This window comes from Acyrthosiphon pisum, chromosome A3 (assembly GCF_005508785.2).
Source record: "Acyrthosiphon pisum isolate AL4f chromosome A3, pea_aphid_22Mar2018_4r6ur, whole genome shotgun sequence".
Taxonomy (NCBI): domain Eukaryota; kingdom Metazoa; phylum Arthropoda; class Insecta; order Hemiptera; family Aphididae; genus Acyrthosiphon; species Acyrthosiphon pisum.
Genome location: NC_042496.1, coordinates 580,609 through 652,697, shown reverse-complemented (window position 1 = coordinate 652,697; position 72,089 = coordinate 580,609). Strand labels below are relative to the sequence as shown.

General features: G+C 30.1%; 1 protein-coding gene and 1 long non-coding RNA gene across 3 annotated transcripts; one reads left to right on the top strand and one right to left on the bottom strand.

Moving 5' to 3' along the window:
- Positions 1 to 52,703: 52,703 nt before the first annotated feature.
- LOC100159431 (uncharacterized protein DDB_G0271670) lies at positions 52,704 to 56,792 on the bottom strand. Of its 2 annotated transcripts, none has more exons than XM_029491554.1 (2): positions 55,690 to 56,792; positions 52,704 to 55,089 (listed from the first exon to the last, which is right to left on the bottom strand). In XM_029491554.1, the coding sequence occupies exons 1-2, from the start codon at positions 56,257 to 56,259 to the stop codon at positions 54,994 to 54,996; spliced, it is 666 nt and encodes a 221-aa protein (XP_029347414.1). In that variant the 5' UTR covers positions 56,260 to 56,792; the 3' UTR covers positions 52,704 to 54,993. The 2 variants fall into 2 exon arrangements, with proteins under 2 accessions (XP_029347414.1, XP_001945451.1); XM_001945416.4 differs by having other exon boundaries at positions 55,806 to 56,788.
- A 653-nt stretch (positions 56,793 to 57,445) lies between these two features.
- Positions 57,446 to 67,738, top strand: LOC103308197. The gene is made up of 2 exons (XR_510360.3): positions 57,446 to 57,970; positions 67,446 to 67,738. It is a non-coding gene; the product is annotated as an uncharacterized LOC103308197 (long non-coding RNA).
- Positions 67,739 to 72,089: the final 4,351 nt, after the last annotated feature.

The window sequence follows — 72,089 nt, the reverse complement described above, 5'->3', positions numbered from 1 at the left end:
CAATTAGGTGCATATCAAAGCACCCACATAATGCAATGTTTAATAATTTATTTTTACGTTTTAGCTGAACAGATATTTAAATACAATATTATGATTCTAAACGGATCGACGAATGTATTGATTTAAGATTTTACAATGATGTTTTTTTTTTTTGTACATGATCAATAGTAGAAAAACTATTAGACTTTTAATTTCGAGGGTGGTGTCTGATAGAAAATTGGTTGTAGATAGCGTAAACAACATATATATGCTTTATACTTTAATTGCTTACTAATATGCATAAAATCTAGATCCATATTGCCATATTGGTCATTGGTGTTTTGATGTAAAGCTAGTCAAGTCATTATAGTATTAAAATTTGAATAAGTAGGTACCTGATATCTACATAATATTATTTGCACATAATGATAAATGATAAAATATTGTGTATTATATGAGTATTATTGAAAAAGTCAAAACATTTTGTTAACTATAACATTATTTCTTTTGTTTTTTCATTGATCCTCGTTACAACTTCAGCAGCAAAGACCGTAAGACAGAAAGATTATATTAATTATATTTTTTTAACTTTCAGGATATTTAAATTTTTATGTATTTATTTTACATTTGGTTTTATATTTATATGTTAAATTTCGTTGTAATTATTGACTAATATAATAATTAATAACATTATAGTTCATATTCTAACATTGTCCATTGTCGAACAATTAGGTATAATTTCCATGCCATTAATATAAAATAATATAAGTACGAGAGGTAATGCAATTATAAAAATGTTAATAATGGTTATATTGATAATGCAGTTGTACCAGTGTTAAAGTTACAAACATTGACCTAAGACCATAGATAAAAGATAAGACTTAACAAATTAATTGTTTTTTTAATGTTTTATGTTCATTCTAATTTTAAGCAAAAATAATTTACTTGACAGTGGAACTATTAATAGTTTTAATTATAGTTATTTTATGTTTTATTCAGTATGATAAACCGTGTAATGAGCAGGTTAAAACTATAATTGGGTATTGGGTGACTAATGATTTCTTTTGCGTTGAATGCAAAATTAATATAATATAACATTGCAAATGATAATTTTATTGTTCAATATTTTTCATTACCTAATATACTTATTACTTACTAGGTACTTTAAAAATATTATTCACAACCTAATTACTGGTAGTATTATTCTATAATGTGATGTTTGTAACATTGTAAATATTCAGAACTAATTCAATTGCTTTACCTACTGATATTTGATTATAAGTTATAGGTACCTAACTGTTAATTCATTTTTTAATTAAATGTCATAATTAAATGTAATAACAATTTATATACATTTTTTATGTAAACATAATATTATAATATTTATTTTTAAATCAAGTTGTATAAGAAACTATTTTTACTTATCAATTATTATTTAAATTGCACACGTTTTATAACATGCATTTTACACAGTAAGATAATATAATATTATTTATTTTGAATGCTGTTTAATATTAATAACTAATAGGTAATTAATAATTATACTAACTTAAATTTAAAGTGAATATAGTGTTTTCAGTAAGAAGGTTGTATTCTAACCATGCATTTATTTTATTATAATTAATAATTTTTCATATTATAATATTATACGGATAATAGAATCTATTTGACTTGGATAATATAAAAATCGGTAAAGAACTTATGTATGCTTGTTTTCTTCGACTATAACTGATATTTTTTAATCAATACATTATCCCGAATCTATTTCAGTAGATTTTTTTTAAAAACCTAATTCTTGTATAGTAATTTGTAAACACATCATACAATTTACCGATACCAAATATGCCTTAAACCTATTAATTTCATATAATAATTAAAATAATTGTCTTCTTATACTAGGCCGACCCTATATAATTTCGAGCAAAGGGCGTAGAGAAAGAAGAAGAACGCTTTTCTTCTTACTTCGCATTTACCTAACCGTTATTATACTACTAGGTATAGGTTTTTAATATAATAGCTAATAATATTGATAAATAATTAGTAATTAATAATGATGACCGACAATAATATTGTAATCTAAAAACATTATATTTATATTTAACCTAGTTAACGATCAAGGACCAAGGTAAAATGTTATATAAGAACTTAGTAATAATATTATACATTTATTTTATACTGTATTTTTTTCAGCTAATATGTCTGTATATAATGGTATTACAATGTCTGATCAGTATTTACATTTTACACCCATATCAAAATAAAGTATTTATTAAAACGTGAAAATACAAGATGTATACGATTTCAACGATCGATGCTATAAAATATTAGGTTGTGTTCATCATGATTAAATAATATTTGTATGTCCATTCTTACTGGTGATTATTGATTAATAATAATAAGTTACTTTGATAATAGATACATACTACATAGTTACATACCTACGTAGTAATAATTTTTTTTTAATCTTTAATGTTTTATTATTTTTCCAATTCAATAAATGTCCTTGCAATACTACTGCATTGTCAAATGGTTTATCATTAATCATTATAATATTTATATTATGGTAAACGAAACTGAACTGAACTGTGCAAGAATCATTATTGTTTTTATTAGGTTTTAAATTATTATATCATTCATCACGATCACTGTATGCGTCAGTAAAAAAAAAATTGTGTTATATTCATTAATAATTGTTTTATATTTTGATTTTTTAATTTTGAATTTAAGCTTATTGTCTACACATAAATCAATAATCACACTCAAAATAGTTCAATAAAACTGTCGAGTTTTGAGCACAAACCCCAACCTACCTGAGGCAATCCGAGAAATTCGTTCAACTTTTATATTTTAGACGTAATTTTGTATTATTATGTTTGACAGTATATGTGTCACTATATCAAACTCAGTAACTACCTACTTGTATTCCTATTCTATAAAACTTAATGGTATTCAATATACATAGTTTCAAATTGCACAGTTTTTGTTTTTTTTATGATGTTTGCATGTTGATGTACAAGATCCAACTATAATAAACCCCGCGCCCTGCATTTTGGAAGCAATCGTACAAATTTAGTTTATTCCTTTAGAAGAAAATGAATGGATTTTGTTTTGTTTTGATTGGGTTTTTATTATCATTCTTTTTGACGTATGTCTGTGATGTAGTGGATGAATTAATCGTGCTTGTGCTTAGATTCTTTACCATAATACCCACTATGTATACAGACTCTAAACTTTAGAGTCTAAAGTCTAAATAATCCATTTCTACTCGTGATTTGTACAAATTACTTTTTTTTTGAACATTTACTTTTATATTATAATATATTTAGATGAACGCGCATTAACATATTTTTAGAATTCATTTCAATTGACATTGGACACATTCAACCGTAAAAACAAAGTATTGTAGGTTGTATATACAACTTATTTATCGTGCAGAATATATCATTAAATTGAATAGAAAAAAAAAAATTCTCTTATTACGGTCGGAATAAAAAATATTCATAATATTGCACTTTATACCTACCTACCTACCTACCTACCTAGTACCTAACTACATTTTACAACGTAAAAAAATGACATTTCCGTGTTGTAAAAGTTTTTAAGTGTCACTATAACGTCACACCCACCCGAACACATGGTCACATCATAAAATTTGGTTGCGTGTACAATGCACATTGCACAATGCACATACTTACTATATACAATTATTGTCATATAAACCAATTACCTGCAACCTATAAAGTATATAGGAAATAGGAATGGCCCTCAATCCTAATTCCTGTTTGTACGACGTAGGTTCACTATTAGTTGTAGGTACAAACAGCAAATCGTTATTTACTTTGATAAAAAAAACCAAATATCCAAATTCTCGTGAAAAAAAAATATAATAATAATAAAATAACTATAAAATGTTATCTGTATATTATACACAAAAATGTAATACAATATATCAACCGTGTCCCCTTCCCCCGCAGGATATTACACATAACTGCAATTTATATAGTACTGTTACACAGTACAGTGTACCTGATTGATGTAATGCCAAACGTTTTGTGCGACATTATACACTGTGCTGCAGCGACGATGATCGCATCGATGCACCGGTTAATAACGGCAGTCGGGCAGTGCACCCACCGTGAATATTATATATTTTGTTTTCCAGCCCATAATAATAATAGTGGTAATAATAACAATAATAATAATAATAATAATAATAATAATAACAATATAACGATAACAATATTATAATGCGTGCGTGTTATTTCTAGGTCGTATTTTTTACGAAGACGCTCCTTGGTTCGTGGTAAAGCGCCACTGTAAAAGCGCAGACGCCGCGAACGCTGATAGACGGCAGACTATCGTTTGTCGGCGGCAGACAATAACATAGAGAAAAAAAAATTAAACAGACGCTTGTTATATATTTATGTGACGTGCGTCCGATCACGTAGGTCCTCCTCGATGCTGATAATAATAAATGATTTTTATTTTATTATATTTTCGGCTCGGAAAGATATAATAATAATAATATATAAAATATAACTACGTTATAATAATATACATTAGCTACGCAATATGTAAGTTTTCATATCTATCTAAAAAATCTATCTTTATATAATATATATCTAATATGTTCAATAATATTATGCTCAATATAGGGATATACCATATCATCATTATCATACGACATCCACACGTTGAATTCTGCCCCCGGCCATGAGTCCAAAAAACACGCGAAGAAATACAATTTCACGTCAAACGGGTGTACACGACGACCACTTCTAAGCCGGCACAGTATCTATATATATACCCACTGCAGGCTACTCCATTCCGAAGCAATTTTTTTCTTCTACGCGTATTTTTTCTTCGTAATAATATAATATACTAATAATTGTGTCCGTCTCCCGGGCTAAATCCTATTTCCTATATAGGTACCTACGTAGAAAGCGAGTAGGAGAAAGTGACTAATACATACATATATATATACGATTCGTCAATATTATTATCATCGTCATCATCTATACTTCATCACTGTCGTAGTGTCGTCGCGACACACAACAATATAATAATATTAAATAATATATAAACAGCTGTGGTTGTAAACATCTGCAGCAGATGCGCGGGAGATTAAAATACATTATTTCTTATCATAATATACCTATAATAAGTATATCAAATATTGCAGGTAAACGGAAGTTTAATGCAAGTTACGCAGGAAGTTGCTACACGTTCGTCGAAATGCTCACGAAATCTGCACACTTTTTATTTATATTTATATTGTAATATATGCACATAATATTATACATCACACGGTATATCTATACCTATTTATGCACACTGCGATTGAATTTTTATATTTCTCTGCAGTGTTTTTCCGCCTAAGATTTATCTCGCGCACGTAGGGGCTATTTTTTCCCGCTATTTTTCTTCCGCATCGACTGACCTGTGTTACACATTATATGCCACATCAAAACATAAATTTTATAATGATTATAAAACATTTTATCGATCCCTGTGATATAACATGATATAATAACGTGTAGGTTCTACTTAATACTGTATTTAATCAGTGCAATGTATTATCTCGTTTTAATATTAATATAATACTATAAACGCAATTGTTTTCCACGTATAAATTTCCTTCATACCTATATACATCTATATAAACCATAATGGCACAATATGTTCATTAAATCATTTTATCCTTTATAATATAAATTACGCATATATGCAGGTACATATACCCATATAGGTATATAATATGTATGCGCACTAAGACTTATTAACAGTGTTCACCGCGTAAGGAGTGTGACGATATTTTATCGTGGGTACATTGTTATTTGCCACCGATAATATAAATAATCGATGGCCGAAATGTTTAGGCTATAGGTTAACCTACTTAGAAATACCAAATTTCACACAGATGAGCTGTTTTTTAATTTTTCAATTTTGTACCTATATCTGATAATAATAAAATAAATTCCTATTTATTATCACTATACGAATTATAATATTTTGAAATATATAGTACCTAAATAAGATTACTGTTTACTAATAACGTAACTGTCTAGGTTTAAAACTGTTTATAACATACACCCGCTAGTCACTACCACCACCACTATATGCTTCAGTTGCGTCACTGATCAATGGAAATTTTTCCAGCCTGAAACATGGCGGAATAGCAAGAAAACTATTTCTAGATCCTATTATCTTTACGACTACTGCACCTGCTTTATGCGAGTATTCAAATTCCTGTAAATTATCTGTACACATTCCTTAGCCACAGAAAGATTACCGTCATCTCAAATATTAACAGGTTGCAAATATATGTACAATGTTCATGTAAGTATGAACGCTGAAATTCTATATGTATTTCGATATAATATATTATGTATATAATTAGGGGCGTATTCAAAGGGGGTGTTGGGTGATGACACCCTTGAGCCATTTCATAATATCAAATTATTACACGAATCAAGCTTTAAAGGAATATTCATTTAATTTAACAATTTATTATTATCATTAGCTATTAACCGCAGCAGACATGATTTTTTTAAGCAGAACGGCGTTATTTATTGATTATTTACAATCTAAACATTACATACAAGAGTAAATTTGATGAAAGAATTTTATAATATAGGTTGTGAATGATTTGAAGGAAGACTCACTGTCGAGCCTTTTAGATTCTGATTGGACTATTGGAGTGATGAATGTATTGATTTTACAATGATGTGTATTTTTTTATTTTTTTTTTATTTTTTTTTTGTGTTGGTCATCACACTCACTACACCCACTTTTATTCATTTTTTACAATGAGTTTAATGTGTTATTTACTGTGTAAGCATGTCTTATAAGCTATAAGCTATAAGCTAAGTAGATATCTGCACCAATTGCGTTTGAGGCATCTTGTGGGGTTGAGTGTCTTTGATGTAATTTGTGAGATGAGGTGGTTCGAGTTCGAAAGAAGTTTCCCGTAGAACCTTTTGTAGAAGATAGTAGCTGTATCATGGATGGTTTTGATTTTGAGGTCGTCGTGGAGTAGTTTGTTCGTTACACATCACGGAGCTTTAACGATGATACGTAGAGAAATAGATTAGAATGCTTGAATCGTTTGGATATTTGATTTTTTTGGCTAGGCCCCAGAGTATGATGCCATAGGTCAATATGGGATGGAGGAGAGTATCTAAATAACAAGTGTTTTAAATGTCGATGTTAGACCTGAGTAAGGGCATTAGTAGGTGAAGTCTCCTGTTTAACTTTTTTCGATTGTCCTTGAGGTGAGAACCATAGTTAAATTTTATCTCTGGTGTGAGGCCTAGCTGGTTTACTTGAAGAAAGTGAAGTATGATAGAATTGTTCAGGCTGATCGGTGAGTATAGTCTTGTGGTCGGAGTGAGAAGGTTAAGTATGATGATTTAGATTCGTGATTTTAATTCCCTGTTTATTGAACCAGGAGTTGAGGATGTTTGGAGGATTTGGATTTTACTGGTATATCCGGGATGTAGAAAATGTAAAGGAAGGGGTGATATCGCTGCCTTGAGAATCGCCTGCAGCAGACATAATGTAGACATATTTTTGTTAATAAAAATCAAAGTTATAGTTTGTATGTAATATAGTATAATATTTATAATTAACACCCTCTTTACGAAAATCCTAGTTACGTCACTGTAATATAATCTAGTCTCGAGATGTACCCACGTTGATTGCGGCACTTACGAACTTTGGTGTAGCTTTTCGCGTGGGTATAACTCTGCTATCGCGACAATATTATTATTATTAGCGAATATTTGAATTGATAAGTTATGGAATGTTGTAAATATCCCATCCCACGCACAAACAAATATTTAATTTCCACCGCGATACAATAGGTAAGTACCTACGATATTATGGAGTAAAATAAAATATAATTATATTGAACAACTGTCGCTCACGAACACGCAGGCGCAACACAACTCCAGACGTCATAATATTATGCGTTTCCGTTATAAATTATATTACATACGCTCAATAATATTTTGACATTTTTATTATTTTGTACCCTTCATATATACCTATATTATTTAACGCATAATACATACATAGTTATAGCATTAATATAGATGGAAAAGGCGTACATTAAAACTTCTAACCTGTCATTCGAGTAACTTCTAACCTGTCGTTCGAATAAACAGTTTTTGTTTACACGCGCGAATTGTTGTGTAGGTACACTAAAATATTTAGGAACCGACGTTAAACTTGTAAGTTTTCGTAATTATTCGAAATCTTTAATTTCATAAAATTCCGCGCGTGGGTTGAAAACTTAAAATAGTACCTACATTTGAAGTGCTGTGTATATTATTCTCTCATAACAATAATCATAATAATAATAATAGGTCACTGTAAATAAAATTCCAATGGGGTACCTGCAAGATATTTTTAATAACACCATAATCCACTCAAACGAGACTTATATTACAGTATAATAGGACTATTGAACTCTTATTGTTAGTATAAAGGCGCCGAGGACTATAGCGTTAACTGAGCGTTAATTATTATAAGCTATACAGCCATACAGGGTGATTCACAACCATTCTCATCCCCAATAATTTATCATCGTTATAATATTATTATTTCATACTGAATTCTTTGAAGTCTGATTTTTATAAAGCATAGTTATGGATCATATTTCAAAATATTTACTAGATTTTTTATACCATTTAAAAAGTTACCGATTTATTTTTCAAGTAAGACACACCCTTTTTCCTGTAAATTATTTAGCAGATAGTTCTTTTGAACATTTTGTAGCTAAATCGAAATCCGAATGAGTAGTTTTTGAGCTATTTAACTTTGTGTAGTATAGGTAAAGATAATAGGTCCTGATAATGGGTTTGGAGTACACGGGAGCCAGGGAGATTTGAATATTTTAGTACCTAATTAATATTATTCTATACAATTTTTTAAAAAAGATGGGTAAGTGGGTATCGCTCTGCTGTACAGTAAGTTACAAGTGGGTCACTGTAATGGATACATTTGAATTCAATGATATAATATTATTATATACGAAAAATAATTCTGAGCGAAGATGACCTGACAGCCTATGATATTAATAAGTATTTTTGATACTATATTTATATAGTATATATTTATACTATATATACTATATTTATATAGTATATATTTATACTATATATTTTTGATGTTATTGTGAATGAAGTAATTTATTTACCTATTTACGTGAAACTGTGTTTTAAATTTTCAATCCTTAACTATAAAATTTGAACATTTTATACATTTTTAATGACACAATCGTTTTTAAATTTTAAATTTGATAAATGTTCTCAAAAATCGATCTTTAAATACTTATAAAAAAATAATGTGCTTATGTATTTTTAATATTTTTCAAATACTATTGTAAAAATATATCAGGAACCTTGTAGGTATTACATTTTCACGCTTTTTGACCGAAGAAATAAAATTTTATTGCCATTTATAGAAAAAAACAAATAAAATTGAAAATTGAAAATTTCCGCAAGAAGCTTGTAACATGGCCGGGGGAACCTTATTATGATATTATTAGTTATCCTGAGAAGATTTTCTATTCCTTATGGATAAGTTTTCCGTAGCTGGGGATTAGAGCACTGTGTATGAGGTATTTTATCAACAATAAGACACGTTTGGTTTATAGATCAGTAATAATTTTATTATATTTCAAATAATACTTTACTAAATATGAAAATGGTTGTTAATAAGTGTATAGGTGAGTTCGCTCCTGTTGATGGTTATTGTCGAACTAACTGCCTTGTGTCATTTTAATAATAATTAATAAGTAATAATGTGTATGGGTCAAAAGTGTTGAGTGTGTATATTTTGTATTTTCCAATCTAATAATGTGTGTTTAGTGTATAATATATACATATAGGGTGTAACGAATGTTACAAGCTCAAAACAAGTCAAAATATTTTGAAAATTTGATCGTGTATAGAAAATTCTACCAATTTTTCCATCATTTTTATTTGTTATTCCCGGCCGCGGCGCTTTTAAAAACTACTGGGAATTTTAAATTTTGACTTTCTCAGTATACCAACTAGATTCACTTTTCCATCTAACAAGATACTGAAGTTGAAAATGTAAGCATTATTTTGACTACTTATCATGTCACAGACACAAATAATAAAAATAAAAAAACACTCATCATTGTAAAATCAATACATTCATCGATCCGCTCAGAATCTAAAATGTGTAAGAATGTTCTAGTAAAATAAATATTAGATCCGATATAACATCTATTTTATATTTTTTTGAACGATCATCCTTAGTCTAAACATTTCAATGACTCAGAAAGCACACGTTCAAATTTTGATTTAACTAGGTACAACATTTTCAAAAAAAAAAATTAACTGCATATCAATAATTTACATTAGGAAAGGTTGATTCTCATTCAAAAACACATGTACATGGTAACATTAAAACCATCCTTGAATGCTATGAAAAACTAACCTACGATTGAAATGAGAATTTGAATTAATTCATTATTAAAGCAAAAAATGGGGTGAGCACTGAGTATGACCGGTGAATCACTCTGTATATATATTATGTATCACAACTTTTGTGCATTACTATGCAGTTATAAATTATATCAAATAACCTAAGATCACTGTACAATGAAGCTTTATAGGTTTTATTTACGACGTTCAGACTTCAAAATTAATAATCATCAAAATATACAAATAGGAATGTGTTTGTACTGAATTACCGATTACTTTCAAAGGTCATAAAAATAAAACAATGACCTAGTTTACACCATGATAACTATATTGGTTGACCACCACCCTTATAATAAAGAATATTATTTTAAGAACTAGTCTAGTTAAATATTTACACGATATTATGTCCTAAATTTGTCGCATAGTTACAATATTATCAGCATGACCAAATTTAGGTAACAACATATTATTTCCTGACTTGACCGACCTTTAATAGTTAATATTTTATATGTTTACAAACTTTTCATCATATAACCTTACTTGACAATGGCTGGATAACGTGTCCTATATGTGTGCGACGTAAATTACACCAATACAATGGTAATTATATTCAAGGCACGTATTACTTCATTGATGTTAATGGCGAATATAACAACTCTATAGTTAATTTTCTATGCATCTTATATCCTCTCAAATTGGTAAAAAAATCGTTATCATTCAGTTTTATGCCGTTTAATTTGTTTTTTTTAAAACGCTATTTTTAACTTTTTATTTGATACAAAATAATTATAGAACATTTGAATTCGGATTAAGTGGTAATGAATAATGAAATATTGTTGCGAGCTTAATAATGGATGTAATTATTATATTATATAAAAAATCTTATTGACTATTGTAGTAACTTTTTATTTATAGTATAGGTACTGCATAATACTATATTTTATATAGGTAGCCATGTTCAGTAGATAATTAAATTTTTTCAAGCAGAAATTTAATTGTATTTTTCATATTCGTGATTATTGTTCCAGTTATTGTGATTTATTTATTAAATAAAACCAATAGAACTATATAATATTTTTTATCAGACTTTTATACTAAAGCTTTTGTTTCATATAACAATATAAATCAATTTTAACAGACATACCTATAATAATTTACTATTAATAACTATTTAAGTTGAAGAAATCTCATAAAAACTATATTTACAAATTACAATTAACTTAGTAATATTATATTATTATGTTGTACCTATAGCCGTATCCAGGTACATATTTTTAGTACCTATCTATATCATTATCGTAGCTGGCCACTATCAATGCAGTTTCGATGTTAAGACTTTCATATGATCTATCATCTGTGAATAAAGCAATGAATTCGAAATCGAAAGTAAAATTGTGTTATTTGAAAAAGTTGTATGTTTTTAAAATAAGTTTAGGATACACATCGGATAATAAAGAAATCAAAAATGAATCTGAAAATTAAATTTAAAATTCACATTAATATAGGAATTTTATATAATATAGGTACGTGGCACATGCCACATATGCGTAGGTACCTACTACGTTGATTCCTAATCACAGTCTTGCACAGGTTAAATATTATTTTATGTAGGTACTTGTCTTATCATTATGATGCATAAAATACGAAGGAGTAGGATAAATTGGAACGTATATTTATGATTAGGTATTAGATTAATTATTATTATAGCGTCTTTTTTTTTTATGCATATTATTGCGTTAACTACCTATAAAGTTCTTGTAAACGTACCTACCTACTTATAACTTATAAGGGTTTACACTGTTTTCTTTTTCTTTATTTTTTCTACACTATTTGATGTTGGACTTGCAAAAACTAAACAGTCGATTGTAACCATTAAACCGTACCAGGGTTTAGTGTGTGTGTATACTGTATAATACGTATGTATATCTGGTCTGTCAGTGCACGTATTATATTATATTATACACACTGCTGCAGAGCAGATATAGAAACGCATGCACATAATGATATGCATTCCTCGTGGTTTTTGACCCGGTTCGCAGACGCGAGATTTTTACAATCATTTCCACAGACCAACAATGCGATAAAACACAATGAATAAAACGTGTAATGATAGAAAAAAAGTGCAAGGCGACGGGCAAAAAAGTAGCAACAATATATAATAACGTGACGTCAAGGAACTAACAAATTGTTGTGGTTTAAAAATAAAAGTATACAGAAGAGGTAATGCCAAATGTTTCTATATCACTGAAAATCCCCGGGAAAAGGTTAAATCTTATTAACTGTGATTCGTCATTAATTTGCTTATCAAACTCCACTTACATAATGATGATAAAAATACAAAAAGCAACACGAAATTATCCCAACGCCGCATGTGCAACATGTAATCGATGTCACCGACGACGTACCAAGGTTGGATAAATATATAAAAACAAAATGGGATAGATTTATGTTTATTCATATATTGTAAATGTACGTTTTGTAATACATATTGTATATAGTTTTATAAAAATGTAAGCCATCGTGTATTATTGTTAAGTTGTCTCAAAGCGTTCGCCGTGTATTTTATTCGCATCTATCTATTTTTCAAACTTGGGGAAACGCCCAGCAACCTTGAAGGTAGCCAAAAAAAAAAACGTTGCAATTTTCTTCTTTGTTCGTGTACAGTATACACTATCAAAATATCAACGACTTAGGTAAAATAGATACATGTAGAAATGTAGAATTCTCAAATATCATATATCCCGATATAACCTAACAGATATTGGCGAAGACAACAGTACTTGGAGGAACTTTTAGTGCCCTCATAACAAGTCCTCGTCAAGTATAGGCATTATATTTATAATTTTTTCTACAAATTAGAAAATAAAGTATAAACTAAATACCTAATTATCAAAATATAATAAAAATGTATTAAAGTTTTTTTCATGATTATGTGTTTCTGTATTTTTTATGAGTAAGTATTTTCAAGTTATTAACGTGGGCCACGATATGTTATTTAGTTTTCAATACCTAGTTTATACCAGTCTTTTAAAATACTTCGGAATCGCTGTACTTATAGCACCTAATACATATAATATTAGGTATATTTTAATATACCATATTATGACTATATGCCTATATACCCGTACAGTTCACCTACTTGTGAACGTTCTTTCGGTGTTATGAGACTGGTAAAAACTTGGACTAACCATGTTTGTTCTTTATATTATTTTCTACACAGTGAGAGAAATATATTCAGTAATATAGTCTTGGATAATATTGTAAATTATAATTTGCTATCAATCAAAGCTATTGAATATTATATATTAGAATAAAAATATATAGTATAGCTGCATAAGATAATATGTATAATTATTTATGTTTGGATTTCGATGAATATGCAAGTGGGTATTATGTACCCACGTCTTTTTTTTCACTAGTAGTATAGTGAACATCAGTTCCCCGTAAACAATTTGAGAAATATACTCATATTTTGAATTAACGTATAACTCGTAAGCTCTTAATCCATCAATGTTACATTATAATATGCTCTAAAAGGATAAATTGTTTTGTTGGTATATTTTAAATATCGTGGAATAAGTAAAGATTTACTTTGAAAACTTCTATATCAGGAATATTTGAAAAATTTTTTTGGAAATGCATGTGACGTGGATTACAAAAAAAAATTTTATTTTTATTGACCCAATTTGTTGTTTTAAGTTTAGAAACTAAACGTTCATGTAGTTTCTTTAATTAAGTGAGTACAACTTTCATAATAGCATAATTAGCAATTACTTATAAATAGTAGTTATATACTTGATGATAAAATACAAGTTCGGAGTTAAATGATTAAAACATGATAATGTGTGGCATATCATTTTTAGCTTCTATTAATTATTATACTATAATTAATTGTAATAATGGCGCTGTGGCCTGTGGGTGTGTTTTACTTACATGTACCTAACATGTTATAGTATGTTGCTATATTATTATATTCATTTCAAAAAATTCAATTTTCATTTTATTCATGTTCAAATATTATTTGACGACAAAAACTAATTACTAATACATAATATTACTGCGTATATTAGCAATACGGAGTTAGGTAATATGTTTTTTTTAAACATATTTTTTTACCTTATTTAATATTAAAATACATTTGTACATTCAATACATGTCAACAAACGTTATAATTTGATATAGTAAATTAATATTTTTATTTGCTTTTTGAAATTCAATCATAATGTTATCAAATTTCAGTGATGCATATATTTTGCATTCTATTTTTTACTTGTGCACTGATGTGTATACTACCTACCTACAATACAATTAGGAATTATGATGTATGAAGGTATACTACAATATTGTTATACATTATAATCATATTATCATAGTATTATACGTTGTTCATAATTCATTTAGATTTTTTTATTAATAATTAAACATTCGCGATTTTTGAAATGCAAGTTTTATTATTAGGTACTATACATACTATTTAAAAAATTTCAAGTGTACATCGTTACAATACACATACTATTCTTTGTCTTTGTAAATTAATATTACACGTTTGTAACTTACTCAGACAACTGTGGCAACTGGCAATGCAATTTGATTTTAATTGTTGGCAGACTAATATAAAAACCAAACTAAGATGATGCGATTTATTATAATTGGACTTATAAAACTGATGAGCAGTATTTTATATCTATAGCCTATAGAGGTTTGTTATCCTATGTTGACTCTCGGTCAACGGAGACGCGGATTATAGTAATTTATCACTTACCTGTAGGTTTAATGGAAATGATAGCTTGATCTATACTATGCGACCTGATGACACTACAGTTCGAAATTTTAATTAATAATTAGAATTATTAGTATTACACAAATGGTTATTATTTGCTAAGAATAAAAGAGGTTATCATAAATCGGAATACACAGGATAGGCGTCTAATTATAATTAATCGCCATCCGTTTGTGTAGAATTTTTTTCTTGAAAACGTTTATCATTGAACTAATCGTCGATATAAATACTTATCATGTGTGAAACTTTAAGAATTTTATATTCGCTGTATTCAAAGTAAATGTACTTTTTTTTATTAGAAACCGCAACAACACAGTTATTGGCTTTTGAAATTTACAATGTGTTTATACAGAGAAGGTGTTTAAAGGTAAACGTACGTGTACACTTTACATTAGCTTAAGTTCTCTCTGTATTAAATATATTATATTGTGACATGTTTCTTGGCTGTTGCATCACGACTCTATAGTTGCAATTATCTGCAATGGCTACACAAATATCGCTGTCAATTTTACGAGAAAAAGTTCTGGCTCACTCGGTGATACTCCGCCTATATATATATATTATAATTTATAAGAGATATCCCAACGTGTTTTCTATAAATTTAAAATATATCATTTTATTGACAATAAATTCTTTAAATCTTAGACCATTTCCAAATATTCTTTACACTATTCACTGATATGTATACCTGTAAATTGTAATCTGTATCATATATTTTATTTTAGGTATAGCTGCATTCGTAGTATTTGTATCTTGGTGTTTGTAGCTGCAGGTGTATAAAATCAAATTGAACATTATATTTTCGAATTACATTGAACTAACAGAACTATACAACTCCAACTACCTGTACTATAATGTGTACAGTCGCAGTGTAGGTAGTAATAATGAAGCCCATAAATTATCTACGTACCCTAAGAACACAATACATCAGAATATACAGAGCGATCCTATATAGAAAGTTTAGAGTATTGACTATAATAGAGTATAGAATATAAACTATAAAGTCTGCGCTTTTTACTTATTAGTTAGTTCTTTATGTACCTACTCGTCCGTCGCACAGTTTTTACAACAACTGCAGAAACGTGTCGATTCTATTTGTTGTTCGGACAAAAGGGCACGAGGGCTTATCACCAAATGGCAATAAAATGCCTACTTATTTATGTTGTTTGATATACTATGTGCTTGTAAAAAAACCTGTAGGAACATAATAATACAGTGTTTTCATATTACCGTTCGACAGCTATAGATACCTGCTATATAATATATACTATTCGGTATTTGGGTACTGCACGTGTATAATAATATAATAGGTGGGTTTCAAACGTTATTCGCTCAGCTCACCGTCGTCAAACACGATACGGTGCACGATGCATTTATCTAGGTACCTATTAAATTTTAAGTAATCGCGTGGTATGCAGATAATAATAACGACGGCATAAATGGCGGGTACGTGAACAACGAGGCGAAACCTAGAATACGATCGCGGAGACGAACCGTCGTTTGAATGAAAATCGTTATACGATCAGAAAATATGATACCCCAGAGGAATAATAATTATGACAGTGTCGTTTTGTATGTCTATTTATAATGATATACATGTATTATTTCCATGATGATATATTATACGTATTATACGCGTGTGCTTTAGATAATACCCAGACATAATATTATAACCAGGTAACATCGGCGTGGTATTTTGTACCTGTATTAAATTTTAATTGCCGATCGATATTCAAACTATTTACCGTGCGCGATACACATTCACCAGAGTGGCTGCAGTATTTTATATTGTTGCTACTTGCTGTTGTAGGTCTTGAATTGCAATATCGTGAAGATCTGGAATCCCGTGACAAGGTACCGAAGATTGACATTTATACCATTCAATAGCCATAATTATTATTATTTATTACTATTAAATACCTCGGTATAGAACCACTATTTCGTCGAATAAAATTAGAACAATTCTGCATATATCACATATACTAATATTTATAATCAATGGTAAAATGTTTTATACCAATGACCAATGTAATATAATACATAGTGTAAACGCTACCTATTATTAATGGCTAATTGAAAAACTCAATATCTTTGTGATTTTATGCTGCAGGTCTGTATAATTTTAATATTACTTTTTAGTTATAATTGCCATAGGTACAAAGAATAATATAAATTTTCATGATCTCTGAATTTTTTTACTGTTGTAGATTTGATATGCTCAAATGCTCAATACTATTTTTTCCCCCTAAAATATGGAAACATCCCTTTTTGACTAATATTTTTTTTTCATATTTCTCCGTGAATTTTAGAACTTTAACTAACCAACTAGGTATATAATAAAATTATGTATTGTATTATGTACACAAAGTAATTATCCGAGCATGTTTACCCCTTTTATTCTTCAATAATGCAGTTTTTTAAAAGCTAGTTATTGGATTTTTAAATAAAAGTCCAATTATAGGTACTTATAATAATATAAACTAGATCCAATATTACATCTATTTTATATTTTTTTAAAACCATATTTAAAGACTCTTATCCTTAGAATAATTAATATATTAGTAACTGAGAAATTACTCGTTTGAATTTTAAATGAGGTAGGAAGGAACCTATACATCAACATTTTCAAAAAAAATCTCATTACTTGATTTATAGTAAAACAAGGGGCGTCTCATTTGAAAAACAGAAGATTGTACTGCAATAGTCAGAATTTGAACAAATTAATTATTAAGGAAAAATGGGGGTAAGCATGCTTGGTGAATCATTCTGTATCTACCGTAAACTGCAGTATAATTCGCAATGATTTCACCTTCATTTGAGCCCACATGTATCGTTTTAATATTATATAATATACATACTTTATAGGCAACATTACCGATTACTTCAGCGTGCGAGCAGTGTTTCAACAAAACTTTTTCACACTGCTCTCGTGGCCATAACAGATTACTATATATTACACTATTACAGCTGCTGTTGCAACCACCATGCTTGGGCGCCGGTTGACGCCCACGGATAACCATCCCGTCTCGTCGTGGTACAGACAGAGAGAGATAACCTTTTTATTATAAAATAAGATATTGTACCACTCCGTCTAAATTTATTGAAATAAAATGTCGTTTGGATAATATTCGCATATTATTATATTTATTTGTGCTTGACCACAGCGATTAGCGATACTACTTAAGGAATGACCTGCATGTGTAGGTGTAAACCTTTTTTTTTTAAATGAATAAACCATATTTTTTACTGTAGGAATATGATTTTTTTAAATTGTTAGCTTTCAGAGCTATAACACTTTATGTAGTAATTGTAATAATCCTATTATATTTATATAGTATGATGTAGATTGTAGGTACATAATATTAATCTTAGTGTTACATAAAATATTAAGGAGATGCAGTAGCGGGGGGCCCTATCCTTTTGGTCCAAAAATTCTACTTTTAACTATTTTCCCACTTAGCCCTACAGTCTATACTCTGACTGTATTATCAACAACATGACTGGACGTCAGTCAGTGGTCAGTGTGATCACTGACCGCTTAATGTGATAACACAACTCCATCTACAGAGGTCGTGATTACAATTTATAAACACTCTGAGCTTCTGTACAGATTTCTGAAAGAAATTATTGTTTATAGGTAGCTTAATATGATGTCGAGGGAGGGCTCCTACCCCCTCCTAAACGCCTCACTTGAAGAAATGCAATATTAAATATTAAAAGGACGCCACACCCGTAGGCATGTGTTGTCTCAGACATATTATACAACAGAGCAAACTTTACATTCACAATAATCCATTTAACTCTTTTATTTTTTAAATTATAGTGAATTCACATATTATAAAATGAATGATAAGATTATTATCTAATGCGTTTCGGAGGCTTTTATTGATATTTAGAAACTGTAAATTTTTTGTACATTTAAAATGATAATTTGTGAAAAAAAGGTGTTTGCAGTCTATTGACTCGAGACGATTCTTAAATGGTAGGTACAATTATAAAATCTATGTATTTTAAAATATGGTGTTGAAGTGTACTTGAAAATTTTGAAAATCAGAAATGAAAAGTGAGGGTAAGCATTATTGGTGAATATATAATTATTAAGTGTCAAGTCTTCTCACCTCACCGGCGGGGTACCCATAAGTACTTACAGTAGACAATCGATAAATCCATAATAATAATACGATTATTTTTGTCTTCTACGGTAATCTACTCGTAAATATTATTTTCTAAATACACGTTTATAAGTACCTACTATATATAATATTAGGTATAAGTACATCATGTGTATATTTCGGAGACGATGCGGCTGTGTTCTCGTATTCAGTGTGATATCGGCGGTGGTGTACCTTCATATCATAATATAAGATATAATGCATACATCATGTGCCGTCATGGGAGGGTGGGTGGCACTGGGCACTAACAATAAAATAAAATTTGCATAAAACTGTATTCGCGTAGGTATATATAATATAATATTATAAGACAGCGTTATAGCCAGCCCGATATTAATGGTATTTTCGGCGAAGTAATATTGGTTTGGTTTTCGAGTCTACGAGAGTAAGAGGTAGGTATTCTAACTTATATTATTTTAAAATATAGCATACCTCGAAAATATGTCTTTTAACTTCACTTTTATAATATTATAATGTATAGCGGTCGTATAGTATGATCCGTCGCGCTCAAACTTTACATTAATCGTTTGTTTTCTTTATCCCCTCTCAAATTCATGTTATTATGTTAATTCACAAATTTTGCTACATTTTATTCCCTTTAAACGCACACGACAAATGTACAGGTGCTGTTACATATTATAATATCCAAGGAAAAAAAACCACAGTAAACGCTTTGCCTTCAGTGCGCGCCAATTCAAAATGTGTGTCCGGAAAAAATTATCCCGCGCGACATCGACACCTGCAATATGGCATTATCACACCTGCAGTAATTAAGACGCTGTGGGGGGGGGGTCTCATCCCCCCGCAGTCGTCTCAAAAGTATAATAGTATATTGCTTTATAATATTATTGTTTTATGTAGTGCTCATTGCGGGTGCACCGAGTAAGCATACGGACACTCGGCTCGACCGCCATAAGGACCGATGTGTTGGCAGGATATACGAAAAATATATAATATTAATATGTATACGCAATGGGAATATTATACGTTTTCGTGGACGAGGCCACCGCCACCGCATCCATGTGTACAAAACGTGCGTAAGTGTAGTAATATGTATAATGTACATATATATATATATATATAATATGTGCGAGTTCAACGTCCAATTGGCCGCCGTGTATATATTATATTTGTCCGACAAGTATGCGAATTCGTGGGCGTATGTATGAACATATACTATATATAGGTGTTGGTATACTGGTATAATACACATCACGTAGGTATAAGTGTATAACGTAGGTATAAAGACCGTGTTTGAAGAAATACGTACACGCGATCAAAGTTTGTATAATATAATACTATTATCTCACATTTTCATTTCTCAATGTAAATAACCAAAAAAATAAAACTCAATTCACTTGTTGCCAGACAATAGTACAACTCTATTATAGTATTATATTTAACAATAATAATATTATTGTTAAACATACCTATATACCAATGTAGAATGGTGTTCGTGTATTAATATAATAATATATTATAAACGATATCATGGAATGCGAGGGTGGCTGTTGACATACAGCCCCTATGTTATAAAGACACGCGTAAACGAGACTTGGGTTGAATATTGTTAAAAATATCGCTGGAATACATTTTATATCGATTAAGATATTTTTTAAATATATGAGGAAGCATGTTTATAGTTTTCGTTAGGACTTTAAAAGGTAATATTGGTATATCTTGACTCTTGTGGTCACTACACATTTACAGCATTTCGTTGTACCTACTATGTTATCGTACTGCCTCTCAAAGAACAATATTTTTATTAATCTCAAGAAATTACATTATTAACTATTGCCTATTACTTATTACAAATCGTATGATATATTATTATTTGTTTATCGTTTTATGCTTGCACGGCGGCAAATCCACACACGAATAAACGATAATCTTATTTAAATGTTATTATTCAGAACCTTTCAAAAATATAATTTATAGCCATCAATATAATCGTTTATATTTTTATTTTTTATTCACCTGACATTTTAATCCATTATTATTTATTATAAAATAAACTTAAATTTTAAAAGTTTAAAAATTAAAATGCGCTGTTGCTTTAGGCTGCTTAAACGTAAATACAAAATTAATTTTTAGGTTTCAGCTATATAAATATTGTTCGACGTTCGTTCAGTGTGAAATCTATAGTTAGTAGGTAGGTATCTAAAAGGTTGAGACATCGCAGCCGGCCATATAAACTAAATGATTCATAATTATTATTACTTTTTTTTTTTATTTCGACACATATTTTTTTCTGATGCAACTCGTACCTATATTTTTTTTCCGCAATTCGGCCGCAAAAAACTTTTAACTTTTTTGATGGAATGTATGGTTCGGTGATTCCAATAATTCAGTATAGCCGAGTAAGCTACTAACTCTCCCCACGTGGGGTTCTCAAAGTCTATTGCAATTTGCAGCACACGCTGAATAACCAACAAGAAGACTGGCATAATGTATAGTCGTGTGTTTTACGTCGAGAAATCTGAACAGTTCAACCTTCTATGCATTATGGAATTTAATACCCATCATACCGCCCACGTCGTCTGTGTATAGAGTAGTTGTATAATATGTTTTTGTTCAAATTATTTGTTGTGATATTATAATAATATGTTTATCGTATCAACTACTCGTAATGCGAATCATATACGCTTAATTTAGAACTCGTATTTCGCATTCTGGCGAAACGTTCCAAGTGTTATAGCTTATGATATAGATTTATGTAATTCATAAATATATCATATTAATTATTATGTGTATTATATACGCGTGTTTGTATACAAAACTTGTAATTTATAATTGTAATTAATCGCAATCCCAACTATCGCCATGTGGAGAGTCCTTAGTCCGCGATATAACAGGTGTATAATTATATAGTATAGCTTTAGTGTTATTGTCATTTAAAATACATATTACCTTCAATGTGCATAATAATATTGGTATTGTTCTGGTTTATTTAGGGATTATGGGAAGCTTTGCAACAGAATTAAACAACGTACAATGTGTTATTATAATAATAAATATACTCATGATAATTTTTTAAAAATGTCTACCATAATAATTATTGACTCATAAAATATTAATCTCAAGTATTGACCGAGTACAATAATTATTTGCGCGTCTTTACTGCTGCAGCTTATGCAAATGTTGTACAACAATGTACACGCTGATTTTACCAAATTACTCAGATAAGTCCATAATGACATCAGGTATTCAGGTATATAAATAAAAACTAAAAACGATATATTATAATATGATACCGAAACTTAACTCTGACATAATCCCCATTGTATACGTACACGTAGATAATTATATTACATTTTAAACACACGATTTTAATTTTATAATTTTATACGTCAAAGTTTTTAAATATATCATAGTGCAAATTAATAAATATAATGTAAAAACTGTTGTGTATAAAAAATATAGTACCTACACGTAGGATAACTATAGTACAGCGTAGTATCTATTACCTAACCTGTGTGGATAATTAACTTGAAGAGAAAACGATACTTATATTTCTCAATGGGTACCTACAAATGTTACAACGTATTATAGGTACATAATATTTAAAAATTACCTATGTAAAATAAGGGGATTGCTATGGAACTAAATGGCCTAAATAATGCAATCTAACAGTTCCTCGCTCATTTATGCACCAAGCTCTAACACCTAATAACTGATAAAGGACCAAAAATATTTTGTGGAATCTACGTAACACTATTAATATTTATTAACCTTCAAATCTGACAAAGCACTTAAACATTTGGAGAATTCGTTTCACATTTTTTTTTCTTCAAAATTTTGTTTTTAAGTTCATAGGTAAACATAATAATGTCTGTTGGACGTTCTTAAAATGATTGCATTAAATATAGACACACCTTATTCATGCTCAGTTTGCAGACACCAGATATTGATTGAATAACAGTAGTGAATTCCTCTTTATCTAATATCAAGAAGTGGTATTGCCGGTGCTCTGAAATATAGTAACCTTTTTCATTGGCCAACAAAAAATAAAAAGTTGTAAAAATAATTTATAAAAAATGCGAAAACCGCATCCTGCAATTTATATTTCTTGCATATTATTGTAACCATATTTCAAAATATATTTACAGTATTTTACACTCTAGGGAAAAATTAACTATTAAAATACATATATAAAATGAGTGGCAACGTATACTTTCTGCTCCGTTAAGTGGAAATTTACCTATTTTTTGTTTTAATGTATACATTTAATATTTATACAAAGTTTCAACTCTCAAGTCAAAATTACACACTGTACGAGTGATTAAATACTGTTCATTGCAATATTAGCTGTATAAACAGACTTCACCCGGGAAAAAAATAAAAAAATTTAAATTACGGCTCTATATTGGTGTATTCTTTTAGTGTACCTACATCAGTCATAGGTAAATCGGTGTCAGTGTACTATATGCGAACTAATTCTACAGAGATGAGAAATTCACCTGTGGTGGTATTGGATATAGCACTTGGTATAGTTGGAACATCCTATATAACGCAATTAAAACTACCTCCAAATGCTCCTGATGTCTCTATAAGAACAATTCTCGAAAGTTTGCCATAATATTTTGTACTTAGTAGAGTAGTTTTTAAGTCAAAAAATGCTACAATCATATAAAATATTTATTTTTAAATTGTATTTCCGTAACCAATGGCAACCCAAAAACAAACAAAAAAAAATTAAATTTTCCTGAGCCAAAACGAAACGCATGTGTGAACCGCTCTATAGTACCTATACGTAACCTAGTATAAACACTTCCCAAATCTCAAAAAATGTGTATGAAAAATGTTATTCCAATTGATTCAGTATTTTCTAATTCTATAAGGGCCATCCAGCAAACGTACATTTATTTTTATATACCAATATAATATATGTATAGATATTTGAGAAAATTAAACTGATTTTTACCGCGGATAAAATTAATACGATTTATATTTTGTGCACACACTTTGACTTTACTTCAGTTGAATAAAATGTCTACAAAACTTTATAGTAAGCCCCAAGTGGGTGTTGTAGAATGTAATTATACCTACACATTTTTAATACAATCCATAGTATACCGCGGTATACGTTATCGTTATAAATTTAATTGCGCGGGATGCGTAAATTAACGATGGCGTCCGCTCAAATTAACTTAATACACTTCATCGCACTATTGCAGGAGGTTTTATGAATAAATTATTGTTATTGTGTTATAAAATCTAACATAATACAATAATATTGATTTATGAATTACCATCAGGATTTAAGATTTAAAACTCAATCATACTCTGGACGAAAAATAATGTAAAACGTAAATATACCTAATACTTATAATATTTTATCGCAGGCGAGATCACGGCCAGTATGAGTTTCGTTTTTATTTGAATTTTCGTCAGTGATAATTATGTTTTATATTTTATTTCTATACGCCGCGGAGGTCAAATTCGTACTTAGGCAGTATTGTATGATATACTTAATGATAATATTATGGTGGCATTTGAACTCGATTTGATTACGTACAATAGGTACATGGCCGTTTTTCGTCGACAAATGGATAACAATATAATAATATGTAATCATAGATAGGTACTGAACAATTATTACCAGGCAACACGTAGTCGCGTGTACACCGTATATCAGTGGTGGGTTTATTGCGGATGCTATGCGTCGATAATAAAGCTCCTATTAGGTACTTATTGTGAACAACTTAGGGGATAAAAACAAACTTAACCTATTCTTTCATTGTAGTCCACAATGAATACGTTTATTAGTTCTACAACTTTCAGTGCCGTGCAAACTTTCATTGGCGCCCCAGGGCAATAATCTTTTGCACCCCTATTAAACATACATATTTAAACATTTTCCTCCCTTTAAAATGTTACAAATAGTGTTACCCCAGGGTACTTGCCCCATTTGCCACCACCTTAGCACAGTTCTGACAATTTCCACGTGATACCTAAAAACTAAGAATTTATAATGGAAAAAAAAGTTCAATATGCTGAACGGTGGGTGATTCAGCTCCTAAGCACCCCCCTACCGTACCCCTACCGTACCGTACTTTTGTGACTTATTACGACAGTTATATATATATATTATGTAGGTATACACCACCTATAGGTACATAATATGTATCACACACAGGTGTCCGTAATGATGGTCGAACTTGACACGGGGAACGCGTATAATATAACGTATCACATACAGACTTATTGTATGATTATATTATTATTTATTATATAGTAGGTATGACGGATGCGACCGCCGCCGTGCACTGTGTACAATAGTTTACTATAATTCACAGCTACGTTTTTATTTTATTTTACGAAACCACGCGTACACGCAGCCGTACAACAGGTAATAATAGGTATAATAATAACATAATTAATATATATTATTATACGTATTATATTGTGTAGATACTCGACATGAGCCATTATAGTTTTTAGAAACGGTATACAAACTACGCGTTTACTAAACACGAGTATATTATTATTATTGTACATGGAAACTTGTACGCCGACCGTTAATTGGTACAATTGTGTGCCTAATTAATGAATTGCGTATCTGCTGCAGTAACTGCTGCTGTCTGCTGCAGAGGCCACTCAGTATAGTGGGAAATAGAAATTCAAAATAAAAGCGCACTATAGGTATTCGTATTGAAATGAATATAATTTTATTATTATTTCCCATATTTTATAATTAATACAATACCTGCTATCATCTACTATCATTGGTTAATGATAATAGTCTATGAATGATATTTTTTAAAATGTATTTAGCATATTATATTAAAAGCAGTAGTCTTGTGTTAAAATATAATAACAATAAATCACAAAAAAGTTCACATAAATTATTGAAAACCAGAAATAAGTAATTTTAACAAGTGTAATTGACTTTAATGAAATAGGAAAATATTAAACACGTTTTATCAAAGACTTGGTAATTGGTATTATAGTACCATTACTATGGTTGGTACACAATATTAAAAAATGATTAAATCGTCGTTTCACTCGATAGATTAGAAAATATACTGTGCTGGTGAAGTGGTGAACGAGACATAATTTGTTTAATAAATCGTGCATGTTGTCTCCAATATGGAACAATATGTATACGTGTTAGGAAGTTACGGAAGTTAGACGTAGATAGATATATATTCATTTATTTGATCATTCTCCATTATAATATGCATTTTTTAGGGTTAAGCCTGGAATAGTATGTTAGGTATGTTGTTTTTGATATATTTATTTATTTTGTTTTCCAAGTCACCATATAGTCAATACGGAATACCATGGCATACCTACGTAATTTGTTATTTACCAACAATCATTAACCCATCCATGTCAGAGATTATTAAAAATACTTGACATTTTATACACAAAATTGTACACAACTATAGTTGTATACCTTAAAAAATAATTTATTATTATTAGTAAATTATTCAAATATTTCAAGCAACTACACATTTATCGAGAAATAGCGTTGTAAACAAATCAACATTGAACAAAACAAATTCGATAGGACATATAGGTAGAAGTACTTATCGTCTAATAACTGTGATAGAAGATATTATAGTAATAACCGGTTGATGTTATTGTTGATCGTATTTACTAGATATTATATGGAAGTAGGCATAACGTATAAACTATGTGCCTATTGCGTTTTACCCTCGTGCGTCCATTTTGTAGCTTATAACAATAATATGTTACGGTAAAAGTACGAATGCTGCAGTTAAACCTTAGAATTTACTGACTACAATAAATGTAAATGACTTTTACCTATATAGTATTGATCTTTGTAACATACTAACATCTAGGTTTATAAAATAATTCAAAAAACGATTTGTATACTAAGCCTTGGCATTTAATATAAGTTCCTCTAGTTCGTTGTTCTTACAGAAACTTGAAATCTGAACAAAAAAACATAATATTATGCACATTTTTTTTTTAAACTTCTTATTTCGACAAAATTAGATATTTAAACAACAAATAGCTATTCAAGTTATATTTTGTCTGCACAATTCAACAACTATTATTTGTATACGAAAATAGGGTACCTATTGAAAGTTTGCGCCATTAAGTAAATTATTATTTTTTGTACACAATTAAATTTTAAAAATATTTTAATTAATTTTAAGCTTTTCGTACCACGAACCCTTGCACACCGTATTACGGTACGTCTGTGGTCTGTAGACTGTATTGATTTACAAGTTAATAACATTAGAATATTGTGTAGGAATTATGAAATAATTTTATAATTAGTTGGTATTAGGTATATATAATCAATTATTTGCGATTAGTTCAACCTATAGTATGTATAACTAACAGAAAAATAATTTAATTATAGAAATAAAACATTTTAACAGTACTTCTTTTTCATCATTCAGTGTACTTAGTTAAGTATGAAAAACGATAACGATTTTAAACAGTATTGTTTTTGGTAATATTTGTTTTACCTATATACCTACTTGAAATTATTAATTGTCCATACATTTATCATGAATAATATATTATTAAAATTACAAATACTACAACCATATAGTTTTCCAGTTTTAGGGTTATGTTATATATTAAAATGTTCTGGTGCGCATTTATGAAATTTCATTATTTTATTATATAATAATATAGTCGTTCGTATGGTAATTTTAAGTATCTTATTACCTACTACTTACTTATAATAGTAGATTGAAACTTCACAGAATTGAAATGGAAAAGATTTCCACTTGTACAACACAATTTAAAAAAAAATTTAAAACAAACAATTAGCCGTTAGAATTATTTAAAATAAAAAATGTACATTTCTTTCATCTTATTTTGCTACCGTTTATGTTTTTTTTTTATATTAATTATACACTTGTAAAAAACATTATTATACTTAACTAATGGCCATATAGAAGCTGAGTTTGAAGATCAATAAAAAAATTCTTTCTGAACGTACTTATATAAAAACATCGAAATTAAACTTCAAACTAATTATTATTAACTTATATGCTTACTATACATTCGACTATATCAATTTTCAATTTTTATTTGTAAGTCTAAAAGCATTTAAGATGAAAACGCAAATGCGAATAATGTATACAAATGGACGCCTTATATTGTGTTCTGAATGACGTCTGTACACTGCAAGCACGCACCTCGCCGTCTCCTCGCCGTTTATTACACCGCAGTAAAAACTTAGCTTTCGCCTCTTTTGTTTCACATTTAATTTTTTAATTGTTACGCAATTCGTTCGATCGATGTGTATATACATCACATATTATACACGTATACATATAGGACATATTATAGAACAACCATATTATAAACGCCTATAAATAATAAACACTTAAACATATTGACATTATTATACTGAAAATTAAGCAAATGTGCTTACACATGTGTAATTATACAAGTTTGTGTAGTATAAATTTCACAAATATGTGTGAGCATGATTCACTGAAATTTGATTATAGCAAACATTATAATTTATAAAACATTTATTGATCACATAGCTTACGTTTTTCTTTCGAAGTCCAAAATAAACGGAACTGCCGCAGCCTGAAAGATTAATTAAAAAAATAAACTATTTTTTTTTAAACTAAACTTAAAATAATCGTAAAATAAGATGAAATAAATACGCAAAGATGTCGAAAATCAATATTTTTCAACTAAATACCCAACTTAAATGAAGGAATATAAATGTTAAATGTTCACTGATTGCGGTCCATTATGTTTGTTTGAATTCCGAGGCTTTTAGAGTGTCTAATCCAATCGAAGAGAGTGAGACATTTTACTAACAATGAATTACATTATATTTCTAATTAAATTTAATTTGTTTATATAATATAGATTGGATATAAACAAATTGAATGTATCAATTTCAAGATACAATCGTTATACAATCGCATTTTCAATTTAAAAAAATAATAATTTATACTGCTTGAAAGTTTAATCTAATTCTATAGCAAAAGTCCTAAATGGAAAATTGTTAGTCATTAATCTTTTTATCTTCCCGTGCTGCTTTTAAAAAAAAATAACCATAGGATTTTACCGATCAGTGATCAGCAATGTCCTCTTTCACTCTGCTGTTTAAATCGCAAAAGCACAAACTTCTATCGGGTTTTGACCAATAATGAAACATTTCAGAATTCGATGGCAGAATCAACATGCAACCAATGTGACGTTAAATATTGATTGATTCAGTGTTGAAAATAATTGAAGTTGAAAACGTCGGGACTGCGAAGCATCCTGCAGATTCCCCCGAGGATAAAAGCAATAATTTACCTTTGAACTTATAAAACAGTGTATAGTTTTACGGTGAATGTAAACGTTGAAAAGAAAAACGGAGCATTTTGATTATCATTCTTTTTATTTTATTTTTGGCTATGATGTAATACGTGCCCATTACTCGCAGTTGAGATTACCTGTGCATCAGTTACATAGCTATAGCACTGCATAGCTGTAGTAATACGTGTATTAAATATTAATACATACGAATATCGATTTTCACGTGATTTGAAACTATTAAATCTACACGAATAACATTAAAAGTAAAAACAAAGATAAACACGCCGTGAAATGACACGTTTATATGAATGAAAAAACGAAATGAATCACATGTTTGCATATTAGAGTGGATGAGAGATTAAATTATTTAGGTGCCTATGCCAAAACGAGGTGAAGCGCAACCATTACACGCATGATTACTATACTTCCTGTTATAGATAGGTACTTCGTGTTTCGTAATTGCATGAAATTAAAAAAAAAAACAAATCGAAAAATTGGAAAATGCGTTTATCTTTATTCGGTCTTCTGGACGGAAAAAAACAGTCGAAAATCAATAATCTGAAAAACCGCAGCGTGACCGACATCGCGACGTTGCATTTCAGTAAATAAATACAACATTGTTGGTTTGTACACGTATAGGTATATTATATATAAACATCATACATTTATATAGGTATATAAAAGCAATAATAAATATTTATACTCACTGTCATCGCTGCCATCTACACTGTGTGTGTGTGTGTGTATGTGTGTGTGTGAGAGAGAGAGAGAGAGAGAGAGAGAGAAATAAATACAAAACCTACCTATACAGGGCACAAGTTGGGGTTCATTTTCTTTCAACATCCCTTGGCACTGTGACGCAGGTCAGTGCGATTTGCTGAAACGACGAAAGTGTGATATAGTGAGAGTTAAACTTGATTTAATGTTTTATGCGTAAGACATGTAAAGACAGTTATTTGATAATATAAAATAGGCCCATAAATTGTAAATGCTCAATTCGAAATTTTTGTCGTATGATTTCATTGAGAACTAATTGAATCAATACAGAAAAACACTTTTAAGCCATAATTCAAAACGAACCTTGGGGTAAAATAATTTTTAAAATTAAATCCCCATATATAAGTACCTACCTACATCAAATTCCATTCTACTGTTTTAATTAAAATTGTCGGATTTATGATGTAAGTATACTTTAGATACACAATTACTTATATATTTATCGAAGTTTGGGATATAATAAGCAAATAATAAATAAATAATTATCGGATCTCTATTCTCTCTGTACAACCCATCGTTATTCGAATGATTACCATAATATGTTTCAATGTTTAATGTTAATACAATAATACTGCAGAATAACATTCGTGTTTAGAGCATTAATTCATTTTTATTTTCTCGTGACCTTAGCAATAATGACACGGTCTTATTTTAATTACTATATAAATATAGCAATAATTTAATAATTTTTAACCGTAAACTTGAAAACGACTGTGAATTTAATTTTCCAAAAGTCAAGACTGAAATAAAACGAATTACCTAATCTATTTTTATATAAATGTTTCAGTCATAAAAGAAATAAGAATACGTTTTGTTGAACAAAAAATGACGGAGGCAAACATTAATTTTCATGTTTGATTAATTTTACACACTAAAAACAGTAAAAACAAGGACATATTATCATATATTATATAGTTGACACATTGCTAATAAACTATAGAGTTTTGATGTTAGGTACATATATTATAATATTCAATAGACGGCTAAAAATTTGTATTGAATTTTTATATTATTTGGAATTATGTTTTTTTTAATTATTAATTTTAAATAACTAATCACTTATTACCAAGTAATCCACCATCTTATAAAACGCATTTTAAATTTATTAGCGCTGCTTTAGATCTAAGAACGAATTTTCATTTTCTTTGTAACATCCACTATTAAACGTTTCTCGTTCCCATGAACGTTGTTTATTAGTTTTTTTTAATTTTGTTTTGCTAGAGAAAATAACGCTGTGAAAACATAAGCTTCACTAGAAAGTATAGGTATAATTCGTCACCTATATTAAAAAATAATGAAAATTAAAAATTATATTTAATGAAATAAAAATTAGAAAAACTAGCAATTTTTACACATAAGCACCACTAATAATAAGTGTCATTAACATAAATGATACGAGCGGCAAAACCTTTAGTAACCAATTAATAAGGCGGTAATTCTTTCATGTAAGTTGAACGACCGTTTGCGAATCTTTCAAAGCGCAGTGGCATATAGTTTTGATGGTCAGAAAACATTTTGTGCGAAAATCATCAACACCTTTGATCAATAATTGCATATAACATACTGCCTACAACAATAATACTACTAACATTATGAGCTTAGGGAAATTATCAAAACGATTAATATAATAATTTGTATGCTAAATTTAGTAAAATTAGTTTCTTTTATCGATACATGAAACGATATTGTATTTAGGTACATATTGAGTTGTTTGATGTAATTAATAATATGGATAACATAATATTATTGTAAAACTTTTTTTTTATTATTATTATCATCAAAACGTTTGTGTTTATTGCACCAACTTCGAAGTATGCCCAAAATCTAAAAGAATTAGTAAATATATCAAACACTATCAAAAGTAGGCATAAAGTTTAAATGTGCAATAGTCGTTCGAAAATCGTCAATAATCATAGATCAATAAAAATACACAAGTATGGAGCAACTGTAGGTAATTTAACCAAGTCCTTGTTGACTTAACGCGTTTGTATCTTATCGAAGCACGCGACGAACGTCGCGACCCCCAAGGCTTTATAATAAAAAAATTAATTAATTAATGTATCTTGACTCTTGAGAGATGTTCAATATGTGTTTACTGTTTGGTTTGAGTATGCTTTTTTTAAATTGATTTTTTCTCTCATGGTTAAACAAAACAGAACATTGCCATGCACCTCAAACGATAATCCGTAAATCCTTAAATAAGTAAACACAGTGGAAACTCATTTCCTGAGCAAGACATTTCTTGGAAATTGAAACGTATTGGTTTAAGTATTAATGTAAATTAACCTTCACTGGATACTTATATAAGTTTGTCTTATTTAAGTGGATTGGTACAAATTTAAATCGTTTTATCGACTTAAATATATTGACAATATACAGCTATCTCTTATTATAAAATAATAAGTAGATAATTTTATTGCATTATTTTGTTCCTTCTGCAGGTCACAGCGAAGCGCCTTGTAAACCTACAAATATATCTGGTTATACCTAGCTATTATTGCACACAAATACCTAATATAATACCCGACTTTATATATTATACACATAAGATAATATTACATGATAATGTTTTTCAAATAGATTTAGTTTCATTTTTTTTTTTACCTATAACAAAATATACCTACTATAATATTTTTTATCAATTTGTCCCAATTTATATTTCTACATGATAATTTAAACAACAAATTAATAATACTATACATATACCCACCTAGATTTTACGCGGTAATTATTATTATTATTTTTAATTTCTCTTTTCCAATTGAATTACACTAAAATTAATAAAATATTATATTATATTTGATATTATCAGAGACCTTGATACACGTGATCGACCAAAGTTTGTGGAATTTTTTATTAAATTGGTTTTCTATAATTTTTTTTTTTGTTACACTCGAACGAGTGACATGCTGACACGTTCAAAATAACAAATCCGAGATTCACCGAAATGAACTCATTGCACGCATGAGAAATTTACATATTCTTGTATATATTATAATAGCTAGACACGAGTAGACAGTTGAAAGGTATTAAATTTTCTTTTTATCTTAAACTGACTACGAAATACTGCACTATAAAATGTTCATTATATTATGTATATTTTTGTGATAGGTACGGTGTACTTATATAGATAGTACCTATATTATTATATGGATATTGGATATGCAATAGACACAGTAGCATAGGCACACTATAAAATATTATAATATATATTATGTTATAATGATCGGTGAACGTTTTCGCGTTCTTTCTATCTTATGTTAGATATATTTTTTTAAATTGCACGCTTAAAAATGATTAAATATAATAATATATTAATTTAATTTAGCAGTTACATCACGCGCTTGATAATTTTAACCATGATGTGGCCGTCGTCATTATAATATATATATACCTTAAACATCAGTAATCAGCTTAAATCTGAGTATTTGGGTAAGACGCTGGACATTTGGCAGTAGCCACGTCATTATAATATAAAGGAAGTTTGCAATTAAAATTCGGATGCATATCTTTATACTGGTTACATAGGTACCTACCTAATACCTATGCCGCAGCAAGGCGGTTCGCCGTGTGCGTGTTGTGTTTTCATAATTACATATTTCGTTCTTAGTCATTTAGTCACTATGTATATGTTTTAGATGTATATATTATTATCTGTTTTCCTAGAACATCGTCATAAATATAAAGTATATAATATTATAATATGTAAATATGTAATAGTAAATGTCACCTACTCCTAAAATTATCTATAACCTTACGTCTGCTGTTTAGAAACTGTACATATTATGACGTAGGACGTAGATATTACATAAATGATCAAATATAATATAATACGATGCTATAATTTTATGGGTGAAACCCATTTAAAATCCAATCGAGTCTTCAACGAATAATGTTTAGCAAATGGAATACTATGCCAAAAGGTCAACCGATTAACGCCGTTTATTTACATTTAAATGTGCTTTTGTTCGCATATTTTACTTTTATTTTTCATTTTTTATATACCTAAACGAAAATATCAAACGTACGTTTGTAGTTAACCGGCCTGTACAATATTAAGCAAACACGTCAAAAACCATATTGACGTATCATAATATATGATGATCAAAGCAGATATCCAACAGTTTCCAATGACAGTTAGTTGTATATAATCCATGTTTTGTATGAAATGATGATTTCAATGTCCAACGATAATTATAAGCATAATATAGAATAACACGTTGCCAGATGTTTAGAAAAAAAATGAAAAAAACGCAATCATACATTATAAATGGAGCCACTGATGTGTTTTTTTCGAGAAAACGATGTTTATGTAACAACGAAGGCTGAATATAATAATAAATTAAAAATGTGTGTTTTAATAATATATTATATATATATAGTCATAACACACAAAAAACGCTATTATAATAGTTTGAATTGCGGTGAAATGATCAATATTATCAGAACTATTTATTTTAAGATATTTATTTTTCCAGTACATTCAAAATACATTTTAAGTTTAGTTCTAAATCATGTTATCATTTTCTATCATATTTTAATTACTTTCAAAATTAAATGCATAAAATAACTCTTTGAAATAATATATCTATATGTATTTTGATTAACTGAGTAGTTGCATTGTTTTTCAAATGTTTTGACTTTATTGTTAGTAAAACTAATACCTAGGTACCTATTGCATTACCTTGTAGCGCAGTGGTGAGTGGAGCAAGATGAGGATCCAACGAATAAAGGGATCTCTTTATATCCTTTCTCGAACTTTGTTTCGATTTACATAAAGGCACGTCATAACAATTACTAATTTTAAATCCTAACTATCCATCTTAATATCGGCGCTCTTAAAAATAACTATTGAGAAAAAAATAACAAGATTTTGTTTGCCGTTGCTCTTTAGTTATATTATGGACCATGGTTAATGGTTATATCTTTATTACAACATTCCTTTTTTTAATATGCATAAATATTATTTTCTGTGAAATGCGTATATATGATTTTCCAACAATTTGACATATTATTATAAAAAGCATTTAAAATTGTAGTTTTTATAGCACATTAAAAACAAAATGTGTCTTGTAAAATAATTTGTTTTCCAACTATACATAATATATTATATAGTATTCTGTTCTAAGTATTTTAAAATTAACTATTTGCGCCGCGTGGCTCCAGTACATATTAATTTATTATATTACAGTAAACTTTTGCTTATACTTTTTTTTCTTAATACATTTTTAGTACAAATTTTTTACGTGCTGATTTTTTCGTTAATTACTATATTTTTTTTAAAATTTTAATTAATAAATATGCATTGGACAGCGATCATTTTCAAGGTAGGTACAATTTAAAAAAAACCAGTGTCGCACAAATAGTATTCACTGCACGAGCGACCAGTGTGGAATCAATATACCTACGAACAGTTTAAGTGGGTCATCTTAATTGTCATTCTTTATTTGATAACACCGCGTTTAATTGGCAAAAAAACTTGTTAGTGCGAAATTTCGACGGGGGAATTTGTGGCGTGACGTAATTTTATTTCTAAACTTTTATACAGTTTACCACCCGTGCTGTTATTTTGTTGAATATTTTCATAAGGTAAAACGATTTTCATACTGAAATTGTATTTGTATATAAAAAGAAAAACTTGTGTTATTACTTGGTTCTTTGTTGTTAAAATTTTTTTTAAAAAAGCACTTGATTCTCTAGGATGGTTTTTTTACAAGTTTGACGCTATACGACGGTTAACAATGCAGCGACCTTGTAATGAGCATAAGTGCCAATGAGCCATTACACGTTTTTTACTTTAAACTGATATTTTTTTTTAATATTTGACAATGCGAATGGTTGGAGACGCGGCAAGCATAATCGCATGTGTGATAGTTTTGTGAACGTTTTTAAAAAATACATATTTTATGATTAATGCCGTAATATTTATAAAACGTTTTATGTGCTGTGAACAAATTTTAAACACATACCTACCTACAAGGCTACATATTATAGGTTCAACATAATATTTTAGAATCAAAATTATTTTCAACCGATATTTGCAGGTTACAATTTGTAGGCAATAGATACCAATCTTATATATTTTATTTAAAACATTTGAAAACTAACACAATATAATATGGAAACTTAAAAGTCGTAGCAATCTCTAAACTCTATATACTTTATTGTGTATACTGACTAAATTCAATTTGAACTATATAAAATATGTTTAAATAATGACTATGTAATTTTTCTATTTGTCTATTTGTTTAATATTATATCAATATTAGTTGAATAACTTTAACATAGTATGTACATAGCTGATGTATATTTAATAAAAACTATTTGACTAGTATAATATAGGTATATCATTTGAATTCTCAAATGTTTCTGAGACTTCATAAAAAAAGCCAAATTTGTTCGTCCATTGAATGTAAACTTAATTTACGAACTAGTACGCATCTTAAATTAAATAACATTTTAGTTATAAATAACTTAAACTTATTGACATTATACTGTACCACAGCAGAATTCCTATTTTACAGTTTATTTACATTTGTCTACGTTATTGTATGCATCCGTGGGCTGAGTTTTAAAAGTTCATTATTAACAAAATATCCATATTTCAGACCAAAACTTAATTGATGATACATATATTATACATTAACATATTTTTGTACCTAATTTTTGGTACTGTATAATATAATTAAAATATGGCCGCCATATAATTTTACACTCATCAATAAAACAATTAGACGGTGCTTGGTTTTTCTTTTTAGTATAGTCTTGAAGAGTTAAATATATTACATAGGCCTATATTGTATGTTTAACGCTGTCCTTGCATCGTAACTCGTAAGTAGGTACATATTGAATGAATCAACAGAAGGTCCTTCAAGATATCCCAAATTGTTTATGGTTTGAGAATAGTATTATTTGTCTTTTGATGATTAATTTTGGTATCGAAAAAGATAAACGGATTATTACTTATTTACTTGGTGGTTTTAATGTAATATAACGAGAGGACGTTACAAATCGTAATTTGCTTTTCGGCGCAATTAGCTAGATAAACTGCTAGTATTACTGCCTAATAATATTGTGTAATTCATTTAAATTGGATGATGTGCTTACAGTATACCTAATCATTATAGGTACAATAAATAATGTACCTATTATGTTTTAATAATATATTATATTATTACAAATTTACCTACCTTAAAATAGAGGAGACACTGTCGCCTGTGCATAATGAAAAATCCTATCTTGAGGGCTCAGGCGGGCCTACACCATATTATATATGCATAGTCATTAGTCATTACTCATTAGCCAGACGCCTATATACATTTTTTTAGTTAAAAGATGTCAAAATGTATCCGCGGACCTGATGCCACTCGTATTTAACAGTACCTATCGACAAACTATGATTTATTGCATTATTGCAGGTGTTTTGGTCATGAATTATACCCGAAATCCTTTTATGAACTGCTCGCTGACGAAGCTCCGTAGTTCCGACGTGTACACCATCCCTACCATGCAACCACAACGTCAAAGCAATTTAAAACAGTGTTATGTGTTAAGTGTATTATATTATTATATAGTACACACATAAATGTACCTATATATTACCATAAACGTCATAATATACAGTCGAGTCTCGGTAACTCGAACACTTCGGTACCTAACATGAAAACCTCGATAACACGAATTTTTTTTCTTGCCCCTTGAAGCGGTTTCGAGTCATGTTTGAAATAGTCATATACATGCAACTCCAACGGACATAACTCGAACGGGCATCTTTATTCTCCCAGCGATCCGAGTTATCGAGACTCGACTGCATAATATTATTATGACGTATGAACTGTGTGCGCGTGGGTGCATTGTCAAATATTCGTAGACAAGCACGTCACAGTGGCCAGAAAGCTTAATAATATGTAATAATATTATATGTGGCTTCCGAACAAGTGTGTCATATTAATATATTATCATAATATATACTGACATGTGCGCGTGTTGTTCGTTAATATTATACAGTATGCATGTATGTATGTAAAGTTTTCTCAGTATCTTTCCCAATACCCAATGCTCATAAAACATACGACTATTGTTATTTGTTAGCAACAAAAACCTTAAAAACTCGTCAAATAATAATTGTCGATTGTAATCATGACCAAGTCCCGGCCGGATAGAACACTCGAACGTGCGTCAATGTACAGAAATCGTGTTTTATATTATTCTTCCGAACCATTATTGTTTTCACACAATCATCAACGTATATTAGTTGACAATAATAATAATATATGCAGTAATAATAATAATAATAATAATTGTCTGCTTAGTGTTAGATATATTGTATAGGTACATACAACATGATATAATATGTAATAAAATCTATTTATTATTTAACATGATTTATAGGGCACGTCACCGTGGAATATAATATACATAATACTTACGCGTAAACATAATATTATACATTATAATTTCTGTCTATAATGTCGGTCAAAACAAAATCAATTGCGTTTTAAATTTTTAATATTTTTATGTTTGCATGCAGCGTACATTGACTGTCTGCCGTCTGGTGTGATCGGAAAGTATAAAAACAGAACAACAAAAAAAATAAAACCAAACGTGGACCTATTTCCTCTCAAGGCGACTCTCCTTTAATATTGTACTCTTCCCAAAACGACATCGACGCCTATTTTTTTCAACACACAATAATAGGTAGTAATGTGTGTATAGTATATTGTGTGATGTGTGGGTTCGGATCGGAAAAATCACGTTAGGTATTTTGCACACAAACACGTATGCGCATTACCATAATAATAATATCTCTTAGCGTTGGTCTGGCAGACGACGATCGATCGGTCGGTCGGTCAAACGTGAAAATTGGTTTTTTTTTCCTACCTGTAGGTATTGATACGTCAGGTACATATTTGCGTATACACAAAACAGGCTAAGGCGTTTATGAGTTTGCGTTTTGTTTGCAAATAAGTATTTCAAGGGGTATTGTGCGACATATTATTCTACAGTTAACAATCATATAATATTATATTATATTTTATCCTCGTGTATTGATCGACTGTTATTATTGCTCAGATTCGTCGAGGTTGAATGAGTCTAGTCCATTTCGCTGTAATACTTATATAGTTATATAGGTACACACACCCTATAATATTATATACCTATACTCGTAACGCTAGCACAGCTTTCGTCGACGTTTGAACTTATTCATTATCGAATAATATATAATATTATAAATATATTATATAGTATATTATGTACCCACGCAGAGAGTCTCTGCCCAGTCACCATAAAAATAATAGTTACATTTCGTAATATTATAATAATGATATGATAATACGGTCGTGTCTTAGCCTTTAGAACCGCATTTTATATATATTTTTTTTATCAAAGAGGACATTAAACTATACATTATTATGGGCGCGTATCAGTCGATAATAATAATAATAATAATAATAATATAGTTTTATATAAAAACATCTACTATATTAATAACGATGTTATTTTTTTCCGTATTCGTTATTATGAATAAACATATTATTATTATTGCGTTTGTGGGTTATTTACACGAAGTATTGTGTATATACAATACGCCTCGTGGACGAGTTTGGGTTTTCGCGAATTCAATTATCGATTTTGCATTAACTACACCTACAAGTTACCACCTGCCATTCACTATTTAATGTGTAAGCCAATATAGGTGATATGGATAGAGTGTATAAAACATTAATATAATTATAATGTTCTATCTCAGTATTTGTGTAGTTGTAATAGGTATTTGATATTTTGTGTTACAGTTAATAAAATCCGAACTAGATGAAACTGTGTATTTGAATAATGCGTTGAGTCACTGACGAAATTATATTATGTGTCAACCAAAGATTCGTAAATAATAATGAGAGCTAAACCTAAACGTATTTCGAAAAATAAATAAATAACAGTTGTTCGAACGTTACCATAGAGAGCAAATTTGAAATTATACATTTTACGCGTAGGTAAAAAATTAATTAGCCAATTGATAATTCACCAAATCTAATAATGATAAATCATTTATGATGTAGTAATCACTTAATCTAAAAATATAACATAATTAATCGTAATTGTTGTTAATCATTCTAATGATGCATACACACTCGTATGAATATATATAATATATTATTATCGCCATAAGATGTTTTAAATTTAAAAACAAATTATTACGAAATTACCTATAGTTGGTTGCGTCGAATTTTCCAAGGCTTTGCACCCGTTTAGCCCATATAGCCAAAACCCTTAAAAAACCCTTAAAAATTATCAAAACCGTAAACCCACATAACCCGATTGATTTTGATGACGTATAACCCGAAACACCCAAAACCGAAATTAAATTCGGGTTTTAACCCATAACCCGTATAAAAAAAATATTACATTTTCAAGTGACATATGAATTTGTATGTATAGTTCATGGAGAATTCAGTTTTTCATAATTGGGAATACTGGTTACATGTGACAAGTGTGATACAACTGATAAATTGTTTCGATTGTTTTAAATTGTGTTATTTTTAAATTTTTAATATAATATTATTATGTCCGTAGTGAAAATTGTCTTGTGTAAGTTTTTTTCTTTATTACTATTTAATACTTTGTTGTTAAAACATTTAATATTTAATATTATACAATTTTAAATTATATAACGTGTGTCACTACTGTATTAGACATTAGTACTGAAAAGTTGATTGTACAACTTTATACTTTGCTTAATCAAATTTAACACTTTACGCACAACAAAATTGATATATTACTCGATTTTAAATAACCCATAACCCGAATAAATAAACTGGCTAAACAAAACCCATATTCTTTAAAATGAAGAAAACCTGAAACCACAACCTCTATTTTTATTTGAAGCACCCGAAACCATAACCCGAATAAATCGTTTGGGTGCAAAGCCTTGGAATTTTCATAATCCAACTTATTGTTTTCCATTTTCGTTGCTGAGGTATTGTTATTATTACTATAACTGTTATACTGTTATTACGTTCCACTTAAGTAATTATAAAGCTCAATAATAAGTTATCGGGTGATTATTATATTTATATTTTTTTTATTTTTTATCAATGCAAATAGTACCTATTATCTACCTATGTTATATTATACATTTTATCAATGCAAATAGTATCTACCATTCTACCTATATTATATTATACCAGTAATAACATATTTCCGTAATTCCGTCTGACGTTTGACACGTTAGCGTATTATAAAATACCATCATACTTTTATTATTATAAATATCCTTCAATGACAATTATATTATGCAATTATCGAACAATATTAACGAATATCAATGTATTATTTCATATCAACGATAGGTGCATTTAAAAAAAATAAAAATTGTTATAATTTAAGAGGATTTGTAAGTACAACATAGGTCTTGCGGTCAGTATATCCAATTTTGTGTTGTTAGTTTTAATATTAGAGTGAAATCAGTGATTATTATTTGACCTATAATCAAACTTAAAGATTATCTATACATAGAATTACATTATCTGATTGTAGTAGCACGGGGACAACACAATATGTGTGACGTCCTTTTACTATAACAAATTAAGCTTGTTACTCAAATGTAGTGACTATAAGAATTTACAGTTACTTATCTGAATTGCTATTAACTAAGTATATTAAGAGCTATAAAGAAAATTAACTTTATCAGCATTTGTTAATTTGATATGTTGTTATATTTCTAATCTAAGTGGTATGTACTTAGTCAAAATTTCAGTTTTATTTACACTGCATATAAAATAGCTTGATAGTTCTCAAAAAACTTGCATTATTATTTTTTTAATTTTAATCATTTTTTAATAATTGATTTTGATATAAAAAAAGATTAATTGGCCTCACTGAGTTTAAAACTAATTCAATGATATAAATTATAAAGTAAGTAATAAGTATTAACTGTTGTGGTATTCATTTAACGGACCGGTGGCGCCGAAGTTTTTAAAATGTGGTCTGGCAATTTTAAAGCTTCCCGGCCTCAATATCTTAATTATTTAATGTAGAGGTACCCTAATATACATTTATTCATAATCATGGTTTAAATAAACTCATGTTCATACTTAAGTTATGAAGTAAATAAAATATGGCCGGCCGGCCACATTTTTTAAAAAAGAGGTCGGGCCATGGCCCGACGTCACCATGGACTTCGGCGCCACTGTAACGGACTACGATATAAAGCAACTGACTACATACGATTGATAAAAATGTAACTCGTAAAGTTGGATAGGTACCTATTTTTAAATAATTAATACAGCTATAGAGAATGATTGCGAATTAATTTCATGTGTAGGTAAAACAAGTTAAAATTAATGGGACAAAAAAAATTGACAATTGTGAATAATATACCGCTTTGCTGTACAGTAGGTGTCGAGTGGGTCACTGTAATGGATGTGTTAATTTCGAATTCAATATAATATCAAATCATTGTACTATATGAAAAACGATTCTGAGCGAAGGCGGTCTGCCAGGCAATATAACTATACTATACGTAAGTATATTTTATGATATCATAGCTATTAGTAATACAGTATAGGTTGAATTAATTTTTGCGAAAACATTGCATTTGAAAATGTTATTGTGTGTAGAAAATAGAATAATATTCTTTAAAAGTTTTAACTAAGTACGCATGAATATTATTTTTTAATTACAAAAAAAAAAAATAAAACCGATATTCTTCGTTAAAATATTTAATTTCGTACAAATTTTAAATTAAAATGTCTATAAAAAAACTGTGTTTATATATTGTTTAGATTTTTTAGTTACAGTATGAACACTTATGAGGAACCTTGTTTTATACTTCCAATCCTTAGCAATAATTTTTTAACTATAAGTCTACAACACTGACAAAGTAAATATAGGTACAGGTATTCGTTTTTGAATTACTACAATTATGTCAAAAACTGATTTGCGTAATAATTACGGTTTTCCTTATTTTATTTTTGTTTTTTCCAATATTTTTGTAAACTACTAAACATTTTCAATTTTAACCTTTCAAAACAATCAAACCTAACCTAACTTGGTACACAGAAAAAAACATTGTAAAATCAATACATTTATTGCTCCGCTCAGAATCTAAAATAACCGGAAATTTATTGATTTTGGCGACTTATTGACTATATTATTACGTCTAAATGTCTAATTTATTATAAACTTTAATACTAAACAAAATTATATATTACTATAATTACAATACACCGCCCAGCTTTAATATACTATAATATAATATAATATCGATAGATAGTGCAATAGGCACACGAATATAATATGTATAACTATTAACTATGTTAACTACAGTTCCAAGGATGCGAAGTCGAGTAGATATTCATAAACTTTTGAAGACAACTCACGCTCGGTATTTTATGATTTATGGACTTTGAGTCGGTACGAGTATAACAATATGACGTCTTGTAATCATGTTATTGTCGTGACTTCGTGTTAAATTTAAGTTTTCCAGAAATTAATTATTACGTTACTAATGCGAAAAATATCTTAATTATAAATAGTTATCCAAATGAGCGAGGACGCACTGCTGGTTGCACCATTCGTCCTATGAGAATAAAAACGAGAAAAAAACCGATTTTTATAGGCATAGGATGATTTTAAAATAAAAACATTATTTCAGGCTTGATTTCATAGACATATTTCTAGAGGAAAACACTGTCATAGAAACTATTCATTTCAACATCGATATTTTTATTTCAAAGCGAATTGTTGAAGTTTCAAAAACCAAACAATTACTAGTGTTGTAGTTGTGTATAATGTTTGTGGTAACTTAGTACTTACTAAATTGTTTTAAAATGAAAATCTTGAAAAATGTAGATTATGTAATGTTCTTCTTTACGAGTTACACAATAAGGTCGTCATAAGGGTCGTATAGATTTTGAAATATTTGACAATAGAATAAGGATGATGCATGGGTTGCAAGAAATCTGACTAAATATTATAATAAAAAATTATGTAATATTTCTCCACTACTCAAATAGTCAAATGAACTTACCCACATCAATTTTTTTTTATGTACTCACTAAAGTTTTGTTTTCGGTTTATTTCAAATTTATATAATATTATGTTAATATGTGTATTTACTATTTATACTTTATATACTTTATTATAATATAGTACATAACATATTATACAATAAACTTTCTTCAGCACTTCAGCATGAATAATAATATTTTATTCGTTTCCTTTCATTATTGATTATAATATTTTGAGTCTATAAAAAAATACATAAATATTTTTCATATTTGTTTATTACACAGTACAGCTGAAGGTATTGAAATCGAACAAATCAAAGCTATTTGGGCTAAGTGAAAGCCAGGGGGTGATCGAGTACCCTCTGAACTATCCTCTGCACGTAAATCCACTTAAAGTCTATACAGTAAAATTGTAAACGAGGACACACATTGTTATTTTCGCTAAATCATTTAAGTACTTTAGTATATTTACTATAATGGAGTATAATCGTATTCGTATACTCGTATAGATAGTTATTAGTTTTGGCATACTTTTGTGAAAACACGACAGCGAATGACATCGATGCATAAATGCATTTACGAACGGATTATTTAATTAATAATTGTAATAAATAAATAAAATTAATTAATAAGACATATAGTTTCATAAACGCAATGTCACAATTCCGTCACCCATGACGTAAGAATACAAGACGTCAAGCCATCATCATATGCGGGGTGATTCACCAAGCATGGTTTTTCCTTTCAGTTATATTATGTACTTATTTAAATTCTGAGCTTTAACATTTTTAAGTGAAAAATAGTTGGTATTGTGCGAACAAAACGTTTTTGTCACCACAGGACACTCCTTATTAAATATGGAAATAAAATATATTATAACAATCTAAGTACGTCTATATTATATAATATGAAAACTAATAAACATATTATTTTGAATTCATTTAAAGTCCCTACATCAGCATTTTAATGAATATTAAAATGCATTATTAAATTATTAAAGTGTACTGAGCATGGCTGGTGAATCATTCTGTGTATAATTGTGCTTCGTCCTTGTCGGATGCTTGTTGTGAATCCGAAACACGAGCCTGGTCAAAGTCTCACAGACTTTGGGAAGTACTATTTATAGGTTCATATTCGTCTAATCATTATCATCGATGGGACGTCTCTGGAGTACATTATGACGAGTATATAATAACAGTAAATAATATTCTTATTTTTTTCTATAGGTACGCCTAGTCGTTATCTCGGCTCATTATCGATCGGACCGTAATATAATTATGTTGGACGCCTCTGAGTTGCGCAAGATCTCAAGTTAATTGGAGATGTATGTGGTTCACGGAATGTTCATAGGTATCAGCTAAGTATACCGTATTACCGTATGACACAATATTTGCGCTACCGTTCTTATAATATAATAATATAGTGTACACATACACAAGTGTATATAATTAATATGATATAATATCGATGACTGTTAATGATGTTTTGAGTGTTTTATTATGTAAAATTAAAGATGAATTCAATAGAAAAACTAAAAATGTTGATACAAAGTCGAGTAAACTGAAAACAGTACTTAATGTCTTAATACATTTTTACTTTAGTCAGTTCCAAAAAAAAAACCTCTATACCACCCAATACTTTACGTCTTACAATGGATGAAAACAAATTGTAAGCACATAATATATACCTACTATAAATATTGCTCATAACATGCATTCAAAATGATAACATACCTATTATTTTGTGTTTTGTAGTCATCACCCTGGCGCCAAGTCATCGTTGTATCAACTTTTGATTTTGATGTAATTCAGATTGGATATATTATATCATTTTAACATTTTATTCTGAGAATATTATTCTATTTTTTCGATATGCCTGTATCTATAGTAAGTATATTAATAAGTAATAACAGATTAGACTTGAGGCCTACCAATCAGTGCTCATATCTAAACGAACGATCTAAAGCGTACCTACTACCTATAATAGTAGTATAGTATATAGGTACTATAAGCGTATGCGCCGATAGTAAAGCATGAAGCACCCAAGTAATATAGCATTATAGCTATAATTGTTCTAAGTTCAGATTGTAGAAGGATCATCTAAAAATATACATAATACGTATAATGTTAATTCTTTCCATTTCAACGGTTTTTTGAGATGTTGCTAAGACGAATATACACAATAATTTCCCACCCCCTGAAAATTCTGATGACAACTGTTAAACTTGGCTTTATTCACAATTTTTAGATTTATTATAGTTTTTTTTCCAAATACCCCTCCCTAAAACTTAGTCTGGTTACTTACAGTGAAATCGAATACCGACGCTCAGATACTCTATTTTAGCAGGTTACATAAGGATTGGGAACATAATTTATTAGTTATTTCTAAATAATAATGATACTACAGTAAATTACAGTATAATATCAGAATTTTATTCTACTTAATTACTAACATTTTCAAACCTAAACAAATTAGTAATATTATATTTACCATTACCACATATTGATTATAGGTAGATGTGGCATGTGATGGGTTATTACGTTGGTACTTTAATTTAATGCTACTTTACACTATTTTTTATCCGATAATCATAGGACGTCGTCTTGTTATTTGGGTGTAGACACAATTTTTTATCGTTCGGTTATAGCAATTAAATCTGTTGACCACAACAACATCAACAATAATAGCGGTAGGTAAATAACATTCGAAAACGTTCTAAAAATATCTACTTCTGTTTTTAACCTACAAAACAACGACCCACGTCACCGGAATAACAAATATTAATGTATTGTAACATTATTACTACTACTACTACTACTACTACCACTGTCTACTACTATAGTACTATTACTACACTACTACTACTCTATTATTATTATTATTATTATTATTATTAATATTAAAGACATAACAAACAAATATGAACTTCGCAGTATCACACAAACGTGTGCTACAATATTTATTTATACATAAGAATAAGATTATAGTAAATTTCACTTTTTATAGACTATAGTTAACTTGCGGGGACATCAACACATATTGTTTACGTGAGGCTTTTTAACTTGAATAATATTATTATTATAATTTATCAGCATGCGTTCGCGCGTCACACAACTTACTATACAAGTACAAGTGTACAACAGTGGTCATAATAATAGCTCCAACGAACTTTGATCAGAGTGTACGCGCGTTGTTTATAAATAAAAAAATCAATCTACTAATAACTTATTAATATTATCTTTCTATTTATGCATATTGTTTACCTACATGGCTACATCATCCGCGATAATTTTTTATCGTTGCCAATCTATACATCTCGATTAATGTTATTGTGTTTTGGATGTCAATATTGTTTTGTTTTCGATCAATAGTCCGCCGACAATAAGTGACAACCGATTGGGAACAAAAACCAATATCTACCTACTTAAACAAATAATAATAATATTGTTAAAAAAACGTCGACAACGAAAATAATAATAATAATACGCAATCATTTGTATATAATAGCATAATACGGCGTTGTCGGTTTTTGGAAGAACGGACGTCGTGCGAGAGAGAGTACTCGACTCGGCCATTGCGAGTGGTACCTACTAGACAGGGGGTGAAAATGCGTCACCGACGGTAACCGTACAAATGGGGTAGCTTACCCCTCAACCGGTGGTGGGTGGAGGTGCGACTGACGTCATGCGCCAGTCGTCTGCCGCACGACCGCAACTACGCCGGATCGTGTGTGGGGGGAGGCAGGGTCGGAGGGACGGCGCCCCCTCGAAGCTTTTCACCGATCCGTCAGCCACGATGACGACCTCGACATTGACATTTCCGAGTAATACCCTCGCCAATAATACACTTAGGCGCTGCGGCCGGAAATCACGTCGCTTTCTGGACGAGCGTACCTTAAATTAAAATTTTAACGAGTCGTGGCGATTCGGCTGGTTGCGTGCACATCACTATAATGCCATCGCCATCACAACTTAGCTGCTATGAGAATGCTCTGATGCGGACACTCCTCTGCGAATATGGGCATAACAGCGAAGCTATTGATTCAGCTGAGGTGACACCGGAAACCATTCGTTCGAGGGTGCCTACTGCCTATAGATTCCAGCACGAATGCCTAAAAATAATAATTTATATGAACAAATTTACCAAGTGTGACACAGCGGACGCAGCGGGTCGTACCTCGTGCGTGCATAATATTATTACGAATACCTACAGCGTTATTGTATTGAATTGCACCTTAAACGCGGAATTGTCTGTAAAATATTTAAATTAACATATAGGTAGGTCGGTTGAAAAAATTGTTCAGAATACTGTAGGTATTATGTATATATAGTTGAAACTGTTAAGGTTTTTCCTCGCTGATAGTCTGAAAAGTGTCAATATAAAAAGTTAATAAAATGGAATATCTTTTATATGATAAAAAAAATTACATTATCTAGGTATTTTTATAGATTATGGGTATACATAATATACAAAAGTATTTAATTTTGTTGAAGAGTATGTATGTCAATGTTTAATTTAATTTAATTAATGATAAACGAAATCACACAAAATTAAATTAAAAAACTCCCAATGAAGCAATACCATTGATACCACTTTTTTTTGTGAGCAATCTATAGTATTCATAATCAATGGTAATACTTACCTTGTGTCAGAGTCACACTTAGATATTTTGTGCCCAGGTGCATAAAAAATTTGGCGTCTCCATAAGCTAAGGGGCCTAACCACAAAAAATATGAGATATATATCTTTATGAACCTTTTAGATTTTGAGTAAAGAAAAGAATATTTGTTTTACAATAATGTGTGCTTTTGTTAGGGGTAAGACTTCAGATATGCTGTGACACGTTTTAAACACGGGAATGACTCATTGACTCGTAGAATTACTTACAGGAGTAGGTACATATAATAGCACTCTGAGAAAAACATCTATATAAAGGTATACATGGGTACCTATTAAATCATTTTTCCTCAAAAAACAACACACATCCAGATATCCTGAATAGTTTTTATAGTTTTGTCACGAAATATTTTAAATATCCATTAATTTCATTTTGCCTTAAAATAATTTCAATTTTATAAGTTTTAATAATTCCCATAGGAACAAATTGCCAACTACAAAATTCTGGAGACCCCAAAATACTGACGCCCGGGGCAGTTGTAGTCAGTGCCCCACCCTCAGTGGCGTAGCCAGAGGGGGGTTTTGGGTGTTTTAACCCCCCCCCCTCCCATTGACATTTTCCTTCCTAATAAATACATTGTTTATAGCATTTGAGACCGCTTGCAAGTTATAAATTGTCTTATGAAATGGTGAAATTAAATACAAAGTTTAAATTTGCATATTTGTGTACTTTTTAACTTAAATGTACATACAATTGTCGGGAAAAATTATATTTGGATAACATTGAAAAATATCTTAAAAAATATTATGTTTGGTTAGGTACAGGCAATAATTTTGAGATTTGGGGTGGCTGAAGCCTAACACCATACTATTATACAATTGAATAAGCTTAAAAAAAATAAGTAAATGTTTGGAGGGGTGGAGGGCTGTTAAAGTTGTTGGTGGAGCTTGGCTACAGTTGGCCCTATGTTCGCATATCGTCACCTAAGAACCATCATGGCCAATCTCAGTTTTCCCAACTTTTCAGGGTAAACAAAAAACTGTTTTTTTTTTAGGAATTTTGAATGTTGTTATACATTTTGACATTAAAAGTTTCATCTATTGTCAATAATAATTATAATATTAGTAATACTAATTTCATCGAGTTGTTAGCTGCTGACGGATCTCTATTATTGGTGGCAGTTCCGAAATTTTTAGATTGGCCATGATAATATAACATATACCACTGTTAACAATTTTAGATAGGCCATGATACCACCTATGATACCACTAATAAAATTTTTAGATAGGCCATGATGACATTTGGAATTTTCACAGCGAACCTAACGGTCAAACATCAAAACTAATCACTAATTGATCTCACGCGTCTCAAAAATATGAATCTATTGATACATAAAACGCATAATATTTGAATTTTTTGAGATTGGCCATGATTGTTCTTAGGCGACGATATGTAAGATTTCATAAGTATCTTTGTCAGATAAAACTGTGTTTAAACACTTTAAACTATAATTGACATCTAGATTGTAGATTGAACGAATGAATGAACTGATAGTACGCGTGTATCGTTTATCACGGTGTTCGCATATCACGTTATTCGTTATTTATTAACCTATTGTATGCCAGTATTTTTAAAAATTAAGTTGTTATTTATTTCTTTATCAGGTTTATGTACCTACTTATTTTTTTAGTTTTTTATTACCAAAATTGCAATATGTTTTATAATTTTTAAAAAATAACATAAAAATGTTGCTACATAGTACATAATATATTTAAGCATATTTTGAGAATTTTGACTGCATATTTCGATAATTTTTAGTGCAACAAGTCAAGTTCTGATCTCTTAATTTATTTATATACGAAAACTGTAAAAACTTGGTTTTAATCTATACTTAAAACACCCCCCATTTCATAATCCTGGCTACGCCACTGTCCACCCTAAATGCGGCCCTCCTTGTGCTTACTGTCTAATCACATAAAATATATGGGTTGGAATATTTTCCAGTTTTTGTAGAAAAATGTATTATACATTTATTATAAATTGTATAAAACAACGCTCGGTAATTTCTGATTAAGTAATAAAAAAAAATGCATTTAGATGTAGCTGGTTATAGGTATTACCTAATCGCAATCGTTAACGATATAATATTATAAGAACGTGCCATCACAAGTACTGTTGAAACTTGAAAATAAGTACCTAAGTACTGGTGACTATTATTTAATATTGGTGCTCCATATATAGGTATTATTTAAATGTTTGTGTTAATTTTTTTCACATGGGTAAATATGATTTTGGGCTGGGTATATAGATATTTTATTTTTCCAAACCAATTTTGCACAATAGACGTTTTTGTTGTCATGGTTACTTATTGACAAAAACATATTTATGATTCATAGATTTTCCTTCTAGAGGAAAAATTTCGAATAGCGTGCTATGGTTTTAACTGTTTATTAATCACTTTGAACTTTGAAGTGTTAAAACTAAATATTACTATTGTAATATTGTGTGACATATTCTTTCTGATCAGATCGCTTTCGTTTTCTATTACACGTCATTCAGTCTGCAGTTATAGATTTCACAATAAATAGGGACTATTAAGACGGGCGCAATATCGTCCAAAAGTCGTTTAGGGCTGGGGTGTTTCCCTAAAGACTTACCTAACCATATAGCAATTTACTATACGAACTATAATAACAATCATCCTCTGACCTTTGCTCAACTGATAACTTGGTAACGGTTAGAACAATAATATTAAAAATTCATTAGTAGATATTTTTGAAATATGTCATACAACATCGTTTGAATATTATAAATATTATCATTGATTATAAATATTATATAATATATATTTATAATCAATGAAATTATGAACATCCGTAGTTGAAACTATTTTAAACGACATTGTACGTTTTTCTACTCAACAAAATTGTTCGGGAAACTATTATAGACAATTCTAAACAAAACCCTTGAAAGGTATCATATTATACCGATATATTTTAATCTTTATTCAGTTAAATATCTATAAATAGTACATTCGAAGAGCTGCAACTTTTATGTATTAAAAATAAGGTGTAAAAACTACAGAAAATAGTCAATAGATCATCTGCACTGTAAAAATCACCAATTCCTTGTTTGGCCAGATAACCGCAGTCCGCAGCTAATACTTCATCGATCATAAGAATTTTCATTGTCGGGGATACCTTTCCGTAATATATTATGTATTCAAAAATGTATAATGGAAAATGTCTAATACTTTCCTTCGTTGCATGATAAGAGGATCGATAGTTGTTGTTTGCAAAGACCTTTTCTCGAACACGGCCGATGAATGAATATCATAAGATTTATTTTCTAACGTCGTCGAATTGTCGTGAAATTACCATGCGAATAATTGAATTGACTTGTAGTTTTATTTTTAAATCTCAGATACACAGAGACGCGTAATTTATTTCCTGTTCCATTATAATATGGTACACCGCTGGTTGTTCTGTAATTCGCGTAGGAACTATAATAACGTCGTACCAAGGTCCAATTTACATGAAACTAACAAAGTTAGCTCTATGCATTGTTTGGGTAATATTTTTGAATTCGAATACATGGGTTATGTATTACGAATAGGTTAAGGAAAAAAATGACTAAAACAACATGTTGAACAATAAAAAATAATATTTTATTAATTAAGGATTTTATTACAATTTTATTACAAATCAAAATGTAAAATACATTTTTCTCTTCCGGCACTTATACAATAAAATAGACTTATATAGAATTACTTTTTTTTGCGTACAGACAGAAAAACATAAATAAAAAGGTAAATAAAGATAATTTAACAATTTTCTTTTTTTAGTTAAAATAATTTAAGAGTAAAATAACAGCATAATTTTGTAAGATATTTTTAAGTACAAGTTTTTTGAAGTTTTAAAACAGTTATACATTAATACTGTGTACAATATTTAGTCTATCAATCAGTCTAATTCAATGATTTTGTTTTATTGGAAAAAAAACCGGTGATAAAATTTATTTTGGTATCAGGAAAATAACTTAATAAAATAAAAAAAATAAAGAGACTAGTTTCTTTTTTTCATCAAAATATATAATTAAACGTAACAAATATTTTTGACTATTGTATTTCAAAGGACAAGTTATTATCACATTCAGTATTGTAACTTATTATGGTTTCTAGACAAGTATTGTTTTTGTTGTTGTTTGGGCGCCATCAAAAATAAATTAGTATAATAATAAAATTTAGATATGAGTTAATGATGTAGTTATGCTATGAACAATTTAAATCAAGATTTATGATATCCATACATTTTAAAATAAAAAAAATGAATGGTAACACAGTTTCTTTTTGTTATTATTTTGTACTTTGATTTTTAAATATCAAATGACTATTACAAGATAATGAATAATTAAAACTATATTAAATAACTTTCAATGTTAAAATTAATATGGTTAAGGCAACTATTTGTTTTAGATGAGTAATTGCATATGAGAGAGTTATATGTGTATAAATTAAAAAGTATTATGACAGTTTTTTCACTTTTTTGTAAGAGAATGCATAATATTCATATGACAAAAAAAAGCTTATTGTTTAGTTCATTGAAAGAGAATAATTCAGAATTAACGATCAGGCGCCCAATGTAATAATAGTATTTTTTTTAAGCTAACTCCAAAACAATAACAGTTTTATTTTTATGTTTTAGTAAACCCTATTTACCTAGATAAATAAAGATAAAAGCTGAATATCTTAAAAAAATAGTAACAAACGTATCACAGATTATATATGGTTGATTAATTTTTACCTATTATAAACAAAACAGAGCATCAGGCTTAACTTACCAACCCATTAAAATAATTTTCCCTTTATGATACAACGTAACAGCCTAATGAACATCTAACAAATTTAAGTACAGTCTATCATTGAGTATCCAGGTGGGACATATGTTGCCCCTTACGAACAAAAACTACATTAAAATTATTTGCAAAAGAATACATTTTGTGATATGGTATTTTTAATTTTATTTGGTCAATCAGACTTATGGAGTGCGAGTTATAAATTATTGCAGCCAAAATATTCTATATAAATACTTTTCAATATATCTTAAAAATATTTGATCTGTGATATTTTATGAAAAAAGTTTTTGAATGAAATTTTACCCCCAAATTACATATTGATATAATATTATATACATTAATTTATACACTAAAGTAGGCGGGTTGGTAAGAAAGAACAATAAGAGCCTACCAAGTAATTTATTTTAAATCTTGCCTAGAATCCTGTTGGATTAAAAATTGTATTTAAATTGCATTGATTTTATATTTGACACTATCAGAGTATCTTAATTTTAAAAAACCCTCATTTTTTGATCACTGTTAATACATCAAGACATTTTCAACAATAGTATAATACATTAAACATTAAGGTTATAAGACCTTGTCCCCTATTGATTGATAGGCTTAAGTTATAATTAGTCGGGTACCATCTTTACTTTTCAAATAGTAGTATTCATAAAGAACTAAAAATAATATTAAAAATAAACCATAATGCTGAGATAAGCCATAAGCTGTCAATATTAATATGTACATATAAAATGTGACTAATAATTTTTTTTATATAATATAGGCTAGGTATCAACTTAAAATAGGCTATTATTTATACATTTTTTTAGAATACTCTCTATTATTAACCAAAACACACGACGCATCCATTTGAAAAAAAACAAAGTCAGCATTTTAATAGAGATGCGACTCGTGTAATAAATAATTTATTATTCTAAACAAAGTGCCGGCACTTACCCTTGCACACAAGAGCACACTATGATTTGCTGTAGGTTTTCTTGATTTTTTTACTGTTTATTTTGTCATAGCCCAATATTGGTGCCCAGAGGACAGGACGTGGCCATACTGGATACTGGCCGGCTATTTGCTGATTTAGTCAGGTTTGGTACTGACCGTTGATGGTCGTCACCTTTGGCCATATCTCAGGATCTTCTCCTCGCAATATCCTTGCTGGACGTCGTCGATGTGCTATCTGAATAACACACATAAATTCTATTGTTAGAATATGTCTTAGTCTCTAGAAGTTATTGAAATAGTTTAAGTTAAATTGGGTAGTATATGCTGGGAGAAACTATAAATAAGACCTGGCTAAGTTTGTATAGTTGATGGTAGGTTATATAACTATAGAGTTGATTATATTTATTTAGTGTTAATATTAACATCAATAAGACTTAAAAGTGGTTACAACAATATTAATGATTTTTTTTTACTTTTGGAAGCTTTACAAGTACCTACCTATAGTAACATACTAATGCACAATAATAACAAAAACAACAACAACGTGTTTATATTAATCTTACAAAGGAGAAGGTTAAATTATCGTCATACATAGTTGAATAGCATGAGAATACAATGAAATTTGGGTCATAGCAAATACAATGAATATTGGGCTAATAGTGTTAAACGTAGGGTTTATTGGAGACACGGCAAACAGACCGTACAAAAGTTTAGTCGTCACAAGCCAATTACTAATAATGCATTAATACCAAAGGTAACGGTCAAATAGCAAACAAACAAACACCTAAACATCGACACTTGTCGGAATGAAACACGACAAATTGTATGAACGCACCGGGTTTGAAACAAGCGAACCCGACGTTCCTTTCAAGCCGTTCCTTCGGGGATGGGTGACGCTAGGCGTGCAAGGGTTGGGTGGTTTTTTTTTCTTATCTAGAGACTGACACTCACTGTCTTTGGATTTGGACGTTAGCGACCGTCTGAGCTTGTCGACGAGCTTCGAGTGGAACATGTTGAGCGACGACGTGGACGACACCTTGGGGGGCGACGAGGACGACGACGACGACTTGGCGGGGCTCTGCAGACTGGACTGCGAGTTCCGGGACGAGTTTCTGGACGCCACTCCATGGTGGTGCTGCTGGCTGCCATGGTGGAAAGCTGTCTGCCTGGACACTCCACCGAGCGATCGGTGCGCCGGTGAGCCGACCATGAAATCACTGCCAGGCGACGTGGACAGCGACGGACCGTCCGCAGACCGGGAACCGCTGTGCACCCGCCTGGTGCCGCCGCACGACGAGCCCGACGAGCCGGATGTCTTGTCGTTTGAACACTCGGAAACTCGTCTGTTCCGGTTCGATTTGTAAATATTGTAATCATTTTTTACAACAGGCATCATAAAAGCCATGGTTATTTTACTGTGCAAGTGTCACAAAAAAAAAAAAAATAAATATGGAATCGACACGAGTTTCACTCTTCGGAGCGAACGATTTGCCAAGAAGTTCGACGGATTTTTCCGTCCAACAATCCTATCACAATTTTTCTTTTATTCCGTTTGTCGATGCTTTTTTATTTTTCACTTTCCGTATACGTATTGTTAATTCAATACGATTTCAATATATTTTAATAATAAAATTATTATGAACCGTTGTGCGGTATGGACCGATATAAATAATTCAAAATTCAAATTATTATTATCAATTCGCACTGAAAGATTGTTACCGGTATGCACGTCGGTCGGCAACTGGCGGGAATTTATAAATTCGATTTCGGATAAGGACGTATATTATGTTTATATACGCGCGCGTTTATATCTAAAAAAAAAAAAAACGTTTCTGTAACGATACCGATTTCGTTTCTCTATTTTACTCCACTGGACGAGTCGAACGTTAAGAACGGTGTGCGAGTCGTGACTATGTGCAAAGCAATGCAACGGAATGAGAATCACTTTGGCCGTGTGACCTTTCCGCAGTGCGTGCGCGCGTTACCACCTCCACCGCCGCCGCCGCCACCGCACCATCAACACCGCACCGCACCACTCCCGATGCCCCGCCAAACCCGCCACGCCATAACAGGGTCCGCTTCACCGCCATGCCTTGACCGGGTCCGCTTCACCGCCTCACCATCCCCCACCCACCGGGACGACGTTACGAAACCCGTCCCGCCGCCGTCGGTGGCCTCGGGGACGCGTCGGTTACACCGGTCGGTCGGCGTCCTAAAACACGGTCGGTTATGGCGGGCGGGTGAGGGGCATTAGGCATTCGTCGTCTGGATGTTATTGATCCGAACCGTCCCCGCGGCACTCCCCTCGCTGATGTCGTGGCAGCAGACTCGGGCGTACGTGCGTGCGTGCACGTGTGGCAACCGCTTACCGCCCGTCCCACACCGCCGTCGTGAACCAACGGTTTTCCCTACCCTCCTTCGTCCTACACGTTACGGCGGCGTCGTTTTTATGACGACGGGTCTCGCCCGCCCATCCACCGCACCTCCGTCGTACCGTGGGGGAATATTGTCGGCGGCATTTCGGTCCCGGTGCTGGCAGATGGCGCGACGCGTACGCGCGCGGCTCCCGTGCGCCCGCCCGCCTACCGCCGTGGCGGTGAACCGAATTCCAGTGGTTCCCAAACGCCAGAACGTTAACCGCCGCCGCCGCCGCCGTCGTCGTCATGTCCGACGGCGGCGGTGGCCGTGCGTCGAATATTCCACACGTATAATATTATATATTTTGTTAAATTATTGTCATCGTCGTCGCCGTCGTCTTCGCCGTTGTACGACAAGTAAATGCGTCTGCATGATATTATTCGTATTTCGTATTTTTGTCCGCGACTCGCAGCAAACTCATCATAATGGTGGTTTTTCTCGGGACGCGAGTCCGTCATCGCCGTCGTGTCGTGCACGTCCGGCGGACGATGGGAAAATCGTTGGATTTTTGCGTATCGTTGCTCCGTCGAGTACCGTGCACGAAAAAACGTTATCGTTACTGTAACGATGTAGGAGACACGTGAGTCCGCCGTGAAAAAACCGTCCGGTCGCCAAGTTCGGAGCGAAATCGGAAAGAGTGACACGTCACGGTTTTCTGCCGTCGACCCCGCTCGTAGCTATATAATATTATTGTAATAGTACGTATTGCGTTTAAATAATATTGTATAGGTATTTTCAAATATTTTGCTACGTTTCGTGGCCGTGTCGTTTCTCGGCGAAACGGTCTCGTTTGTCGTAGGCTGCAGCTGAACGACGTGAGATTCGTGGTTTTTCTTATGAAACATCACGTCGTCTGCTCGAAACCTTAATAATATTATTATAATATTTATGACAGAAATATTTCCTGCAATAATGTTTGGGAAAACAATTGTAATCGTACGCGACTCGGGGGGACAGTCGCAGCACCTAATACGTGCCTTGACGCCTGACGGCCTTTATTTACGATTAGGTTCACGACGTGGAAATAAATTAAATAAAGATAATAATTGTAGGTATTGTTATTATTTTCGTCGTCTCTGTTTCTACGGATCGATTAGTTTCGTGTTTGATACTTTGATATTGCGCGACGACCAAACGGAGAATTAGGTCGTCGTCGTCGTCGTCGAGAAACGAATTTATTTTCTCGATCCGCTCCGGTCGGTCGGGTGGACTTTTTTTTGTTGTTGCTGTCTACGTGTCGATCTGGCGAATTTCCGATTTCATCCGGCCTAACGTTCCACATAGCGCATTTATAATAATATTATTTTTATGAAATCTATTCCTTCTATTCTTATCATGTTGATGGTTGATACGTATTATATTATTATTATTGTGATGGTACACAAACCCAAACTCAGATCCATAAACCCGTAAACACGGGGGAAAGTTTAATAATTATTATATAAAAGTAAAAGTATCCGGTAATAATGTCCACCGTTTAATGAATGTGCACACACGCACTGCATTGCGGCGGCACAATCAAGAATTCTAGAATATTCTCGAAACTTGATGTACGAATGATGAGAGCGTGTGCACGTTTTCGTTGCTTTCCGTAAACAAAATCCGTTTGCGAGGCCCGAAATGCGAGTGAATATAATATTTTGATTCTCAAACATAAAATATTATGGTAGCTCGTCCAAGAGAAAACCGAGATCCGCGCCAGTATTTGTAATGTTATATTAAACATCCGTAATCCATATCGCTTAAAATGCAACAAATATATTCAGCACCTATATTATTACTCGCCCATTATTCATTATTTTATATGTTTTTTCTCGATATAATGTGGAGAATAATAATAATAAGATCCTTTAGATAGTCTGCAGTGGTGACGCAACACGCTATGACTTTCGGTCATAATAATAATATAGTGTATAATACAGTAACAATTATTACGTGACTAATAATCGCTAATAAATATCGTATAATATCCTTAAGTAAATAACGCGCAGAGGGCAGACCATGAATTATAATATCTCCGGACCCGGGGATATTGCTTTATAAAATTACAAATACAGTGAAATACCCACACAGCTATAGGTGTACGGTGCTACGGTGAAATGAATGTTTGCGAATGACATAAATAATTGTTGTCTGGGAAAGTGGGAAATAAAATATTACGATGTGCATGAATTGAAGTCTGGGAAATAAAAAAAATACGATGTGCTCAATTTGGGTCAGCGTGGTTTCAATTAAAAATGACGAAACGTTATACTGTACTACGCACTTGTACCTATACCTAAACGTGGCTACGTATGCTTTAGTAAGCCATTAACAATTTGTCCGATTTACATAACATATGATAATTTATACTAATATATAATATTACTGTAATACTCGAACCCCAGATTTCGATTTGCCAAATTCCCACCCTTATTAAAATAATATAATAGTTTACGCGATCGATACAGTCCAAGTTTCCGGTCAGCGAACTCATATAATTGGGTAAAAAAAAACTAATAAGTGAAATCGGAAGATCATAAAAAAGTGTCCACGTGTTCCTACGTGTACCTAGTACCTACTCGTCATCGTCGGGCGGGGCGGAGCCGGTTTATACGCGAAAGTACCGATTTTTGCATATTTTTGCAATAATCGTTTTGGCAGCATTTTCGGTCGTGTGCGGAAAAAACAACATACGTGACGGGAAGTGTTGAGTGACTATGGGCGTGTGACGAATAACCCTTTGGCCGGATATACAGCGCATACACAGTGTACACAGCGATAATAATAATATAAAATAATATAATAATATGCACGGGACGGCGGGCGGCAATGTGACGCCGACGCGTGCAGTTTGTACGAAAATAACTGAAACCGAAATAATTCGTGTGATTCTGCGGAAGAGAGATAGACGAGCAGACGTCACGTGGCATGCAGTGAGTAGAGTACGGGACACGGGCAATAAAAGTAACGGAATATTAACCAAAATGCGAGTGAGAGGAAATAAATAGAGATAGGAGAACGAGACGACTGATACCTACTTCAAAGAGTCGTTAATTTATTCATTTCAACACGTTTAACCGATTACTATTAGAACCTTCGTGCTAAATCGTGCCATCCAATAATTATTATAGGTATACAAACTATATACTAATATTATAAATGCCAATTCACGTGCATTTCCTGATCCAAAGTAAGTTTAGTACCACTCCCCCCTCTCAAATGAAAATATAAACTCACGGTTTTAACCGTAGATAATATTATACGATATCATCCATGATTGAAACATCAAATATTTTAGTACAGTATTGTACATTTGTACATTATTTTGACAGTGATACGTGGAGAAATACGATATAATTATGTATATACGTATACCCATCACGTGGTTTGTATTATTCACCACTCTATTAAATTATATTAATATAATTTATAATGTTTCATTGCATTTATCAATTTTTGGATATTTAGTGATTGTGACAGTTCGTAATAAATGATAATCGCAAGCAGACTGGCTTTTTATTGTAGGATAATTTTATTTAGATGGCGGTCATTGGCCAGGAATATATTATAAAAATTATAGTTCTCGCTACGCTCCCAATAATTATTTCATTACACGGAAAATGAACGTTCATAAGAATCCGTTTTTCTTAGTAGTTTTTAATATTTAAGTGAATTGACCTATTATACATGTTAAAGGTAAGAATCCAGGGCACCTCGAAAGGTTTTTATTTTTCATAATTCGGTTTCTTCTTAGTAAATGTGCGTATACACTTAAATCTATTTACCAAATACACCATTGTGTATTATATGCATTCGTTAGATGTTTTTTGTAGGTATTCGATTACTGTACGTTTGAATTCGTACATTTGCGATGTTCGTATTATATTATTTTCGTTTTTCCTTTTAACGTCACAACTCACAACGTAGATGATATCGTCTATATTTATTTATCTTGTTGAATTGCACACATTCGTTGTATTGTTAAACTTCAGGCCAAATCGTGTACGATGTATTACTGCTCGAGCACGACTGTGAAGTATTCAAGTATGAGGTCATGAATTACATATATATAATATAATATACGCTATGTCTTTGTTGCACTGGTGTATAGCACCAATTTTTATTTGTTTTGTTTAATAATATATTTTATTAATATCATACTTCGTACACGTGTGAATCGTGAATGTGTGGTCGTCGGCAGGTTGACGTCCACTCGTACAAAATGTATATTATATTATAATTGTAGATAATACAGGTGGTTACCTACACTAAAACGATTTGCATAAACTAAAAAGACCTGCAGACGTGCAGATGCGATGGAAATATTTCATTTGCAACATTAAAAAAATCTCTTTGTTCATTTTTTTCAATACGAGTTGTATGCGTGCGTTTATTAAAAAGGATTAATTAATGGTTTGACAATGTTTAGTGAATCATAGGAGAACTATTTATATTCTATTTATTCTTTTAACGTTTACTATAAATTAATCATAAATCGAAATAGTATAATATAGACCATTATAACATTGCGTAGTGATTACACATAATTAAACTCATTTTTGGTTACCCATTGATGTGTCATGTCATTTTAAATAAACAAATGATATTTAAAAAGTTTACGTCTTATTACTATTTGAAATATTGTTATGAATGATACAAGTGTCAAGACGTCAAGTGCATGATAAGTCCGACAATAATCAACCACTAGAAATAACCATTAGTTTGTTACTACATTTAAATTCAATATATACCTATTATCTAGGTACCTATTTAAACAAAAGATACCTATTTAAGAAATAACTTGAATTATAATTATTATTATTTTTATCATAGATAAAAATATGCAAAGTTATTTAAAATAGTTTGCTATGAATTAAAACTATTATCAGAATATGCATTGATAGTTACAATTTTTTTATGTTCACGAGATGATAACAAATAATCACTATCTCATTTTAGAAATTAAAAATAATAAATCATTTCTATTAAATAAATAATGAAGTAACAAACTTAATTAGGTAATGATAAAGCTTATACACAGAGACACTATGATAATAGTATTATAATTTATATAATATATTCTCATAAATATAAAATCACATGATAATATTCCTACCTAAGCTACTTAAAATACCTTCTGGCTTACTACCTTTATGGCTATATAAATATTATAAACTAAAGAGTATAACATAATAGTTTAGGAATTATACTGTTCAAAACTTTAAAACAATAGAACGTATTTATTTTACTACAGTAAAAAACTGTTAATGTTATAAAATATTATAAGGCATAATACATATATATATATTTTATATTATATTGTGTTATCCTGCGCCTCACCACTACCTAAATGTATATATACTGAATGATTCGTCAAGCATGCTCACCCATTTTTCTTTTATAATGCGCTTATTCAAATATATGATTTTTAGAATATTTAAATTTACTTAAAGACCATTTTTTTAAATCATTGAGATTTTTTGTACTAATTTAGGAACATCCTATGGAGATTCAAACTTTTGTTTTTTAAATTAGAACCCCCCTTTTCTACTGTAAATAATGTAGTTGATAATTTTTCTAAAAATGTTAACGTATCAAAATCAAAATTCGTACAAGTAGTTTTGAGTTATTTAACTTTGCATAATAATGGGTTTGGAAGATTCGGAAGCTATGTATTAATCCATACAAAAGTATATGGTTAGTGAAAATGGTCCAAGTATTATAAATACTGTATCCAAAATTAAATCTATTTTTTATTTTTGTAAAACAATTTTTAAGGAGTACTATCCTTAGTACAACAATTTAAACAACTGAAAAATTACTTGGGTACTTCCTAATCAAGTGCATACAAATTATCCAATAAATAAGTTACAGTAATAAAGGTGGTTTTCGTTTTAAAAACAGAAGTTTGTATTGCCACCGGACACTATTCTTAAGTAATAAAAAAAATTTCAAGTATGCGAAAAAATGGCTTTTGAGTAATCAGAAATCAGAATTCGAATAAATTTAATACTAAAGGAAAAACTCGGGATGAGCTTGTTCGGTTAATATTTAATATAATTATAAACGGACTTAATATGATAGTTGATAACCTATTAATAGCCAGTTCATATTTACATAAATATATTTATTTTTGTTCGTTTTAATTTTTAATGTAATGATTATTTTAATAATAATTATAAACTTATAATTAGTAAGGTAGTAAAGTGACGTTACATAATTTTTGAAGGGGGAGGAATCAAAAATATAAAACAACATAGCTAAATGGGAGGGGAAAATAGGAAAATCTCCCACTCTCTCAAAACTTTTTACTTGGTAGTAAAATATTTAACAATAAGGAACAATGAATATAATTTCAATTGATTCTAAATTCACATCAAACACAATAATATGGAAGATTATCCACACTAAAGCCCGAGCTAAAGCCAATCAGGGGGGATCTGACCCCACAAGTCCCCCCTTGTATACGCCACTGTTGTAGTATTATACAATTAAGTTTTACTTCGGTTTAATTATTGAACGTCAAGGATAGTATATACAGGGTGGTTCACAAAATATGTTTAGTCCCTCAAATTCCTCTGAGCAGTTTTTGAGTTGCTAAACTTTTGTACTAAGAATAATATCCTTGAATTTTTGATAATAAGTTTGGAAAATATGTGGTGCATGATAATTTAAAAATAATACTTATTCATATTAATATATGTATTAGGTAGTATTAATATTTTATAAATTCTTAAAATTGTCCGAGTATAATAGGAACTAAATATGACATTTATAACTACAGGACATTTCTTAAATGGTATAAAAATCTTAGTATTTTAAAATAGAGTTCTTAAGTGTATTAATAAATTCCAAAATCAGAATTTGAATCGATGCATAACCTAGATATTAAAATAATCATATGAGAGATTTATGAGTCATTGGTATTGGGTACATTGGCATAATAATGTAAAAGCAATACTTCATAAGTCATAATAGTGTAACAATGTTATTCATACCTATACTGTTTAATTTATTCGGTGTATCATGTGTACATTTATGCCTTATGGTATATTCTTATTAATAATTATAGTAATTTAAATTTAATATTTACTATTTAAAATTGTATAGCCATTAAACAAACAGCATACATAAATGGTATAAAAAAATGTTAATTAATATTTTATACGATTCGTGTTGCATCGGTTGCCTAATGTCCTAACTCATACCTAAAATAAGGAAAATGAAAAATAAAAAATTTACATTTTAAATTTAAATTAATATAATTTTATACGATTTGTGTTGCATCGGTTACCAACGTCCTAACTTATAATTATTATCTAAGGAAAATGAAAAATAAATAATTTATATTTTAAATTTAGATTAATTATTAAGTACATATTTAAAAACGTATGATAGTTTCAAATATTTTGAAAATTTTTCTAAGAATCTGGTCATTGCTATACAGAAAATCAATTTATTCTCTATTGTGCCATAATTGTACTTGTGTAGTATAGAAACCACATATAAATATATAATAACATGTGCAGTGTGTACGACTATACGATATAATAGTATATACCTTAGAGTAAGCACGTGTTTCCTTATATTTTCTTACATCTTAGGCATATATATTTATATAAATAATTCATAGATTCTCACAGCTGTGAAGGTACTGCTACCGTCCTTCGCAATTCAAAATGTCTATTGTTTACTTTAGCTGTAGGTAGTGTTATAAAGTATTTGTGACTTTTAATACTTTTATTTTTACAGTTTTTGAAACATTTTTTGCACTAATTAAGAAGTTACTGAACAACTGAACACTATTTTATCAAATATTTTTGTTTTTGATTCCTTTAATTTTAAAATTGTTTTATGGTTTTGTAATTCTTGCTGAATAAAAATATACATAAATCATTATAATATTATATTATATACGTGGGTATATTGCTTATATTCTACCTATATTTATGGACTATTAAGATAATGACAATTTATATTTTATATTACCTACGCCATTTGAGTAATACTCAAATTTATACTTTACTATAAATATTATTTTAGTATTTGTGTTATTATTTAAATCATTAATAGTAAATTCTCTGATTTGAAATAGTGTGGTTGGTATGTCAATCAATTATAGTAATATAAATATAAATCATTAGATTAAATAAAGTTTAAAGACGGCAATCTCTAGAATTTGTGAATACAAATTGTCTATTGAGATGCCTGCCTATACAATAAATTATGAAATGTTTATTTTACACTTTTACTTACTTTAATAATAAGTATAATGAATAATAATAATAATAATAATATATTTTTATATTATTCAGTGGTGTTATTTCAGTTTTTGAGAGGGGGGGGGGCAACATTTTTTGTCGGCACACAATAAAACTGAAAAAACAATTACATTACATTACAATTGCATTTTTATCTCATTAAAAATAGCCTTCTTACATAAGTTTATACTATAGTTACTATCTCAGATAACCGTGGTTAGTGGTTACTGGTTACTATATCATAGGCATATAATATATCCTATTTTTTTTGAGAGATAAAAAAGACTAAATAATCGATACATAATATGAAGAGGGATACCTAAATATATTACCTATTAGCTAGGTACTATATGAAGTCCCAAAACTAGCCTACATCCGGCCCGACAGCAGCCCACTAATGACAAAGGGGGTAAATGCCCCCCTAATTATGCCACTGATATTATTTCTATTAAATATTCTATATAGTATATTAGTATAATAGAATCTATAATCTATATAGACATATAGTTTACCAAAATCTTAAGGTCGCGTATAATATAATGACAAATTATATCAATTTTTCAATTAGCATATTTTTTAATTGAGTCTTTGAGACACATTGTGGTAGTGTGGTCTGTATACACGTGGACATAATTATTGATAGTATCTATTATCTATATATATAAAAATGAATGTATGTCAGTGTGTCTGTGTGTCCATGTTACCATGGTTACCAAGGTTGCCATGGTTACTAAGGTTACCAAGATTTCATGGATATTAAGGTTACCATGTTACCATGGTTACCAAGGTTGCCATGGTTACTAAGGTTACCAAGATTTCATGGCTATTAAGGTTACCATGATTCATGGTTACTATGGTTACCAAGGTTACCATGAGTGTTGTTTATAATTATAGGTCTTTAATGGGCAACGAATTGCACAGGATCAGATATAGTACGGGTGTGTCCATCTACCCATGGCAATCAATTATATAATATTTTGAAACTTATGGACCTTTTTGTTTTTAAATAGTTACCGTGGGTTTCAAAGCTATAATAATAATAATTATTGGTTGCCAATGGTTTAAAATGTTTGTTATTTATTATAGTGCCCAACGATTCATATTTATAACCGAATTCAATTGCAACTATTATAAGAATTTCTACTATTATTAGTTAATTTATTATGCCCAACAACAAACGATCGATAAATAGTCCCGCAGTTCTAGCACGCAAGAAGCGGGAACACGAGCCGCGGAACAGACGAGCAAAGAGAAGCCAGGTTGAGGACCAACCGAGAACGTCAGTCCCTGGCCCGCTTATCCGAGCTAGACGAGCAAAGAGAAACCAGAGTGAGGACAAACCGTGAATGTCAGTCACGGGTCCGCTCATCTGAGACAGACGAGCACCGAGAAGCAAGATTGGGGACCATGCGAGTAATGGGTGCTCGATCCAGACGAACCACCGAATTGAACCTTTGTGCACTACACTATGATGCCGATATTAATTACAGCACACACCCAAGCGTGGCCATCGGAATAATGGATCCCTTTCGGAATAATAATCCCTTTTTGATTATGTTAATTAACGTTTAGAGATTAATACATATGGAGTAGGTATTTTTAATGGGCGACGAGGTGCACGGGATCAGCTAGTTCTATTATATTTATATACATATTATAATTATCAAAATATAAATAAATAAAATAAAAACCAATCAACAATTTTATCCGATTTACTATAATAGGTACTATAAGTTTCTATTATAGTTTAATAAAACACTGTATCGTCTCGAAAATGACGTGATTGCTCAAAAACTACTGCTGAAACGCTATTCCTATGACTCTTTTTTTTAAACTTAACCCTGTTGGTTCCGATGGTTCATATATTGTATACACAAGAGTAAGACAATTGGTCACTCCTAATTCCTATTATAATTGTTTGTTTTTATAGCGGTTACTTGTCAATTGTCAAAGATCTTGAGTAAGGCAATTGGCGTTCAGGTTGTCACCAATCTCCATCAATCAAAATCGATGCCGTACACGAAAGTCGTTTTTCACAATATTCATGAAGCTTGGAAATCACAAATCGTACAATGGTCGTGGAACTAGTTATAATTCAACTCAAACAATATTCGAAGGATCGTAATAAATGTCCTCGTGTTATAGAGGCAAGGTTATACAACTAGGTATATAATAACTAGGTAATAAGTAATAACGTTTTATTTAAATAAAAATAAGTTTATATATCTAAAATGTTTTTATTAAAATATAATCCCAATTCCTAAAAACCACACAGTGAAGTGTACTGAGACTAACCTGTGTAGGTGAGACTGACTGTAGTGATACCTACAATTGTAGCTTCGCTCACTCCGGCCACAGGATGGCGTTCCAATAAATTTGCAAATATTGATAAATCATTTCATTAGATAGAAGAATTTTACTAGAGCTGAATGTTTACCATAATGTTTTTAAGGACTTTTGTAATGTGTACAATTAAGATGTAAGTTAATTCTTAAAAATATTTAGGTACCAAGTGGTACTTAATAAATTTGATGAATATAAGAACTATAGGATGTAAGTGATAACTATATCTAGTATAATATACGTAGGTACTTCAATATTCCCAATACTTACGTAATACGTTGTACACGTATTTCACCTACATATTGGTTATGGTAATATATGTAAATAATATTATAATAGTAACACAGTGTTTCTGTATAAAACTCAACATTTTACATTTGATAAAAATAATTTGATTTGTCATGAATACCTACAGTAATTTATTACAGTAATATATTACCTACTAACTAATAAGTTTAGAAAAATAAGACCTAGGTAGTAAAAATTATTATTTTCTATGAAACTTCGTTTTATTTAGAATTTAAAACATAATTTACATGAGGGTATTATTAAAAATATATATTTACCGAAGTATCGAACAAAATAAAAACACTAAAATAAATTATTTATTTATACCTACCTAAACCTAACTAAATATCAATAATATATTGCAACAATTTACAGACAATAAAAACTAACTTTATGTGTTAGTATATTAAAATATGTTTGTATGAAAATAAATCATTCAAATTAAGTAAAGTACAATCGTATTATTTATAATATATTATATTCATATTATATATATTTAAATATATAACATCTAGCTTGTACTAACATAGGTATTATGATTTAATACAAATACTATTGACGTTTTAAAATATTATATCTATTTACATATAATTAAGTAATTGCCTACAAGACAAAATTTTTGAAAAAAATGATGTTTTTACCACTTTATTGTTACAACTTTTGTAATTTATTGAATAATCACATATACATCTGTAATTATTTATTATTTCAAAGCAATAGTAGCAAAGCATCAGAGTATTTTTGTCTTTTTCTTATGTGTAAAAATCGAATTTTGGATGAGTTGGTATAGCTTATGAATTTTGAGTTATAACTTAATAAGTATTTTAAAATTTTGATGAGCGGAGTAATACACTAGCATTTTGGGGGGTTTTCTTGTGCTACTCCGATCCATTTAACTAAACTTTAAAACGTTGTTCTAAGAAATACTATAAAATATAGTCAAAATTATTTTCTAATAAATTATAATAATTATACGATTTATAATAATTTTTTAATTATTGTTATTAACTTATGAGTAGAGCTTAGTATTTATAACACTATAAATATTAAATCAACTAAATATGCGTTATCATATATTTATATAATTTGCTGCCTTAATCCATATTGTACCCCAAGGGGTTTTGGAGGCAAACATAAATGTGAGGCTTCAGATTTTAAAGGATCTTATTATGACTTGTAACTTTGTTAACCGTTGTTTTAAAAATAGATATAAGATTATTGACGGTCCTCTATCTTTCTCTGTCGCCTTGTGAAGACTATGTGCCACAGTGGCCACACACGTAACATGGATCATATTTTCCTGCTTGTTTCAGCGATGTAAACGATTTAATCATGTAAGACGCTGCATGGCCTACATCAGTTAAAAAGTAACGCACAATATTATCCGTCGGTATTTGGAAAAAACATCAATATAATTTTATCTGACTGTAGAAATCACTTAAAATTACACGGAAATAATTTAGCCACGTGGCATGTTTATGGTGTATACCGACATTTACAATGTCAAGGCGGCCGCAAAACGCAAATTTTCGAGGTTTATGACTTTGGCATCAATGAAAATTCCCCAATTTAGCAAAAATCAAAATTATCATTAAAATAGCAAAAATTGAATTACGACAAAATAACTAATACTGTTAAGTAGATCAAAAATCGTTGTCATTCGTTTATCCAATTTCAACCCAATTTCATAACAATTAATACTTAAAATAATATCTATGAAGAAAATTGTGCAGATGAATTTTCGATATTTTTAGTATGCTATTTCTAATATCATCTTACCTTGCAAGTTGTACCTATTACATTTTTAAGCTTAAACTATTAAAGTTAAAAATTCAATAAAATTATAACTCAAATAATTTGCAATTTTAAAATTATACTTCAAACGGATATGAAAACAAAATATGTGACTAAGTATTTTTGATAATTTTAAATTTCTATAAGTTCAGTTTATGATGATCTTTGTATGCAACTATTATTATTATTTTTATTATTTTTTTTTTATTTTACGGCCCGCGACAACATAAACTATTGATTTTTGATAACTACAAATTACAATGTGTTTAAACAGATAAGTCGAGAGAACAGAATTATACTCATGCAGTGAAATTCTAAAACATGTGAAGTTGATTAAATTAATTTGTGAAATTTGGTTAATTTAAGGAAACTGAATATTTTTTCGATGTTGTCCGAATCAGGGCATATAGCGTGCTTCATAGAGACAGACAGTTATTCAATTATTATTACATTTTCAAGCTGTTGAAAATGTTATCAAACATAGATCGAAATAATACCCAAACAATATTTTTGAATATGTATAAATAGCTCAAAATATTTTAAAAATTATTAAATGATTAGAAAATTGTAATATTATTTGGTAAAAATTTCAAGTACCAATAGACCTATGGTTATTTGTCTCTAATTTAAAAAAAATTTCGTTAAAAAATGTTTTTTGAGATAAAAAGAATTTAACAAGGTTAATTTGTATATCTTACCTGCGTGTTTAGCATCTACGTAAGGTAAAGTGGGGTAAGTGTAGAAACGGGGTAAGTGTAAAACCAGATGTTATCATGATCAGTATTTAATCTATTGATAGTGAAACTAGAAATTTGTAAGGTGATAGTTGCATTGGATATTTCTATATAATTTGCAGCACTGTACTAGCATCTATCATGCTGTTATCACAAAATATATTTTTTTTACAAAAGTATATCGTATTTTTCTATGGAAACGTGTTTTCAAATATTTTTTTTGTCAACACAAACATTAAATTTTGAATTTACGAAAAGGTAAAGATACTTTATATAATGTTTACTTTAAGATTCACTTGTCTGTTATTCATATTTGACATATTTTTACGTTGTTTTTTCGATTATACACTTTCCCCAGTAAAAATACACATCGGGGCAAGAGTAAAATCGTAATATAGGGAAAGTGTATCACTGTCCACTGATGTCATACTTACCCCTTTATACGATATTAATTTAAACTGAAACTAAGTTATTATTTACTAATTAACTAAATTATATTTGGTCAATTGCTTAGGCGAAAATGGTACGTACGTAAATTATAAAGAGCTCCTGTGCTTCCTGTCAATTCTTAATGAATCAAGATATTTGAATGAAACAAAAATCAAATTAAAGCTTATTTTTATCTTTATTATTCAATTGCCCCATTTTATGTAATACTAATAGCAAAAACAATCCGATTTTGCACTTGCCCCTTTTCATGGTGTGACGTTTTAAAATTAAAAAAAAAAAATTATTTTTAGGTGAGTGATAATATAACTTTTTTGACTATAAATTCTTATTATGTATATTTAGAGGTATTATATTACGGAACAATAACAGTTTTAAATTAAAAAAAAAAAAGTATTGTCAAATTCAAAATGAACTTTTCATTTTTGCATCACACTTACCCCACTATACCTTACACGTGATTATAATATCGATAACTATTTTTTTACGTACCTATATTTTTCAGCGAGATTATAAAAATACACCACTGACTTATTTATAACACAAATACCTACTAAAATACTAGATACATCAAAGAATAAAAGAGTTTTAAATCATGTGTTTCAATTTTGAAGGTTTATCTTTGTCCAAGTCGTGTTGTATAAATAGAATAATGCGATTCATATAGGCATCCTTGACCTTCGTCCAACTTGACCATCGCAAAACAAAAAAAAAAATACTTAAAATTATATCGGTATAAAATATTGAAAAGTTGAATATTGATACCGCTTTTTGTATAAGTATTTTATATAATATTTATCTTAATTATTCCGTTTTGAGTTTTTAGTATACAACATTATACCTATGTGTTATTATTGTATAAAGTTCGGGACTTCTTTCATTTGCATATTTGTCTTTTACCTAGTGGTCATAGATTATTCTATGTAAGATAGAAACTATTGTTATGTGAAATGGTGAAATTATATATA

Coding starts and splice junctions, on each gene's coding strand:
- LOC100159431 (XM_029491554.1), bottom strand. CDS start 56,259: ATGGCTTTTATGATGCCTGTTGTAAAAAATGATTACAATATTTACAAA. Junction 55,090..55,689: donor GTTCGCTTGTTTCAAACCCG/GTGCGTTCATAC, acceptor TGTGTTATTCAG/ATAGCACATCGACGACGTCC.